The sequence below is a fragment of the Oryzias latipes genome, chromosome 19 (genome assembly GCF_053564925.1).
Source record: "Oryzias latipes strain Hd-rR chromosome 19, Olatipes_Hd-rR_3.1".
Classification (NCBI taxonomy): domain Eukaryota; kingdom Metazoa; phylum Chordata; class Actinopteri; order Beloniformes; family Adrianichthyidae; genus Oryzias; species Oryzias latipes.
In genome coordinates, this window is record NC_136255.1 from 26,067,868 (window position 1) to 26,138,202 (window position 70,335).

General features: G+C 44.0%; 4 protein-coding genes and 1 long non-coding RNA gene across 5 annotated transcripts; 4 read left to right on the forward strand and 1 right to left on the reverse strand.

Annotated features, from left to right (window-relative positions):
* Positions 1-5,883: 5,883 nt before the first annotated feature.
* Positions 5,884-9,091, forward strand: gdf10b (growth differentiation factor 10b). Its single transcript, XM_011473476.4, has 3 exons — positions 5,884-6,348; positions 7,255-8,117; positions 8,201-9,091. The coding sequence occupies exons 1-3, from the start codon at positions 6,123-6,125 to the stop codon at positions 8,390-8,392; spliced, it is 1,281 nt and encodes a 426-aa protein (XP_011471778.1). The 5' UTR covers positions 5,884-6,122; the 3' UTR covers positions 8,393-9,091.
* Positions 9,092-12,009: 2,918 nt separating this feature from the next.
* gdf2 (growth differentiation factor 2) lies at positions 12,010-13,677 on the forward strand. The gene is made up of 2 exons (XM_004086812.4): positions 12,010-12,464; positions 12,635-13,677. Exons 1-2 carry the CDS (start codon positions 12,125-12,127, stop codon positions 13,540-13,542), a joined length of 1,248 nt encoding a protein of 415 aa, XP_004086860.1. The 5' UTR covers positions 12,010-12,124; the 3' UTR covers positions 13,543-13,677.
* Positions 13,678-18,336: 4,659 nt separating this feature from the next.
* rbp3 (retinol binding protein 3) lies at positions 18,337-22,365 on the forward strand. The gene is made up of 4 exons (XM_004086799.5): positions 18,337-19,623; positions 19,809-19,999; positions 20,105-20,247; positions 21,677-22,365. Exons 1-4 carry the CDS (start codon positions 18,439-18,441, stop codon positions 22,012-22,014), a joined length of 1,857 nt encoding a protein of 618 aa, XP_004086847.1. The 5' UTR covers positions 18,337-18,438; the 3' UTR covers positions 22,015-22,365.
* Positions 22,366-23,461: 1,096 nt separating this feature from the next.
* Positions 23,462-56,609, forward strand: antxr1c (ANTXR cell adhesion molecule 1c). The gene is made up of 18 exons (XM_023949465.2): positions 23,462-23,882; positions 31,956-32,027; positions 32,437-32,508; positions 32,583-32,664; positions 32,745-32,775; positions 32,853-32,926; positions 33,000-33,068; positions 33,156-33,236; positions 34,403-34,463; positions 34,653-34,751; positions 34,855-34,924; positions 46,485-46,563; positions 48,550-48,645; positions 48,745-48,783; positions 49,282-49,380; positions 49,457-49,624; positions 49,890-49,970; positions 54,773-56,609. Exons 1-18 carry the CDS (start codon positions 23,749-23,751, stop codon positions 55,028-55,030), a joined length of 1,665 nt encoding a protein of 554 aa, XP_023805233.1. The 5' UTR covers positions 23,462-23,748; the 3' UTR covers positions 55,031-56,609.
* On the reverse strand, positions 48,644-49,994 carry LOC111946402 (uncharacterized). The gene is made up of 3 exons (XR_002872109.2): positions 49,870-49,994; positions 49,119-49,191; positions 48,644-48,781 (listed from the first exon to the last, which is right to left on the reverse strand). It is a non-coding gene; the product is annotated as an uncharacterized LOC111946402 (long non-coding RNA).
* Positions 56,610-70,335: the final 13,726 nt, after the last annotated feature.

The following is a 70,335-nucleotide window of genomic DNA, read 5'->3' on the forward strand; positions in this document are numbered from 1 at the left end:
GAGGCAGAGAAAGTGAAATCGGCTCCTATGAAACAAAGAAGGCAGTAAAATCACGTCTGCTTTGATTTTGAAAACGGATTTTTTTTTCTTTCAGAAAGCATGGAGCTGGAATCAAAGCTGGGATTCTCTTTTCAGTCTCTCTGTGTTGCGTTCCACAGACTTTTCTATTTCCAACCGAAAAGCTTCCTTTCGTCCTCACAGTGAGGAACGAGCAGCACAGGGGGGGAGTCATGAGCTGGGCTTTGTTGGACAGAGAGAAGGAACAGCTCACAGAGGTGTTTTTGTAATTGCCCCGCTGGAGTAAAAGTGTGTCGGGGCAGAAATCCATCACGCTGATTGCTGGCCGTGTCGGCGTTCAGCCGCTCGGGGGGTGGTGCCGTTTGGGGGTTTGTTGGGGATCTTGCGGTTTTGGTTCTTGCTCGCACTAGTTGGATCTCAGGAGAGGAGCAGCAGAAAGCAGCTCATTACTGGGGTTAGTCATGTTGTCTGCAGAGTCGTGATGGATGAGCTAGAGCGTGGTTCTGACGGGCCGCGGCGCTGGATCCAGCTGCGCTTCCAGGTCCAGAAAGAAGCAACCATCTGGAGGTTTTCTGCTGCAGCTGTGGGATTGAGTCTGGTCCACCTTCACCTTTGGAAAAAGGTCGCCGTCGATGAACGTAGCCCCGTCCTGATCTGTCCAACAGATTTATTTCAGGTCACATCATCACAGACGCCGTGATAACGCTCGCATACCAACCAGACAACGAAACACAACCGTTCTTGTGTCTCTGAGCTGGTGTCTGTCAGGAGTCCGTGGCGTCTGGCGCTCAGGTGTTGGCAGCCGACCCGCGTTAAGGACCAAAGATTGTCCAGGCGCACGCTCCAACGCTGGAAGGCTTTCTTCAGTCTTACGGGAAAACACAACGAGTCGTCACAATCTGCAGGCGGGTGTTTTCTGTTCATGTCGATCCAATAAAACGCAGCAGATGAAGTGAAGGAGGAGAACCTCTACAGTCCAACTCCAAACCAGTGGAGTTTTTGGAAATGTCCTGAGATGTTTGCCGAGGTCTTCAGTGACAGGATTTAAGGCTTTCCGTCATGAAAATGTCTGTAAGGATGGTCCCGGGTGTCCCAGACAAATCCTCTAAAACCACAACTTCTCCAGTTTGATCCAACTGGGATGAAAGTTTCGTCGCTAAATTGGGATAAAACTTTTCACAAATCCGTTTTAGACTCAGAAGGTCACAGATTTGTGAAATCATTCATGCAAGCAGATGAGGCACAACTGTTATACTGTAGATGGATGTTTGTGTGTGTTTGTGTGTGTTTTGTGTCAGAAACTGCTGTTTTAGGACCTCAGATGCAGAGGACCAGACTTGATGGCAGAAACCTAAACCTTTATAAATAAAAAAACTAAAGCCTTAGTCACATGACTCAAACGGACGCCACGGATTTTTGCGTTAAGGGTCGTTGAGAAGAGCGGCTGCATCTTGCAGTTCCCATACGAGCCTCAAGGGACGTCGTGAAGATGGAGGGATGTGTTGTCGCGTGTGGGGCAAGCGTGTTGTGAAGTATTCACAATGCCGGCGTTTCATCCTCAGCACGATCTCACCTGTGGCTCTGCGTTCGTTGCGGTCCAAATACAAAACCTTACTACAATGTCACTGAAACACAAACCAAAGTGCACAATCCTACCAAATGTGAAGCTTCCCGATTACTGGAGAAGCAGAAATCCATGCAAACATGTGTTGGAGCTCAGTGAGGTAAGAAAGCAGGCTTCTAGTGACAGAAAAGTATCATTTATGTGAACTTTTGCTTTCATAAACAAGCAAAACCCATTTTCTGACTGTAAATAATTTGCTTTGACATAACTAAAAAAAAATGTACTTTGCATGGTAAATGGCTTACGCAGCCTAAACTTTTGGACAAACCTATCTTGGTTAAAGCTGTTTGCATTTCTTCTGCTATTTAAATTTGTTACAGAAACCTAAAACTACCAACATTTGCAAAAAATATTAGATATTTAATCTCCAGAATGGAGTTTTAAATCAACGCACCAGGGTTCACTTGCAAGTAAAATCAGACATTTATTTTCCCGTAGATCTGCTCTTCTGAGATGAACTTTCCTTCCTGCTTGAATGTTTTTATCCACATTTAAAGAGACGTTTGTTTTCTGGCTTTTGTGAATCTTTGTGTTCCTTAACCATTTCAGCTCGAGCTGAGATTTTCTTCCTGCCTGTTCTGCGGAGACACTGCGATTCCTGAAGCAGGTTTTTCAAAGGAACCGCTGTGGGTCCTTTCAGCTCAAACACCTGAACACTCTCCTCTTTGTGTGGCGGCTGTGTGCGGGACTCACGATGTTCAGCAGCAAACCCACAACAATGAGGCGACTTTATGCTCATCTCTCTGTTGGTTTGAGGGCTCTCCGCGATCTTTTGTTCCGTTTCTGCGGCTCTAAGCGTGTTTCAATATGAAGACTCCTTCAAAATGTGCTGCCTTCACGACACACAAGGGGTTCTGTTCCTCGTGGAGCTCTGAGGCAAAACGCCAAGCTGGAGCTCGTTTTTTTTAGGCTATGGTTTGATTATAAAGTGTCAAAACAGAAACGAAAAATGTTCAGGGGATGAGTTATGATGGCCGAGGCAGCAGGAGTCATTATGAAAGGATCAAAAAGCTACTTAAAGACACATTCCCTTAGCTTAGTGTTTGGAAAACCACAGTTAGAAGCTGGTGAATATAGAAAAAAACTTCTTTATCTAGCAAAAAAAAACCAAACAAAGATATGTTCCTTGTTGTATTTGAGGGATTCTTGTTGAAGCAGAACTGCTTGGGGTCTGAAACGACACATTTTCAAAAAACAAAGCTTCTTTTTTTTGGTGGTTTTTGAACAGAGATGTTCAATTTCACTCAATTTTAAATAGAATAGCATCTCATAATCCTAAAGTGCTGTTTGCCTAAACTAATAATTGAAAGGTTATTGATTATTTCCTGTAAGACAGAGACAAAACAGAAGTATTTTTTTCACTCCAGTTTACTCTAATAATTTAAATTTTGATCGTTTTTTTGCAGCTCTGCTTGATGCCCATCTTTTTTGTACAACCTTAGCTTCTTTTTTTGCATAATATTCCACAATAATTCTACAATAAACCCAGAGGTGTCCCAAGAAAACCTCAATTCAGAGTGAGATTTTAAAAAAAATGTACACAAAAACTTGAGATCAAACAGTTTTCATGTTTTGTAACAAAGATCTGAAGTCTATAGAGAAATAAAAAAAGGATTAAATCCAAAGGCAAAGCAAAGAAAAGGTGAAAACGATGGGAAAAATGTTAAAACTACACAAAATGTTTCAAGGATTCATTCCAAAGGGGATCACGTTGATGGATTATAAGTGTTAGATTTGTTTTTAATTAAAATATCTTTTTGAAACCTTTACGTTCAACTTTGAATGAAAACTCTTCTACTAGTGCGAGTCATTCTCCTTCCTTGTCGATGACAGTGGAAGTTCAGAACTACTGCAAGTGTAAAACAAGATAAATCAGCATTTAAAACGTCCGAAAAACAGAAAGAGTTTTTGTCTGAAGACGAACCTTGAAGGTTCTTCCAAAATTTGGTGGGATTTGGGGAAATTTTCCAGTTGAGATTCAGGAAAAGAAACGTTTTTGTTTGAGGCAGGAACCAGAGAGGGGCTTCGGTGGTCTCCAGGGTCCCGGACTGTCCGCCTCTGTTAAAAGTTTGGTAACAACATCCTCCTGAAGCTGATTGGTAATCAGGCTTCCAGACCGCAGGACTTTGATCACGTTAAGTGGCGACTATAATGATTAATGCTCTTTGCTGCTTCTGGTTGGAGCAAAAGTAGATAACCGCTTCCACGACGTCACGTCCATTTAGTCCTGAAGCACAGAAGGAACAGCACTCCATCAAAACCAAGACTCACAAGAGCAATATTTGTTTTTCTTATCCCATTAAATCAATTAGGCATCCCCGGGGGTCAGCGATAACGGCCTCTGATTACTGCCTGGGAGGAGGCCGATGTTATCCGGCTCTTTTGCTGAAATGGCGTGACCTCTTAACCAGCTACTGTTCCAGCAGAGTCCTTTATCTCTGGTGTAGGACATGCTGGTGTCAAAGAGCGCCTTGTGATCCCCCGTGGACCAGTAGGAGGTATTTTAATAGGCGTCTGCAGAAGAGTGGCAGCCGCCTAACAGCAAATCCATTGTGTTTAAAGCAGAAGCTCAGAAAACCTGGTGGGGATCGAGCTGGAGGCTGGACTCTCATCCAGAGCAGATGTCAGCGTGCCGCTTCATTTCTGCTCCAGAGCAGCAGGTTGAGCCGGAGAACCCTCACAGCCCGACGCTCAAATGAAAAAGCAGTTTTTGTGGATCCAGATCGGTCCTTCCACCGTGGAAGACGCGTTTCTTGAAGACCCACCCCAACGGAAACGGTGTTTGTAACATTTTTCCAATGATGGAGGACATAGATGAAGAAAATTCAGCTTCAAAATCGTAGTTCTTCATTGAAATTCTTTTGAAAAAGATGGTAGAAAACCCGCTGAGCTCCCGGCTCTGCTCCATTCCGATCCGTTTCCACAAACACATCCGTGAGCGTCGATGTTTTCCTCGTCTGAGCTGGAATCTAAAAACAGTATCGTCATAATTAAAAGAGCACCGGGAAGGCTTTGAAATGAGATCAAAAGCAGATCAGAGTGGAACTTTCCTTAAAACCTGAATACGTTTTGTGCTTTTTGTGTTGATGCTTTCCTCTGGTCTTCTTGTGAGAACTGCCTGGATAAATAAAGTTTTAAACTTTTCTTTAAAATGTGATCAAACATTTGAAAATGTTCTAAAAAGCTCTATTTTCCCTTCTCCTATGTATTATCTGAACCATCAACGTTCTGCAAATGTTTCCTCTTAAGAGACTTTTATAAAGTTGGGACGTGTTGCTTGTCCTGGATGGTAGAAGGTTGGTTATTACTGTAGCTGGGGCTGTTGGAGCCTGAAAGCTTGCTTAGCAAGTGAAACAGGCTAACTTGTGATTTTAAAATGATTTACCAAAACATCGAGGTAAAACTCATTAAAAACAGCTTTTCACCTTTTTTTTTCAAAGCAGCATTTTTTCATCTGCTCCTGATTCACAACGATTTGAATTAAAAAGCAACTCAATTTTAAGGTAAATTTCTTTCAAATATCATCAGAAAAATGCTGCAAGAACATGTTAAAAAAACATCACTGGGGTTTGTCTTTCACCGATTTAAATTTGAATTAAATTAATAAATTTAAATTGATTTAAATTTTAATATTTAAATTTTTGTGCCGTCTGCTTTGTCAGAAGTCGTGGGGAAAATGTTTTAAACCAATACAAGAAAAAAAACCTAACAGCCTCATATGAATCAAGCTAATAGTGTGTTTTTGTCCCTCAGAGCTGCTGCAGTCTGCATCAGGGTGTTCAGGAGCTGCTTTAATGATGCTAAATGGAGCCGTTTGGGTTAAATGCATCACGACTTTGAAACTCAGTGGTTTCAAGAAAACCACTGATGACAGATCAAAACCTTTCTTTCTTTCTTTGGGATTCTTTTCTGTGATTTCAGAGTTAGAGAATCATTTATAGTTATGAAAATCTTCCAATATTCTCTTGGATAAAAGATTTGAATGTCTCTATACTCATCATTTAGGTGTATTTTCTGCTCCTGATGATAGAATGGACGCAGTTTGAACCAAAACTAGAAGGAAAAAAATCAAAATCAACTGAAAACTCTTTTTTCTTTATTTTTCTGGACGCGTTGGAATGATCTCAGGAGTGATTGTCCACTAAAAGGCTCATTACAGCCAATTATCTCCCATTTTAAAGGACTGTCTGAAGCTTAGTGTTTCTGTAGACCAGTACTTTATCTCTGAGGACCCTCAGTGCGCGTGGGGAGGTCGCGGAGTGAGCTGCCTGGCGCTCGTTGGCTGCGCGTTTCGACGCGTCACGCAGCCTCAAAACGCGGCTCTCCTCCCTTCCCGCAAACAGCTGAGGAGCGTAAACCGTGGAGGTCGTCTCACCTGGATGCAGGTCTGAGGTCTGAGGTTCGGGTGGGCGTCATCAGAGCTCTGCTTCATCAGCAGTTTGTCCTTTTTTTGGTGGACTTCTGCCTGCGGTCATTAGGCATGGTGAGCCGGCTCCTTCCCATCCTCCAGGTTCTGCTGGTGCTGGAGCGGAGCGGGGCTCACCTCCACGGAGGTGACGCGCCTCCGGACGCGGAGCGGCGCGTCTTTACGCACGAGAGCCCGGACCCGGTGCACGCCAGCATGTTCCGACTGTACGAGAGGTACAGCAAGGAGCCGCAGAGCCGCAGGAGCGGGAACACCGTGAGGAGCTTCAGAGCCGTCCCGGGTGAGTCCAGAGCCCAACCGACCCAATGAGCCGGTTCTGACTGCAGGACGGAGGAGGAGAGGCTCAGTCTGAGCGGGAAAAAGATGTTCACAATAAAACTACCTTGTCGATCATTTTTAAAATCAATTATTTGACAGATTTGTGTCGAAAACAGGGGCGGAGCTAGAACAGAAGACTGGAGGGCCACTATTTAGTGAAAGGATCAAAAATATGAATTTCTAGCAGATTTATTATTCTATTGTTTTATTTCGTTTCAAAAATATCCCTTTTGATATTTTTGCAACGCTTAAAGAAGTTTGTATTGTTGATTTCTTAATCTTTTTCAATGCTTATTGACTCAAAAATAGGGGGGCGAGAGTTGGGGAAAAGCTCTTTGGGGGCAGCAGCCCCCTCGCTCCCCCATAACTCTGCCCCTGCGGTCCAAATCCCAAAACATTTGTTGCTCAGTTCCAAAGCAGCTCAGACTGTGGAGAAATCCCCTGAAGCTGTCATGTTTCTGTAAAAGGGGTTTCCATACAGGTGCCCCGTCCCCTTTGAGCCAGGCATTTTCACCTCCCTGCTCCATTTGGGTTGCAATTTCGCCCTCCCCTCAGCCCCCCGGTAGCCGTATGAGTGGAGGTGTTAGACAAGAGCCTATTATCACAGCCAGACGCCGACTGCTCCGCAGAAAACCTCAGAGGAGCTCTTTCTCCGTAAGCACTTCCACATGTCCGAGACAGACCTGCTCCTCGTCTCTCAGGCTGCAGGGACTCATCCGGATGAGGTTTGTGGTCATGCGCCAGCAGAGCGGAATCATTTCACGCCGCTGCTGCTCAGACGTGACGTGAATCACACTGGATGCTGTCGGTCAGAACGGGACGCTGAGGTGTGTTTGGATGTTTCAGATCTTTTTTCCTTCTGCTGCAGGAGTCTTGAACGGCAAAGACGTCTTCCAGTTCAACCTGTCCACCGTCCCAAACTCCGAGGTCATCCTCCTCGCCTCTTTACATTTCCTTCACCAGCGTCCCCGTCAGAGGCCTTGGCGTTTCCGGCGTCCCCGCCACTCCCTCGGTAGCCCCCATCCCGCGCCCGTGAGACTCCTCTTTTACGGATCCTCCCAGGGCTCAGCGTTTGGAAAACCCTTGGGGAATGCGACGGTTGCATCTTTCACCAAAGGCTCCTGGCAGACGGCGGACGTCACTGCGGCGGCGAGACACGCTCAGGACATCAAAGAGCCACTGATGGCCGTGGAGGTCGACGTGGGGTCCGTGGCGGTGCAGGGGCAGCAGAGGAGCGCCCAGGAGCGGCCTCCATTGACCGAGCCGCCGTACATCTTGGTGTACGCCGACGACACGGCCATAGACGAACCGAACAGCGTGGCCACGACGCTGCAGAGGTACGGCCCCTCCCCAGCGGGGGAGGGAATGGCAAACTCAGCGTCAAGGATCCGGAGGGAGCTGCATCTCCAAGCTCACGCCAACCACATCCCAGAGGTGCATTTCAGCAACCTGAAGAGCCAGGAGCTCTGGCAGAACACCTATTTCCCAGATAAAACCAAAACCGGCCGGAAGCAGCTGAGCGGCGAGGGCGAGGCCAAGCCCCAGGTGCTGAGCTTTGACGAAAGGACCATGAAGAAGGCGAGAAGGAGGCAGTGGAGCGAGCCCAGAGTTTGCTCCAGGCGCTACCTGAGGGTCGACTTCGCTGACATTGGATGGAGCGAGTGGGTGTTGGCGCCGAAGTCCTTCGACGCCTACTACTGCGCCGGGACCTGCGGCTTCCCCATACCCAAGGTGAGTTCTGAACTTTGATTCCCATCAAGGTTCCTCCGTTTGTGTCGTAGATGCTCACAAGAGCGTTTCTGCCCCCCCCTCAGGTCGCTCGGCCCTCCAACCACGCCACCATCCAGAGCATCGTCAGGGCCGTGGGAATCGTCCCCGGCATCCCAGAACCGTGCTGCGTTCCGGATAAGACCAGCCCCCTCAGCGTTCTGTTCCTGGACCCCGACAGGAACATGGTGCTGAAGGTCTACCCCGGCATGGCGGTAGAGACGTGCGCCTGCGGGTAGGAGAGCAGGAAACGGCGAGGAAGATGACTGGGAAGGCACATGTGAGAGGGGAGAAAACTCCTGAGGTCTCGGACTCTTCTGCAGTTTCTCCATAAATGGTTTAAACGGTCTTCATTACGTGGTTTGTTGTACATGACATTCCACTTCCTTCCAGAGGAGGAAGTAAACCAGGAAGTTACTCCTATCTGGATAGTTCCTGAATGCAAATTGAGTTTCTTTAGAACGTTTTCCAGGAATATTTAAAGCTATTTTCCCTTTTGTGATTAGAAACTGGTTTCTCCAGACCAGGATTCAGGCTCAAGCAGACCCGGTTTAGGGTTTGGTTCTGAAAAAAGAGCCACTTTCTGCTTAAAATACATATAGACTTTTGAGCTTCTCAGACTCTGAGCCGTTTGGGTCTGCGTGGGAATTCATATCCTAAAAATTAACATCTGTAATGCGTTGAAATGTTTTTTTTTTTTGTAAATAATGTTTTTCATGTTGAAAGGCTTTGTGAGGGGAGGCAAAAACCTGTGCGCTGCTGCCACCTGCTGGACATTTAATGTGAAAGCAGTTTTTATATTATTTGTACAGTTGATAATGTACAGATTTAGGATTACATTTTTTACAATAACTCAATACAGATGATGTCATGTCTTCATACAAACTAGCATGATGCTAAAATGCAAATAAAAGTAACGTGATGTGTCTTTTTAACAACTTTACTGCAAGTAATTCATTTGGATTTTTCTTGTTTGTTTGTTTTTTATCTCTAATCTGCTAAAGGACTTTTGAAAATTATGGGTTTGGGTCATCTGGATGAATTAATGAAGCCTTTATGCATCTTAAACTGTAAAAAACTATATTTATTATTGTTAAAGCTGCAAAGGCAAAAGTGAATAGAAACCGTCTTAAAAATGAATCTCCTTAATAGTCAGGAAGAGAAAAAACATCATGAAGGTTTTGCTTTTCAGCATTAGCAATAAGTGGTTAGCATGAATGTTTTGTAAATAAGTTTAATTAGTTGTTTTATCTTAGTTTTCCAGAAGAAGACTAGCAAAGATGCAGGAAACTTCAACCAGTTAAAGGCCGTCTGCACACTCAGCATTCTCATGAAAGACAAAGTGAGAATCTCTTTTAGCTACAATGATTCTCTGTCTTTTCTCCACATTTCCATCTAAGGCCGCGTCAAACAGCCGCGACGCACAAATATCGCAGTGTCCACCCATGAAACGTGCTCATGTGGAAAAAGTGAGAGAAGTTGTGGTCTTCACGTGATTGATGACAGATGGACGTCAGCACCATGGTCAGCTCCCGCCGCGGAGCTCGCAGCGTCTTCTCGTCGGATTCCTCTGGTCTGTGCGGCCATGGCCATGTCACACCGCTGCTATGTACATTTGCTATGTACAACATTTTGTCTTTCATGATCCGTGCATGATCGATGTGATTCACACGCGTTTCTCGCGTTCGTCGATGCGCGCAGACGTCCGTGGAGGGTTTTTACGTTCTTTGCGTGAATTCAGTTTTTTGCTGATTGAAACTAAAAATGATGCAGTTGATGCGTATTTAACATTGTTTACGCGCAATTGTTACGCAAATCTCACGTATTTGTGCGGGATTTTCGCGAGACTTTCCACGCATGAACCACCGATGTCTACATTTATGGTGCACATGTCACGTTCAACTTACATAAGTGACTCACGAATCACAAATGAGTTGCATATAAACAGAGCAATGATCACGCACGGTCAGTGTATTGTGTGATGGTTGACCTTTCACCCCTCCAGCAGTCTCCTGCTCCGGGGGTTTTTTGGACGGAGCGTGATCAACCTGCAGATGTTACCTTCTTTTAAACCTTTACCTGAAGGCCCTGGAGGTTTGAGGGACAAGCAGACAGTTGCTGCTGCTAATCCGGGCAGATTATTCGTCTAGTACTAATAATACTAGAGGAAAGGGCGACTTTGATCAATATTTTCTCAAATAAGAAAAAGCTTCACAGAGAAGCATCAGGAAGTGAGGATAAACCATCAGTTCATCATTGATATTTGAAATGAAGAAGAAGCAAAAATTGTGCAGAAAATTATATTTCCCTGTCATTTACTGATCTCCAGTTAAGGTGCTGGGAAGGAGAGACTATTTTGTTATTTTGTGGTTCTATTCGATTTTTAAAAAACGATGACATCACGGCGGGAGGAACCATCAAAAAATCTCTAAAGGGGCTAAAAATATACATATTTCAAAATCCACTGATGACAGCAAAACATGTGTTGGTGATGTACAAAGGAAGTTTTAAAATATTATGGGATGGCCACAGGACCTATAGCTTGGTGGCTATTTTGAGACAAAATTTTGTGATTTTAACATTTTCCCACAATATGTGAACAAAAAGCTTCTGCTTTTACAGAATTTCCCACACATTACATCCACAGCCACAGCTGAAGTCTCATTGACCTTTGACATCGGGTGGAGGTTGCCATCTTAAATAGAAAAAATGAAAGATAAAAATCAGCTTTAGTACCTTAAAGTCCACAGAGCTAAATCAGGGTGGAGAACAGGCATGAGATCATCAGAGGGGTATTCAGAATCCAGCCGAGAGTCGGGGCAGGCGCCAGGCAAACAGAGTCAGAAACAGGGTCAGGACACCGAAGGTCAGGTCCAAATATAATGCTGAGAGTCAGGTGTGCGGCATCCAGGAAGTGTGTGCTGGGGTTGCTGGGAACTGTAGTGTGGATAGAACTCTGGGGGCGCTCCCGCCGGTGACCAGAGGGGGAGACAGAGCTCTGACTTCTGACAGACTTCTCCTTAGGATTTAAATCTAGGCCTCCTAACTCCTCCAGCATCATTGGAAGAAAACGTTGGCTTTTAAGTTTGTAGATCTGGAATGGCGTTAGCTTGGCGAGCTCATTAACTGTAGCACGCACGTTTTTTGACAGGAAAATTCAGAAAATTTAACACATAAATGGTTGGTTCGAGCTGAACGAATTATAGAGATCGTAGGATATGAACGTTTTAGGAATGTGGGCGTGGTTAACAAAAAACCTCAGCATGCAAAGAAAACCCGGAAGATTCTTCAAGAAACGACTTTGGTTCGTCACCCGCAGGACACCAAAAAATAATTTTGAAAACAGTTTTGCAGGAGCAGAGGGGTTGAGTGATCGGGGCAGCAAGGGTTAGGGAGTTGCCCCTTTGGGTTTTTCAAGTCTACTAACTTTTTGTTTCTTCTTCCTTTACACATTTACTTTCTTTATTTGCCCATTTCTCCCGTCTGGTCCTATTTCTGCTCAGTTTTTTGGCCTCCTCTGTTCTCATTCATGCACTCGTCCTTCCTGCCTTGCATTTTACCTTCTCCCCATCGTGATTTCACCTCACTTCTGTGGTCCATCCATCCCAGATCTTCTGCAGTGCTCTGTCCTCCGGCGCCTCCTCTTCCTCATTGGTGCTGAAGCTGGGAAAAGAAGCGTCTGCTCCTCACTAACCTCACATCCTGCAGGTCGTCCCTCATTAATGTGGCTGAATGTTTATAGTGTCTTCATTAGCAGCCGTCCCAACGATAACAGGGCTTCAGAAAAGCCGTCCGCTCTGCTGATAAGGACGGCCGAGCTTCTATTTTGGTTGACGCGAGTCGCCCTGTTTACTCTGGGAGCATGGGAGAGGACACCAGGATCATTCTGGCACCCTCTTCGTTTTCAAACTTAACACAAAAAGTCTGTTTTAACCTGAGAAGTCGCGCCGGTTCTCAGTCTGCTCCCCAAGATGACGACCTCCAGAAGCTTTCTGTTCCAGCTGCGCTTGAGTCTGGCGCTCGCCATCGGCTCCTGCCTCTGTAAGCCTCTCGGTAACAGCATCCCCGGCGACGCACCGCGGGACGCGACGCTGCAGGACGTCCTGGACGAAGAAGACACAGAGTCCAGAATGGAGAACCTTCTGGAAACCTTGAAGGAGGGTTTCCTGAGGCAGCTGAACCTGTCAGAGGTTCCTCAGGAGAACTTCAAGGTCTCGCCCCCCCAGTTCATGGTGGAGCTGTACAACAAGTATGCCTCAGACAGACTGGCTGCTCCCCAATCTGATGTCATACGGAGCTTTACGGTTCAAGGTAGGAGAAAAGTCTCAGGGAGGGAGGGAAGTACATCGTCTGCAGCTGTGATCTGAAATGAGTTCCCTTAAAGTCATTTAATGAAAATATGTTGGATGTTCTTCTGAAGGGATGGATTGCTTTGGTTTTCCTCAAACGTCTCATCTGATCTTCTGTCACGTCTGCAACAGAAATCCCTGTGAGTGAGGCCAACAGCTCCAGGTCCAAGCACCGGCTGCAGTTCAGCGTCAGCATCCCCGGACACGAAAAGATCACCACTGCCGAGCTGCAGCTCCTCTTCCTCCCAGACGGAAGGTCAAAGGTCGCCTCACAGAGCTCCAAAGCCACCGTCAAGGTCTACCAGGCCGCCGCCGCCGCCACCGACAGCAGCAGCTCGCGGGCTCAGCTGCTGCTGGGCAAAGAGACTGTGGACCGGAGGAGCACGTGGGTGACGTTTGACGTGACCACAGCCGTTCAGAGGTGGGTTCGATCGGGACGGGGGGCCACTTTCTTCGATGTGGTGGTGGAGAGGAGGGGCTGCGGCGCCCTTCCCAGCGCAGCCAGCTGCCTCAATATGAGCCTGTCGGTCGGAGACAACACCTCGGCTGCTTTGATAGTCTTCACAGACGACCTGGGGAACAGGAGGAGGAAGAAGAGCGAGGAACTACGAGAAATGATTCTCCACGAGGAAGAAACTCTGCTGCACTCGGGCGCCACCTGGTACAGAGGGAGCCAGGTCCCAAACGCTCAGGCCCCACGGCGGCTCAAACGGAAGGCCGAGCGGCAATACTGCAGCAGGAGCTCGCTCAAGGTCAACTTCAAGGACATCGGCTGGGACAGCTGGATCGTGGCGCCGCCGGAGTACGACGCCTTCGAATGCCGAGGCCTCTGCTACTACCCGCTGACGGACGAGTCCACGCCGTCCAAGCACGCCCTCATCCAAACGCTGATGAACATCCGGGATCCCCGGAGGGCCAGCATGGCGTGCTGCGTGCCCATCAAGCTGGACCCCATCACCGTCATGTACCAGGAGAACGGCCGGCTCACCATCAGATACCTGTACGAGGAGATGAAGGTGGCAGAATGTGGATGCAGGTAGCCAGGAGGAGCAGCGAGAAGAGGAAGCATAAATCCACCAAAATCTATGATGGGGGGGGGGTCCAATAAAACTGTTAGGGTCGATTCTTCCTGATGAAACTCAACGCAAATAATAAATAAAGACATAAAAACGTCAGAATTGGAACAAACTGACTTGAAATCTAAAAAAATAATTTGAAATAAAAAAACTTAAACAGGAATTTGTTTATTTTAGCATTTTACGGATTAAAACAAACTTATTTTCTGGTCTACAAGGCGCCTAATAATCCGGAGCGCCTTAGATACGGCTTCATTCTGGTTGCGTTTACTGATGTTGAAGCGATCTTGAGATGCTGTCTCTGTCAAAATGATTGATCGGATGTTATTGTGATGACGCCACCGAACGTGTAGCGCTGTCAGACTGTTTTTAACGTGTTGCAAAGAAGGTTGGGAGTTTCGGGTATTGTGAACACGCTAACATGGCGTAGCACGTTCTGCAAACTTTTCGTCTCTTTTATAAGGAAAAGGCCACAAAAGAGGAACTTTCTGAAGTCAGAATCCCTTTGAGGAAAGAGCATCAGAGTTTAGGTCACACACGGTGGTGGAAGTATGATGGTCAGGGGTTATTTAACAGTGGTGGAAATCGGGTTTGTTTACTTTATCAGAAAATATCCTGCTTCAAATTTCCAGGGAGGATCTTGTGAGCTTGAGTTACAGAATAAATAAAAAAGGAGACAGAGAGATGCTTCTGCCTGACTGTAAACAGACCAGAAATGGTAGAAAACCCAACCCTACGGCTAAATAAAACAACGTTTGGCAGGATTCTTTTTCATTAAACAGATATTTTGGTACATCTGGTCTTTCCCTGTCATTTTCCACAGATTTGGGGGATTTTAGATGCACATCAGTTTAAAAATTAGAATATTCCTTGTCACTTTTCCCATAATTGAACTGCTGTGTGAAACGTGATGAATTCTCCTTTTACAAATGTAAAGTTAAAGTGTTTAACTTAAAAAAAGTAAAAATGTATTTTTACAAGTGAAGTAAATTAGTGATTTGTTAAAAAAAACATTTTAATTTTTCTTTTTGTTTTTGCTTTAATCTCACATGAAAATATTCTTTCTTTTTCTTTCTGTTGATGTTATTTATTCTGTATTTGATCAATAATCTTCACTTGAAGTGGTCGAGTATAAATAGTTCTAACTAGAAGTTAGGAACCCGATAATATTAACTTTGTGAGAATTCAAAAAGTAAAGAATAACGGGTGGAATTATATCAATTCACTTCCCTTTTCCAACAATTAAACTTTTTTACACCAACTTCCCATTTAATGGATTCATTGTGTCATTTATTACATCTATAGGTACATAAATGTTTATTTATGATTCTGTAATCATAATGGCGTCGTTCACACCTGATGTTTGGATGTAAACGGAGACGTTTCTTCTTTTGCTTTGATACTTTTATACATCCTATAGACGTGCAGCTTATTGGTTTGTCTTTTTTAGTATTTTTTGCTTTGATTGGTTGAAATAAATGAATTCCAGGTCAAATGTTGATGCCTGTTTCATGCAGGTCAGGAGCAGAGAAACTGAGATTCAGGCTCCTAAAGCTTAGATGTTTAGAACGAATCGGTTTGGTCCAGAAATGACAAAACAGATGTTTAGTTTTTCTTTTCACAGAAAATGTCTGAAGTCAATGACACTGGCTTATCGGAGCTGAACCCTCAACCCCAAAAAAGGGGGCCCATCACTCCCACGCCCACTTCGAGACTCAGGGAGAGAAAAACAACACACGTGTATTCATGTTTTCTGAAAACAGACGGTTTAGATGAAGCACAAAAAGAGAAATTACAAGACTGACAAATGTGAATAATCTGTGAAAATAAACGCTTTTTTTTTTTTTTAACAAACCTGGATAAATGCCAAGACGAGCGCCGTGGCTCCATGATGGGGATGCTTCAGCTACATTTAAAGAAAAAGAGTAAATGATTGGTTTAAACACCTGCAGCAAACGTCAGAGTGTTGGTCTGTGTCCAGACATTTCAACAAAACTGAAAAACCGGATCAGCTGCTCAGATGAACAACTTTCTTGTCAAATCCATCATGTTTTTAAACCTCAGCATGCTTAAAAAAAATGGAGAAGCTACAAGCGGACATGCAGAAAAGCAGCTTTCCTGTGTTTGCTGTTAGTATGTTGTGTTCGAGGGTTTGGTGAAGCGTTGGAGTTTTAGGCTTTCAAAACAAGTAAATGTCAGAATCCTGTTTACTTCATTCCAATTGCAGGTCTTAAAGCATATATGGTTAATATTTGCTGTTCGTTGGATCACATTTAAAAACTAATATGACACTTTTAAAAAATATATATATATCAATAGAAGAGAAAATCTGTTAGAATGAAGTGAAGCGATGGGGAAAAAATAAATGTACAAATAAAGCAATTAGGTCCAAACCCCCTGCATGTCATAGAAATGCGTGGGGTGAAGTATGAAGTCGTTTAATTTCATTTCTTCACAGGAAATGAGCCAAAAATGATGAATCTCATCCATTTCTGACCCATTTTTTCCCTCATGGGGTCACGGGTATGGCGTTTCATGGCTGCCATAAAGTGAAAGGGCGTAAAGACAACTGAGCGGGTGTAGTCGTAAAATGCGGGGTCGCTCGGTTAGAATTGCGCCTTTGAAAGGTTCGCTCACTCAGTTCCTGAATACGCCCGCTCTGCCCGCTCACACGGGGCTGCCGGAGTCTGACCCGGCCCCTGCTGGGCGAAGGCAGGGTGGTTGTGCAAAATAAAAGTTTGCTTTTTAAAAAGCTGAAGCTCCAGCAGACCTGTGAGAGTCCTGACCCGCTCGGAGGAAGGCGTCCAGCCCACATCCAGGTGTCCGTCCTTCAGCACAAACCCAGTCCTCCCAGATCGACTGAATCTGGGGATTCAACCAAACTTCTGCCCCCGTGACCAAGATCTGAGCCGCCAGCAGAACAAATGTCACCCAGAGAGGCGACTGAGGACAGAATGTCACCAAACTCCTGATCATCTGAAGGTTTCTTTTAGGGATCTAGAAGTTCACATGTTTTGGAGTAAAGTCCATATGATGTTGGAAGTTTCTATTTTAATGAAACAGTTTTTTGTTCTGGATTTCAAAACTCAACAACTTGCAAGTTGGCTTAGAGAGAGAGAGCGAGAGAGAGAGAGCTGTGTTACATAAAGTTTTGCGTTAAAAGTGAAGATTCTCGGAGTGATAAAGCATCCTGCTGCAACAAAGCTGGGAAAGAAGACGAAAACCTGCAGAAACATATAATCTAAAAAGTATTTAAAGTGGACAACAATCCAAGCAACATCCAGAAAATGGCTCCACTTCTCAGTTTTTGGCTCAAATCAGATCCTGCTTGTGTTTTAAGACGGCTTTGGTGCATTTCCACAGACTGTGTGATTAAATCGCCCACAGAGTGACCCAGACACGACCCCTGAGGCCTTCAGGGCTGCTTTTCAGAGCACGTCCAAAGTACAGCCATGCGAGGAGGAAAGTGGAGGGGAAAGTTTGCTGTGCATCCTCCATCATCAGAAAGTTACCACAAGAACATGTTAAAATCACCCTTTTCACCCGAGTGGATCATTACAAAACTCGGCTGCAGGCCTTTTAACTGGAACCAGAAAGAAGGAGCACATGACTCCAGCTTTGAATTCTGTGCGGCGGCTCCCAGTCAGCTTCAGGAATGATTATAAGGTTCTTTTATTAGTTTATAAAAGTTTACCTGGAATTGGCCCTTCATTTTTAGCAGATTTGCTGTTAGTGTGTGACCCTCTCCTCCCAGAGCCCTCAGGTCTGCCGGTGGTCCCAAAGATCTGAAGAACAACCCACGGCGAGGCCTCATTTCAGCGCCGTGGGCGTGAGGACTTCATCCACTGTGGAGGCTTTTAAGAAAATACTTCTTTTTAGTAAAACTTTACATAGTTTTTAAATGTTTTCCGTTAATTTAATAAATCTTATAAACAGTTCGTTCGATTTATTTTGATTGTACTGGTGATGTGTAAGTGATGTGTAAGTCAACAGCACAGCTGTTGACTTTAAAGATGTTTATCCCTTGTGCTATCCTATGAGGTCCAGATGACCCCACCCTCACAATGACGTGTTCTCCCTACCATGACAAAGGTGGATAAAGGTGGAAAGATTTCATGTAATCCATGGACACCAGTGAAGATCACAAATCCTTGAAGAAAAAAGGTTCAGAGCACTGTCTAGTGGGTCTAGATGACCCAACTCCCAATGTTAAAGTGCCTAGGATAGCACAAGGGTTACAGATGGGAGTTTTGATGCTGTTGGTATCACATTCTACCAGCAGGGGGAGTCAGCACCAAATGAACCCAACAGTCACCTCTTTCCTTTGTGAATTTTGATGGTTGTGTTGGTTTTAAAGGACAACTATTTAGCTAAAATAGCCATCCTAACCGCTAAATCACTACATTTTTATACAAATCTATGTTGTTTTTTTCTTGTGATTTTGTCTTAAAATCATACTTTAAATGAGTTTCAATGGGCCAGGAGTTTTCTGAAATGAGTCCACAGTCGGGTGATTTTCCCGCCACGCCTGACCTTTTCTGGATATTTCTTCATTATGTAAGCGACCCCCCCCCCCCCCCCCCCCCCCAGCCAGGCAGCTTTTAATGGCTGTACAGACGGTTCTGGGTGGATTTAAGAGCCGAATATTTGCTCACGCCTTCCTGCTACCACATTACCAGGTTGTTGTTGTCTAACAAAAGAATTTCTGTAAAGCGATTAAAGGTTTATTGCGCAGTAAATCCTCTTACAAGCGTGTTAACAGAGAGCTTCACGCTAAAATGCTGCCATTTGCCAAAGAATCTCTGAAGACGGAGGCTCTGCTGACTTCCACTTTCACCGCCTCGTAAAGCAGAAAATAGAATGGCAAAGACTCTATTTCTGGTGGCATCTCTGCTGGTTTTGGGGAATGTCGTCTTCCTACACGCCTCCTTTCCCCCCAGCCTCATCACAGATCTGGCCAAAATTGTCATGGACAATTACTGCTCCCCGGAGAAGTTGTCGGGCATGAAGGAGGACATCGCAACAGCGGGTGCAAACACGGACGTCCTCAACATCCCGGACGGCGAGGCGCTGGCCAAGGTTCTAACCGATGGAGTTCAGACCACAGTCAGCGATCCACGCCTGAGGGTCTCTTACGAGCCCAACTATGTCCCCGTGGTGCCACCGCAGTTGCCCCCAGAGCAGCTGATCGCCGTCCTGCAGACCTCCATCAAGCTGGACATCTTGGAAGGAAACATCGGGTACCTGAGGATCGACAGCATCATCGGAGAGGAGGTCGCTGAGAAGGTCGGCCCTTTGCTTCTGGAGCTGGTGTGGAGTAAGATCCTGCCCACCTCTGCCCTGATCTTCGACCTGCGCTACACCAGCAGCGGTGACATCACAGGCATCCCGTACATCATTTCCTACCTGACAGACGCCAAATCGGAGATTCACATCGACACCATTTACGACCGACCTCTGAACACCACCACCAAGCTGCTCTCCATGCAGTCCACCCTGGGGCAGACGTACGGGGGCACCAAGCCCCTGCTTGTCCTCACCAGCAAGAACACGAAGGACATCGCAGAAGATGTGGCCTACTGCCTGAAGAACCTGAAGAGAGCTACCATCGTGGGCGAGAAGACCGCCGGGGGGTCTGCAAAAATCAAGAAGTTCAGAGTGGGAGACACTGACTTTTACGTGACGCTGCCAACCGCAAAGTCCATCAACCCCATCACCGGCTCTTCTTGGGAGGTGACGGGTGTGAAGCCCAATGTGGAAGTCAACGCAGAGGAAGCCCTCGCCACCGCCCTCAAGATCATCAACCTCCGACTCCAAGTTCCAGCCATCATTGAGGAGTCAGCCACGCTGGTTGCCAACAACTATGCCTTTGAAAGCACCGCGGCGGACGTGGCAGAGAAGCTGAAGGGCCACCTGGCCAACGGGGACTACAACATGGTGGTGTCCAAAGAGAGTCTGGAGGCGAAACTGTCCGCCGACCTGCAGAGTCTCTCCGGAGACAAGAGCCTGACGGTCAGCAGCAACACCGGAGCCCCCCCACCAATGGTACAACCCACTACAAACTCAAACTGTCTCCGTTTTTTATCCCAATGCATTTTCATTTACCAAATTTCTGTTTCCAAATAATGAAAGCATCACTTTTTGTCAATTTTAGAATAAAAAACTAACTTTTAACCACAAAAAACTGTTGTAATGGTTGAAATGCTGCTTTGGTTCTGCCGTCTCTGCAGGAATACACCCCAGAGATGTACATCGAGCTGATCAAAATCTCCTTCCACACCGACGTCTTTGAAAACAACATCGGGTATCTGCGCTTTGACATGTTCGGAGACTTTGAGGAGGTCAAGGCCATAGCTCAGGTCATTGTCGAGCACGTCTGGAACAAAGTGCTCCACACGGACGCCATGATCATCGACCTCAGGTGGGATGACACCCTCAGAGCCTGTGTGTCAGATTGACCTCAAACGGACTTTTAAGATTGGGTTTCAAACTTTTCTTTCAATCTTTTCTGCTCCTGAATTTTCAGGAACAACGTCGGGGGGCCAACAACGGCCATCGCCGGCTTCTGCTCTTACTTCTTTGATGGAGACAAGCAGATTCTGCTGGACAAGCTCTACGACCGGTCCACCGGGACCACCACGGACCTCCTGACCCTCGGAGAGCTCACAGGTGGGAAGGAGAAAACACTCATTTTCTAAAATTAGCACCAAAACATGTGATTTCTTTTTGGTAACAAGCATTTTTTTTAGCATTAAACTTCAGCTGCACCTCCTCCAGCCTTTAGCCTCCATCACACAGACTTCAGTTCAGTCAAAACCATCGACTGTATCTGAGGACTGGATCGGGAAAGTTGGACTTCACCCTCAGAAAATGGTTCATCCCGGGTCCAGACAAATGAAGTCGATTCAGTCACCAATTCTTTGCCATGTGGACGCCTTTGCCAATCAGAAGTGAGCTTGCTTGAAGGCCACACCCCTACCACTCAGTGGAATCTGTCAATCAAATGTTGGACCTGGCATCTGATTGATCAGTTTATAACTTGAAAAACTTGAACTGCAGAAAAAAATCGTGGGGGAAAATTTGGTTATCAAGAAGAAAAAATGGTATCAGGTCAAAAGTGGGTCTTGTGACCAATAGAATGACAGAGGAACAGCTGATCATTTCTTTATTGAAGTCTATGGGATTTTGGCTTCTTGGAGCCACTTCCTGTTTGGAACGCCAGGGGGCGGGGTCACTCAGTCCAGTTTTCATAGACAGACAATGGTTAAAGCCAACAGTCGGGAGCTTTTGAACACAGACTGCGGGTAAAACCCTGACTGTTCCAACTCTTACATTCAGTGATTCAGTTAGAGAAACATAAAGGGTCACCAAAAGTGTTAAAAACAACACAAACATAAGGTTTTGATGACCAAAGTTTTAGGCTGTGTCATTGTTGTAGCTGCTGGCAGCATTTTCTCAGCAGCGTCTCTGATTGGGTTTCAGAAATAATGTCTAAGATGATGGCGTGCAGGTCACAGAATTAGAAAACCTCAGAAATAAGCGTCTGTCAAAGCGTTCTCACTCAGGGGTCGGAATCAAACTGTGAGCTTTTTGTAAAGTCGTTCAACTGGGCCGTCACTTCAAACAAAAAAACACTGGAGTTGTTTGAATCTAACCAACATCTAATCCGTGTTTTTAACATGTCAATTGGAGGACATTCATAAAGAGAATTACGCTTGGAATGGAAGATCATGTAAACAGAGATCTCTCAGGAACGGGGAAGGGAAGAGGGGCGGGGTTGCTACGTGCCAATGGTCCCACCGACAGCTGAGAAGTACATTTCTGATGAACGACCGTTGCTCTGGAGAAACTATGCCCTAGAAAACGACACCGTTTTTTCAAAAACAGCATAAAATGTAATTAAAAGATCAGATTTGACGTTAAAGTCATGAATAAAATGATCAGGAACTGGATTTTGTTTCAGAACTGCAGGAAAACTATGTAATATGTCATTTGAGCTCTGGTTATTCCTGTGGCTTGACTTCATTTGTTGGGTTTTTTATGATTTTTATCGAGCTTGAGGCTCTTTACACCGTCAAACATCTCTTCTCCTCTGCAGGTGAGAGGTACGGCTCCAAGAAGAGCCTCATCATCCTGGCCAGCAGAGCCACCGCCGGGGCGGCAGAGGAGTTCGTTTACATCATGAAGAGGCTGGGCCGGGCCATGATCGTTGGAGAAACCACCGCCGGCGCTTCCCATCCGCCCAAGGTCTTCCAAGTGGGCGAGAGCGACATCTTCCTCAGCATCCCCACGGTCCACTCGGACACCTCGGCCGGGCCCGGCTGGGAGGGTGCCGGCGTGGCCCCTCACATCCCCGTCGCCGCTGGTGCTGCCCTGGAGACCGCCAAGGCCATCCTGAACAAGCACATTGGCGGCCAGCAGCACGCCGCGTCCTGAGAGGATGTTTTTTGCCTTTGAAGCTGGTTTAGGAGGAGAACTGTAACGTGTAACTAATAAGTAGACCCCTGAAGAGTAGCCAGTCGGTAGGGAAAAAGGCTCAACTGTACTTTTTCTGTAGACGTCTAAGAACATCTGAGCTTAGTGAGAACAAGCGAGCAGCTTTTCATGTTTCAACTTCTGTAAATGTCTTTAGTCAGTCCGAACGCTCCGAACCGAAGCTCCGGGGCTGCTTATAAACCACCTGATAGTTGGGGGGGGGGGGGCATTTCCAGTTGTTTTAATGTGGATCTTCTTTGCTTGAACGAGTTCCTGTTGTGGGACACAATTAAAGACAACACAAGTACACAACCCTGTTGGTTTTTGTGTTTTTGTAAAAGCAACAAACAAAAAAAAACTTTTTTCTAAACTTTTCCAACATTTCTGGACAAAGTTTGCTTTCAGGAAGTCACAGTCCCACTTATATCACTTTTTAATCTGTATTCAAAGCGTAGACTTTTAATTCTGATCATGTTACTTTTAGCCAAAATCAAAAGCGTGTCATTTTCTAAGACATAGTTTCTGCAGAGCGCCAGGAGTTCATAAAAAATTCCCCTCTGAGTTGGACCATTGGGGCGGAGCAACCCCGCCCCCCTTTCCCTCCCCATTGCTAAGAGCTCGGAGCATGGAATTTAAATATTTATTACATCACAAATTTCATGAGAAAAATGTTAAATCACCGTCTTTTTCATCACAGTGGGTTTCTAATGATGGACGAACTGATGTCTGAATCCTTTCTGTCTCAGTTTCTTTCCCATCACTCGACACAAGACACACAGCCAGAAGCTAAAGGCATCTTTTTGATGACGGAACTGAAAGAATGTTATATCGTTTATTACATTTCAGAGAACAGAAGGCAACTTAAGAAAGCGAAGGATTGTTTTATTTAATTCCTCAAAGGATCCAAGTCCTGCTGTTTTATTACCCCCTTTCTAAATCAGGCACGTCCTCCACTGTTGCTGTGGCTACTGTCGCCATGGCCACCGGCCCATAAATCAGTCAGTTCACCCCCCAAAATGTGACCAAACGTGGGGTGCAAGCCCACATCCTGACACCACCACCACCATGCATGCTATTGGTTTATTATCCTATTATGTCAGAAAACTATGACCTATAATCTTAGAAAAGCTCAGTAAAGCTTTGCTGCACAAAGACATGCAAACAAAAGTATAAAAACTGCACGTTCTGTCTGTTAGGAACTGGTTTTGAATCAATTGGTGGTGCAAAGTCTGATGGGATGTTCTGATTAAAGTCCATTAAACATCATTTTCAACTCCTCTGAGATACGCCGTAGTTTTGAAAAAGTGTCAGAACTTTAGGGATTGATGGAGTTCAGCCTGCATGCGCTCCTCTGCCGCGTGAGGGAGGCGCACATCTGGCTTTTTTCTCCTCCTCAGGATGAAACCTGAAACCTGCACCAGTTCAGTCAAAGCTCCCGGATCCTCAGAGCCCGACAGACGCTGTTCTGCAGCAACATTCTGCCTTTCCCTCGCAGGCGCTCAAAGCCGGGCTTTGTTTCAACGTTCTTCCCCCTTTCAGCCCCGTCCGAGGAGCAGCAGGACCGCCGACCGGACTCTGACAGCCTCCTGTCCCGGTTCTCCTCGCTTCATCACCGCAGGAACGTCACGCGGATGTAGGAACTTTTTGGATGATCACTTCTCAGTCCGAACTCTGCGTCCTCGAGGCCCCACAAACATGCGCTTCTTCCTGGCTTTGTCTGGATTATTTTTGCTCTTCTCTCCTGGGGGAGCCGAGCCGGAGCCGCGGGCGGATGGGGAGGAGGAGAGCTCCTGTCAGGGCGCCTTTGACCTCTACTTTGTCCTGGATAAGTAAGTGAAACCTTCTTCTCTGAAAACCAGCAGGAAAAAAGCAAATGAAGTTTCAACTTTTACTGAAGTTGCTGCAAACAGATTTTTTTTTCTTTATTTCATTGTAAAAGAAAACATTTATTTTAAAAAAAAGTGAGATGAGCAAGAGACTTTAACTCGAACTGAAGCTTTTATTCCTGATTGAACTTAAAAAAAGGGTTCAATGCAGCAACGATGGTCAGCTTATCCCGTTCCTAATGATTGTGGTTTCATATGACGTCATGCAGCCATGTAGGAACAGGAAGAGGCTTCACCAAACTGCTCCCACAAGTGGAACTGTCCAAAAATCTCTCCGTCTGCTGAAGCGTTTAGAGTCGGCTTCACTGGAACTGTATGGGGCCTGAGGCTAGCTAACCCCATACCATGAACCTACCTCCCATCAAGCCTCTCAGGCTAACTCTGTTCTGAAACCACCAATTTCAGACCAAAAAGAAGAAAACGTGGTTCCTATCTCATATCAGAACCCAGAGGTGGCGTTCCTGACTTGAGTTGAAAGCCACACAAGCATTTTTGCAGAAAGTTGGAGAACTTTCATCTGCTGTCGCTTCCAATCGCTTTCACTTTGTCAGAAAACCACCGACATGCACAGACAAACCCAGAGAATAACTCGGCCTGGACCGCGCCACTTGGGCTGGATGTGATCCCAGCCGTCATCATCTGTAACCTCCATGAGGTCTTTTTAGAAACCGCACCGTCTGGATGCTCCATCAACGTCTCTCTGCTCGCCATGAACTCTTTGGAAAGTTCAGCTCCTGCAGTCGTTTTTGTGGAGCATAACAAAAGTACTTCAGGAATTAGACAGTACCATTACCATTTACTAATTACTTTTTTAACTCTACCTTAATCCTGGACTGAAGGATCAGGAAGGTAATTAGAAGACACTATTTTTCTAAAAGTCCCTGTTTGGAGGGCTAAACGTAGGAGCGGGGGGGGGGGGGGGGGGAGGTTGGCGTCAAAGAATTTGGATTGTTTTCACAATTCTACTTTCTTTTCTCACCTTCAAAAAAAATGTTTCTCCCCCGCCACAAACTCAAAAGTTTACCAACATTTGCACCCACTTAGTATCCGGTGATAAAAGAATTCTGGTCATGGTGAAATATGATGACATCACAAAATGATGACATCACAAAATAATGACATCACAGTGGCGGAAATTCTCAAAAAAAATGAAGGGGACCAGGATCCACTTTGGGGCTAAAACTTCCCTAATGAAACCAAAACACACGTGTCGAGGATATCCAAAGGAAATCCTGAAATTATTATGGGATAGCCACGGGGCCTTTTTGTGAAAAAGTGAGAAAAGTTGGATATTTTCACATTTTTTTGCACAATATTGGGAAACAAAACTTCAGTTTGAGCAATCTTCATGAAAATTCACACACACGTTGCCAGGTAACGTCAAAAAACCATTAAACCATTAAAGTTTCATTGACCTTTGACCTTGAGAAGAGGGCGCCATCTTGAGTTTTCCAAACACACACAAAACAAAAAAAACCCACAAATTCAAACTCCTAGCGATTTCGATCTATTACCTCCTAACAAAAATTCAAAAATTCGACCCGTTTTTTCAAAACCAGACAAGCAAAAAAATAAAAAGGTTGCTATGGAGATAAACCAACAGAAAAGCCAGCATTTTGGAAGAATGTCAGCTCTGACCAGGACGGCAGAGGCAGCCGCTCAGCCAGGGAGGACAGGTCAAAGGGTCGTGTGTGGGTAGATGCTGAGGCCTCACAACGGCATGAACGTCTGTGCGGTTCTTCTTCTGCGTTTTTTTATCGAGTGTGGATGACGCAGGCCCGGAGGCAGAGATGCTCAGTTCACGCTCCGCTCTTTTCGCAGGCGAAGACAAACTGCAGCATCTTCTTCCAGGTTTTCAGATCAACTTTTTCTTCCAACGTTTTTTCACAAATTTAAACCTTTTCGAGAGGAAACCGACTTTCTTTTAGATCCCACTTCTGTTGAAACTCTTTTTTTGTTCAGCCTCTTGTTTCCCCTCTCAAACGCCCACGTCGGAAAAGGCTGTGGTTTGGTGACATGTTTGAGCTGGACTTCCACAGCTGGGGAGGAATTAAACATCAGCAAAAACCAAAAGGAACTTCTGGATTTTCTTTATCTTCTCAGATCCAAAGCAGGATCTGAGAAGAAGCTAACTTCATTCTGTAAATAAACACTCTTAAGTTCTCTAGATGTTCAGAAAAGAAAAAGACAGTTGGTTGAGGTTCCACAGCTCCTGTCTGTAAATCTCAATGTAATCTACCTCTAATCCAAATCCCGCAGGTTTACTAGAACGTCAGGACGGTTGTCGTTAATGGAGAATCGCCTATTTGGAAGATTGTTTTATTTTCCGTCTCTCAGCGAGAAGAACCAATCGACTCGGGATGATTACACCCAGATTCCTGCGTCAGCTCTTCTGCGTGTCCCTCACACGGCTGGAGTCAAGCAAGAAAAAACAGGGAGGAGGAGGAGGAAGAGGAGGGGGGGGCACAGGAAACAACAGCATTTATGGAACATGTGGTCATGATTTTCAGGGGAAAATGTTGCACGTTCACCTTTAGAGGACTGAGCCCGGAGGAGGAGAAGACATTTTCACCAAGGCCCTCCTCCTGCAGGTCTTTAGTGCATTCGATTTTCTGGTGGGGGGGGGTAAGAAATCGCGGAGCTGCTCCACAGATGTGGAGGTTTGATCTGAGGGGGTAAACACTGACAAAGCTGCAGCAAACAAACACTTCAGATGTTATAATCAGCCCGGCGGCGTGCTGCGGCGCTCGTTCTGGACGGGTGACTAACAAGACGTCGTTTGTGGACTTCAAACACGAGGAAGCTGGTTAGGCAGACGTCTGGGCTCTCCCGTGAGACGGTTTATGGGACGCGGCCCCCTTCGTCCCTTTGGACGGCCCCCAAGCATCATTTCCAGAGACAGAATGCAGACGGTTGTGTCTGCAGGTTCCAGAGGAACTGACCCCCCCAATCCTGAACACAGCCAGAAAACATCTGTGATGAGACCAGGAGTTTTCAGTTGAAAAGGTCGGACTGAAGCGGCAAATATGGGTGGATGAAGGCATCAGGAGTTTGGAATGAGATCATGCTTCAGCTCATAAAGTTGCTGACAGAAGTTTTTCTCTTCCAGCGTTGAGAAGGTGACGTCATGACGCGGCTCAGACTCGCTGGAGGGGCCGATCAGGCTGTGGGAGCCGAGGCCAGGAAAACCTGAACGTCATAGACTTTAAAGAAAAGATTCATGAAAACCCACCCCAGAGAAAAAAACGGTGTTTTGAACGTCTTCTTGAGCCGTTCTTCTGATGATACAGTTCATATATATATATATATAGACAATTAAGCTTAAAATTACATTTGAGAGTATTTATTTATTCAACTCCTTGGGAATAAGGAGCAGAAGAAAAAAAACGCCTTCCTGCTCTGCTCCATTCTGATCATCCACCTGCAGACCAACAGATCCATGAACGTCTTTGTTTTCCTGGTCTGAGCTGGAATCTGGATCAGAACCGGACGGCTGCACAGATCTGATGCTGCTGCCATTTCTGTTACACCGCTAATGTTAGGTTTTGGGGTGTGAGGGGCTGTAAGCTAGCAGGAGAGCATGTAAAACAGATGGATAGTGGGAAATGCAGGCAGGCCTACTCCACCCAAACACTGGTGGGTGGGGGTGAATTTTTAATGAACTCCTGCCGCTCTACAGAAACGACGTCCTAGAAAACGACACAGATTTTTGATATGGGCTAAAAATGGTAAAATCCTGATTAAAAGAGCACAGATTAAAAGATGATCAGAGGGGGACTTTAAAATGAGGTTCTGATCCATCTTAGAAATAAAACCCAAATCAATATTTTCAGATAAGCGTTTGGACCGGAAACTTTCAGAAGTTTGGTAGAAATGCAGTTTTTAAGCCTCTACTATTGTGTATCTATTAACTAACAGGAAACCTGAATGTAGAAACAGAAATGTGGATGTTTGGTTCTTCAGACAGTCGGGACGGTTTTAAAACTTTGGTGGTTCCACGGTTTTGTCACAATTAAATGGTTCGGATCCAATACCGTTAACATGATTATAAAGCAGTTTTGTGATTAGAGATTCAGTCTGACAACAAAGGAAAGAGAATTATTTCTGGAATTTAGGACCTCGGAAAACCGCAGTGAGACTCATCTTCCACACATGAAGAACGCTGGAACAATGGAGAACCTTCCGACATGAAGAACAACCAGAACTCATCGTTAAAGAAGCAGAAGTCAGAAAAACCTGAAAGTTCTACGTGACTCAGGTGGGAATTCCTGATCCAACATGGTTCTATTGAACGACAAGCACTGCTGATCAACAAGAACACAGAGGAACATCTGGACATGTCTGATAAGAGGAGGCCCTTCCCAGGAGAGCATCCAAAAACACTAAATAGTAGTCTGACATGGTGGTGGGAGTGTGATGATGTGGGCTTGCTTAACTGATTAAACCAGAAAATTTTGCAAAACAAACTAACTTTAGAGGTTTAGTCAATCCATCTTTGTTGTCTCACTTTAAAATTATCCCATTGATATAAATAAAATCCAAACTGAGCCCCCAACAAGGGCAGTGAGGATCAGATCTGTGGCTGAAACGATGAGAAGATGCACACTTCAGATCTGTCTGAGGTCTGAAAACAAACCCATCCTGCTGGAACCAGCAGAGGAAAACATCCCTCCTGATGTTTCTTTCCCTGTTGGGGGAGAGATGCTGTCTGGATTCAGGCCGTCCTCATCCAGACGAGTCAGCAGAAAACCCAAAGAAAGAGCAGCTGCTCTAACAAAAAGAACCCTGAGAAGGTCTGAGCGACGACCCGACCCGCATTTAAGGACAGAAAGGTTCCAGGAAATCTCTTCTTCTTCTTCTTCTTATTCTTTGTGAAAACATGGTTGAAGCAACTGGCTTCAGGCTTCACCTTCTGCAGTGGCAGACGGACCCCCAGGACGCTTCATTGCTCTGCCCCCCCTCCCTGTCCGACCATCTGAGAGCAGCAGAGCTTTTTCCCACATTCAGCGGCGGGCTGTGACCATGTGGAGGAAAACAGACTTCACCTAAACTGCTCTGTGACATAAAGAACCTTTTAAGAACATAAACAATAAAAAAACGAGTTTTTCTACAAGAATATTAAAATACTACTAATTGATTATTTAAAACTGATAATAAGTTTATTTTTTTAATTCATCCTTTCACAATAAAAGTCTGTTTTTTCCCTATTTTTTGGCAGTTATTATCAAGATAGATTATAAAAGGTAAAAATTACCTGCAAACATTAGCATTTAATAGTTTATGTAAAGTTCTACTTCCATCATCTTTTTTTAATCTATTTTGCGGTGACTCTATTATTGTTTTTTGAAGCTTAAATCCAAAACTCCAAACTCTTCTTTTGAAGGAGGATCTTCATGAAGTGGTTCAGTTGATCCTTCATCCCATAATCTGCTCTCCTGGGGTCCAGACCCCCCCATCGACCACTGCAGACTACTGACTGAACTCCTTTTGGCAGCTGGAGGAGTTTGTCAATCATACCAAATGTGAAAAGGTGGGGCTTCTGGGAATTCTGGTTTTTGGTGGATTTAAAGCATTTTTTTCTGAGGCAGTCAGGAGGAAACAGACCAAAATAGGTGGACGTGGACAAACAGCTACAGTTGCATTTTTTTTTTGTCATCAGCAGGTTTTTCTTTGAGCCTTACCACTGGATATTGTCTCAAATATCACCTGACCTGCGGTTTTCAGCTGAAACCCCTCTTTTCTTTTCTGGATGGCCTCTCATGGCTGTGGGGCTCTTGTGAGTCACCTCACCCCCCTCCCCCCCAACCTCCCCCCTTCCACTTCAAACCTCCAACTGCAGAACCTCAGCGCTGCAGCTCGGCAAATCAGATCAGGGGATTGTGGGAGGAATCCGACGGTTTCATCATGAACGGCGGCCACTTCCTTTCCCAACATTGTTTGGACAGGTGAGGAGAAACTGCAAGCGAGGCTTCGGTCCCACGGCTGCAGGCCACCTCAGACCCTCCAAACGGCTCCAACGCAAACAAGAACCGGTGCGGTTCTGAGACAAAGAGGGGGCACCTCACAAACCAGACAGAGGCGTCCTCAGATTCACCTCATCTTAGAAAAACACTCCGAAAAGATGGACGCTGCAAAGCTGCAGCCTCCTCCAGACTCGCAGCTCCCGCTTCCCTCATCTGTTGCTATAATGGAACAAATTGCACAAGATGTTGGCAGCTGTTGTTCCTGTGTGTGTGTGTGCGTGTGTGTGTGTGTGTGTGCGTGTGTGTGTGCGTGCGTGTGTGTGTGTGCGTGCGTGCGCGCTCTCAGCCCTTTTGTGAGTCTTTCTGTTTGCGCTGCACATTTCCTGAGGCTGAACGCTCTCCTCCTCTTCCCAGAGGTTTTTTTTTTTTTTTGTCATGAGCTTGTAAGGTCTTCGTCTGCGCCGCTGCAGCGTCAGCCACTTCTCCACAGTCAGAAGAACCAAACGTTCTGACGATGTCCTTGTGTCTTTGGGATTGATCAAAGCTAAAATATACACAAAACTGAACGTACGGTCGAGTCTGGGAGACTTAGGCGGTTCGCCGCTTCACTTTCCTGTTTTCTGCTCTTTGAATTTTTTAGAAACAAACTCAGATAAACAACATTTTACCAAATAAAATCCAGAATATTCAGAAAATCAAGATTTTCGTTGAGGGGTTTTCCACCGGAAACATCTTGCTCAGGTCGTCTAACACCATCTCAGACAGTTTTAAGTCCAGACTTTGACCAGAAAACTCCAGAACCGTATTCCAACTTCTTTTAGATCCATTCAGAGGCGGACTTGCTGGTTTGTTTGGATCGTCATGCCCAGATAGTTATTCTCCACCAAGTTCCTCAGGTCCTGAAGCTGCTAAACCCACACCATCACACTGCCACCTCCATGCTGGACATTCTTTCAGCTAGCTTCTTTTATTGAGCTTCTGTGTAAACTACATTGTTTTTGCTCTGTGGAGTTCTTATACGTCCCTGAGGATCTCGGCTTTGGACACAAAAGCTTCAAATGTAAAATAGATGAAGAACACAATGATTTTAAAAAGGAAAACATGTTTCCAAAAAGACTGCAAATTCCAAAAATGAACTGAGGAGAAAGTCTGAAATCTGTGGTTCAGGAGAACATTTCAGTATCAAAGTTCTCAGAGGAAACATGGAGGACCTCTTTCACAGGGTTTTTATTGAAAAGGTTTTGATGTTAGAAATCGCTCTGGTGTCCTGAAGGCAGTGAAACGGCATCATGGCGTCTTTGTGAAAACCAAACGTGTTTCTGTCTCCGTTTGATTCTTGTGCCGCTCCTTCAGGGATGCTGACGGCCGGAGCCTCATTTGGCTCCTAAAATCTGTCAGACAGGGAAAAGATGACATGCACAGCATATCTGAAATACTTCATGGTGTTTGTTATGTCTGGACCTCTTTGTGGCGTTCAGGGCTGCTGACGCGCTGAGAAGAGAAGCTCAAGGTGGGAACGGGGATACCAGTCCAGTCCCACTCTGGTTTTTCTGCATCCAACTGACTCGGAGCAACGTTTGCTTGTTCTTACTGGTATTTGAAAGTCGTCCTTCGGCGTTAGCAAACTGACTGTGGACTGGTCAGACTGGGACTCCTGCCCCCCTCCGTTAAGACTCACACCTAATAAAATTTCCCCAGACACACAAAGCCAGCTGAGGAAGTGACTGGGTTTTATTGAAGTCATCTCAGAGGGGGGGTTGCTTACTCAGCCTCCAGGGTCTCATTCGGCTCCCGAGAGGGGGTGGAAGTGTTCTCCAGACCTGAGCACCCGCCTCTTTTGCTTCACTGTGCTGAGAAACATGCTGGAAATCCTGATCTTCATGTCTGATATGAGTTAACACTGAAGATCTGGAGACCGTGTGGCTCCACTGTCACATATCATCCTCATATTTATAAAGACAGAAACCGTTAGCATAAATGATCTTTGATCCTGAACGACCTCTCACTGTCTTCCTCCTGGTTCTTTGCTGAATCGTCTGTCTCTGGTCCTCAGGTCTGGCAGCGTCATCGGTCACTGGGACGAAATCAACGACTTTGTGGAGAATTTAGCCGAGAAGTTTAAAAGGTACAAAAAAAAACATCATTTAACCAAAAAAAAGGTAAACTAGAAAAGCTAAAGCATCTTTTCCTGTAGGAAGAACTGCACCTGTGAAGCTCCAGCGGCTTATCTATGTAGCCTGGATCTCTGCTTTCTTATTTTTCACACTTTTGGATGTTTGCAGTTTTTCTGCTTCCATTTACTGAAATGTTTCTGCACGTATCACCTTGAAGCACTAAAAAAGAATTAATAAACATATATACTAAAATAATTTAAAAGAATACTGAAGAATTTTTAATAAAATAAAAATTTAACACATTTGTAGCTAAAGTCACTTAAAATATTTTTACTTCTTTGCATAATTTTAGTTTGTTTAAAAACTGCTGGGATGTTTGGAAGCAGTTTTAAAAATGTTTTTTTTTCTTTATTCCTTCAGTCCCATGCTGAGGATGTCCTTCATCACGTTCTCCTCCAGGGCTTCTACAATCATGAAACTGACAGAAAACAGGTTGGTTCTAACATGGAAGGTCAGAACATCTGAAGGCTCTTTGTCGTCCTAAAAACACGTTCATTTCTCCTCAGAGAGAAGATCAGGAAGGGTCTGAACGCTTTGAGGAAGGAGAAGCCTGGAGGGGACACCTTCATGGACCTTGGGTTTCAAAGCGTAGGTGTTGCTCCTCAGGTTTTCCCGCTTGAATATTTAACCTGATGCTGACAAAAGAACCTGTGTTCTGTCATTTAAAGGCAAATGAGCAGATCAGAAAGGAAAACTTTGGTAAGAATCCTCCATAGTTGAAACGTTTTTCAGGAAACAGAGGAAGCAGCAGCTCATTGTGGTTTTGTTTTTTCCAGGCACAGCCAGCGTGATCATCGCTTTGACAGACGGAGAGCTTCTGGAGAACCACCTCATCAAGGCGCAGCAGCAGGTAGGACGTTCTCCTTCAGGATGTTCTGACTGTCTTTGGGAGCAGACTGGGTTCAGCCCCTTTGTTCCTCCAGGCAGAGGAGGCCCGGTCTCTGGGAGCGACCGTGTACTGCGTCGGCGTGAAGGACTTCAATGAGACGCAGGTGAAGAAAAGTCCGAAACCGCCACGGGAACCGCCCCAGACCCTCGTTTTTGCTTCATATCTTCCCTTTTTTCTGTCCCTTCTGCAGCTGGCCACCATCGCAGACACCATCGAGCACGTGTTTCCTGTGTTGGGGGGTTTCCATGCCCTAGGGGGGGTCATTGATTCGGTAACTTCTCCTCCGAACACATCGGCCTTTCAGACTGAACACGAGAGCCGTTTGCTCTCAAACATGAGCTCACAAACTGGGAAACAGCAGATCTGAAAGAAAATGTGTGTCTAAATCAGTAAATAAGGTAAACTGTTCTGAGGTTGAAACGCCTTTTAAAAAATGAGCCACCGTGACCCCTAAAAGAGTGACACATGTGCTGCACAAGACAAGAAGTTACAAATCTAAAGTAGAAGACATTTTGCCTTCTAATAAGGGAAAAATCTGCCAATGGAGATAGTAGAATCTGTCTTGGTAAGATTTCTTTGGTTGTATTTAGACTGGACACATTTGGTTCGCTTGAAGTTCAGCACAATAACCTCAGTGAACGCCTCGCAGCACGGCTCCGCTGTACCAAAGTAGAAAGTGTTAAACCTGACGTCGAAGAATTGAACTATCCCGACGAAGATCGCAAAGCTTCTTTCTCTCATTTAATCATAAATCCTGGCCAATGACTGAACAGATCTTTAGTCACATGGTTTTGTTTACAAGCTTTAATTCCAAATAGGAATCTCTGGTAGACGGTAGTCTGAATACAGACCAAACGCAACGTTCAGGACTCGATCTGGACCTAATCAAGCGGACTTGATATTTCCAGTCTCAATAAACCCTTAAAATAAGCTGTGATGTCATATCCTTTAAAAGACAAAAATGCGCTACAAACACTTTGGCCAAATCTGAATTCTTCTCTCTACCCCTCCAGTTTAAGGGGCATTAGGAGGGCTACGGTTGTCCCAATGAGCCCTTACACACTTCAAGATAAAACTGTCGAACCTATATGGAAATTATGAGTAAAAACTTGTTTCATCAAAGATATGCCTTAAAATAAAATGGTTGGGATTAAATGACTCAGCGAGATTTATCGTCTATAAAAATTGCTGCAAAGTAACCAATAAATTAGTTTTATCTCATATCAAGTGTAAAAATATATTCATCTAAACAAAACTAGTTTGTGTTTTTGTAATTTATTTGTTTAGTTCCTAAATAGTCACATGCAGCAGGATCTTCTAATGACTTCACGTCAACACGGCTCCAGAAATGGCGTTTAAGTGATGGGTCAGAGAAACATGTCGGCGTTAGTTCTGATCTCAGAATGTTCCGGTAACAGTCGGGCCTCTGCTTTCCAGATCATTAAGAAGTCCTGCATCGAGATCCTGGCAGCAGAGCCCTCCAGCGTGTGTGCAGGAGGTGGGCATCTCTGAAAACACTCACCCACACGTCTGCACCTCCTCAGGTTGCTCCCAGAGCAGGAGGGGCTCCTGGAGCAGAGTTTCAGGGCCTATGAGATGAAACCACAGCGAGAGGGAAGCTGCAGTTTGAGGAAAATAGATGTTTGTTGTGTCAAAAATGGGGAAAATGTGCGTGTTGTTTTTTTAGAGTCTTTCCAAGTGGTGGTGAGGGGGAATGGATTTTTCCACGCCAGGAACATCAACCAGGTGCTCTGCAGCTTCAAAATCAACGACACCGTCACAGTCAGTGAGTAAATCTGTCAGTGAAGACCTGCCTCACTGTCGGCGTGTGCGTTAGAAAGCTGCATCCTCAGGACATCAAAACACCTGACAGTCTGTTGACCCTCCAGATGAAAAGCCAGCCGGCGTGGAGAACACCTTCTTGCTGTGTCCAGCTCCTGTCGTCGATGAAGTCGGAAAGTAAGTCTCCTTTCAACTTCATTTCAGGTCCATATTTCAAAGTGGGCTGCACAGATCCCATCCCTCTGGAACATGTGTTCACTTTCAGAACCTGTGGGGAAAAGCTGCCATACATCAGCCGCTTTTATGATCCGAGGCCGCATTCCTTTTCCCCCCTAAATCCCAGCACAGGCAGGCCAGATCCAAGGCCCTCTGTGGCCGTGCCAGCTCCTGTAGCATTGAGGTTTCATGCATTTGTCCTGAATTAGAGCGGGGCAGTAAAAACAAGGGCAGATGCTTTTCTGTTGACAGAACAGATCCAAAATTCACAAAAGCAAGGCTAGAAACTGAGACTCCTCCTCCAAGTCCAGCCGGTAACAGAAGCTGCCCATAGAATATTTGGATGATTAAATTACACTTTTATTTTTTTTTTAATGAATTTCTTTTGTCTTAGAAGGCTTTAGAATTCCTTCTGCAGAAGTCCTGAAATGGTTGCAGTTTAAGAGCTTAATGTATGTAAAGTATTTTCCCTTTTTACCCTATTCTCACTGACTGAGCAGCTCCTTCTGCCCCTGACACCCTGATCAGAGCAGCACATAACAAATTCATTAAAGAAACACACTTTTCTATATGGCAGCTTTTCTGTTGGTTTTATCTCCATAGCAACCATTAAATCTTTTGGTCGCCTGGGGGTGACGAACAGATCTATGTCATTTTTAGAAGAATCGGTAGAAGTCAACTTTTATATTCCCTTGGCAACGGAGGTTTTTTGTTAACCACGACCATATTCCTGATGTGATCACATCGAATGTCATATTGTTTCTTTCAGGTTGAGCCAACGATTCGTCTAGTAAATGTTCACCGTGTTCTGGTAAAAAATATGCGCGAGCTACAGGGGAACGCCACTTTTGTGAGCTCGCCACGCTAGCCCCGCTCGAAATCTACAAACCAATCTAAAACCAACATTTGTTACCGATTAGGGTTCTAAGGATGCTCGAGGAGTGAGAAGGCGATAGATCAAAATCCTAAGAGGAATTTAAATTTGTAGATGGCGCAAAAGGTGATTCCCGAATTGAGGGAAAATGTGTACGTCGACAAATGTTACACTTTACCACAAAATAGCCACCAAGCCTTAGGTCCTGTGGCCATCCCATAATAGTTATCAAACTTTCTTTGGATATAGCTGACATGTGTTTTGGTTTCATTTGTGGATTTTACTTTTTTACCTTTTTTTTTTTTGGCCCATTAGAGATTTTGGCCCCATTCATTCATTCATTCATTCATTCATTCATTCATTCATTCATTCATTCATTCATTTTTTTTAAAAAAAATTTTGCAGTTTTTTTTGCATTTTCTTGTGTTGTGATGTCATAATTTTCTGGGTGGGGTCATTCACAATGTCAAAAATTCGTTTTCCCCAGATGCTAGGTGCATGAATATTTTGGTGAGTTTTTGGTTTTGTGGCGGGATCAAATTTTTGCTCAAAGGCACCTTAAGGTAGAATTTTTGGGATGCTGCTTTGGGACGGGAAAATCATTTTTCTACGTCAGTTTCAGAGTAAATATATTTTAAATAAAAAAGGGGATTTGCTCTGATTTTTGTTCCGTTTCTGGATGTCAATTCTGAAATGGAGATGCGTTTTGGTGGAGGTTATGAGGGCAGATAAAGGGCTGAGACAGCTAAGACTGGTGTGACGTTTACCACCTTATTCTGGCAGCGACCAGAACCGCTCTTCATCATTCGCCGCTCCGCGTTCAGAACCTGTCATGGCTCCAACGTCAACAACCCTCGGGCCTCGCTGACCGAGCCCCCCGGGAGAAGGAGGAAGGCTGCAGACTCTGAGGCGGAGAGGATGAAGAAGGTTTTTAGTCTGTAAACTTTCAGTGACGTGTGACGAACCGCCGGCTGTACAGAGATTTAACCCTTTCCTTTCAGCTTAAATCTCACGTATAGAAAATCTAATTCTCAAATTACAGGAAAAATGTATTTCTGTTGGTAAAATGTCCGTGGCTGTGTCCGAATTCCCACCCTAACTCCTTACTACTAGAAAACGATGTAGGGAAAGCCAACTCACTACTGTTTTTTTCAAACGGCGAATCATCAATTTTACAAAGTTAAAATTTCATTGATGTGATCTTTTTGCGACGATTCTTTATGAATCCACTGTCTTCTGAAGATGAAAACGTTGATGTTTAATTTAAAAAATACAATTAAATACATTTTTGGGGCAAAAATTGTTCAAGCGTGATGCATTGTGGTAGTGAGCATCAATGCACACCTGTCTTTCACAGAGACTTCTGGGAAATTTCTAGGGCATTGGATTTTGGAATTGTAGATTCTGACAGCTCTACAACGTGCTGCATGGCGCTCTATACAGTGAGTAGTGAAGGAACTTGGACTCAACCCATGTGTTGTTGGAGTCATGCAGTTGCAATCTAAAAATGTAGAAATTGATCATAATATTTGTGGAGATCCTTCTGATACTCAGAGAACTTTTAAAGTTAAAGATTTAATAAATTGACAAATGACAAATGACATTTATTTTGGAGATATCTCAAATATTGACAAATCCAGCCTCATTCATGTCACTGTAACACCAACCCCCTTCTGTTCTTTTGTTTGCTTTACATGTTTGCCTCTTTTTTAAACCAGGCCACATGAGATTGATAACCAGGTCAAATAGGAACCAGGTCACGCTAACACTTAGATTAAGTAAGGGATAATGCCCAACGAGGTGTGTTATATCAGAAATGAATAGAAATGGACAAGGCATGTCTGTCAGAAGGCATCCATTCATTTCTGATAATGGACACCTCAAAGGGTATCATCTCACTCACACCATGGTCACTTGTGGAAAAAAAAATCAGTTATCAGCACTTAAAATGTTTTATTTTTAACGTTTAAATCTTTTTCTCTTTGATTTGCACTGTTGTCGTGGTAATTGCTGCAGAACTTGGACTTCGCTCTGTTGCAGCTGGGAAATGTGCTACACATCATGTTTCCTAAGCACAATTTCATCCATTCTGTTGTTCTGGTTACCATAAGGTCAGCACAATAATATACAACATGCAGGCTATGTGGCCATAGATGACCAAGTTGTTCTTGTGCTCAAAAGCCTCAGAGGCCTCTATGCAGATGACACTCTCATTTGTATGCAAGAGTGTCATCTGCATAGAAGAGAGCCTAAAAGACTATTACTGCAGTTAACGGATATGAGGACTGAGTGACTCCTCCACCCCGGTGATCCAAGCAGGAGCTGCCTGCCGGCGCCAAGAAGCCAAAATCTATAGAGCTGTTTCTCAGTCATTCTACTGGTCAGAATAACCATTCTTGAGCTGATACCTTTTTTAAAAGACTTTTTTTGCCCACTCTCCCCCTCTCTTTTTGCAATATTTATCGAGCCTCTAGCTGCAGCAATAAGACAGAATGAGAGTATTAAAGGAATTAAAACCAAACACAGCCATCATAAAATTAGTCTCTATGCAGATGACATATTACTGTTTTTAAGTAATATACATTCTGTAAATGAAACGGCAACAATCATTAATGAATTCTCTTCTATATCAGACTATTCCATTAATTGGAATAAATCTGTTTTATTACCACTGAACAGTAATGCGGAGCAAGGACTCACAATACCAGTCAAATCAGGCAATATAAAATATCTAGGTATTTATTTTTCCCCCAAAATTTCAGAACTGGTGCAGCTAAACTACACCCCATTACTGAAAAACATACAGGACGATCTAACACGCTGGACCAACCTGCCTTTGTCCCTTATGGGCAAGGTAGCCACGGTAAAAATGAAAATCTTACCCAAAGTTAATTATCTCTTCTCAATGATTCCCACACAACCGCCATTAAAATGGTTCAAAACATTAGACTCATCCATATCAAGCTTTCTATGGAACAACAAACCTGCAAGAATTAGTCTAAAAACTTTAAAATCTGCAAAAAGCTGTAGAGGATTAGAATTACCTAACTTCCACAATTACTTTCTTGCAAATAGATTACAATACATCTTAAAATGGTTAAAAAATAATCCAGAAACCAACTCATGGTTAGACTTGGAACAGGCGTTATGTGGAAAGATCAACCTGTCAGATCTTCCATTTATTAGTCAAATAGTTAAAAAACAGGATTGTTTCAAAAGTATTAATATAAATGGCACTTTAACAGCCTGGTGGGAATTTCTCAAAATATCAAAATCATCAATTCAACCGTGCAAAATGACACCCATCTGGAACAACCCAGACATCCTCATAAACAAAAAAATTATCCACTTCCCAGCTTGGCAAGCAGGGGGCATAAAACAACTAGAGCACATAATTATTGATAGAAGATTCATAACTCCCCAGGAACTTCAAGACAAACATGGAATATATAACTTCTTGGAATATCAGCAACTTAAATCAATTATTACTAAAAAGTTTAAATACAGAGACAACGATTTAAAGCTACCAGATGTAGTTACCACTCTGATCAATTTCTCAATGAATAAAACTCTCTCCAAAATATACAAACTTTTATGCAATTTAGATAACAATATTTCACTTCCGACAACAAAATGGGATGCGGATTTGAGCATCAGCACAGATGAAAGTTTTTGGTCAGAAGTTTGTCTAAACACCTTTAAAATGACAAAAAGTCCAAATCTGCAGCTAATCCATTTCAAAACTCTTCACAGAATTTACTACACTGGACAGAGGCCGTTCAAGATGGGTCTCAGTAACTCAGACATTTGTCAGCACTGTGACAGTAATCTACCCGACAATTACATGCATGCACTATGGTTCTGCACGCCTGTCCAGGCTCTCTGGCAGCAGGTATGTGCCGATCTATCAGTCTGGCTTAAGGTTTCAATCACAGCTTCACCGTCACTTTGTGTGCTTGGTGACATGAGTGCCATCGATGTAGAAGGAGGATTAGGCTCTATCATTTTCACAACTCTTTGTATTGCTAAAAAAACTATTTTAATAAATTGGAAAAGCAAAAAAAATATAAATATAAGTCAACACAGAAATCTGCTGCTTGATCATATCAGCTTGGAAAAAATGTCAGCCCAAAGTTCAAGTAACTTCGAAAGAATTCGGTCTCTCTGGTCTCCCATAGCTAACTCCGTGACTTAGGGGGTGGGGGGGGCCTGGTCGTCGCTGCTCCTTGCCCTTCTGCCGTGGGCTGGGGTGGGGGTCGGGGCCTCCGGTGCCTGGCGGGGGTCGTTGGGGGCTCCGTTGGTCGGGGGATCGGGTCCCCTGGGTGGGGGCGGGCTGGGGCGCTGCGTGGTCCTTTGGGCTTGGGTGTGGGGGTGCGTGGTGGGGGGGTGGGGGGGTGGTCTGGCTTGGCTTGGGGGGGTGGTCCCTTTGCCTGTGCTGGGGGGGGTTGGCGGGGAGGGCTGCTCGGGGGGGGGGGGCCCAGCGGCGCTGGATGGGCTTCCCATCTACGCCTGGGGCTGGGATCGGCCCTTCCCTGGCTCTGGGGCGGGACGGGACAACCCTCTTGGGGCCCCCTGTCGCTCTGGGTGTCCTCCGCTTCGGCTGCGGGGTCTGGGGGGGTGGGGGGGGGTCTTGTCGGCCCTGACCTGTGGGGGGGCATTCTGGGGGAGGGGGGGGGTCCACTATTGGTACGGGGCAGGGGGGGTTGACGGGTCGGGGTCTCCGCTGAGGCCATCGGCGGTTTCCCCGGCCGGTTGGCTGCCTCGGTCCCGTCGAGGCCTGACCAGAGCTCTTCTAGGGCCGGCGTTTGGGGGTGGGGGCGGGGGGGGTGGTGCTGGGCCTGGGGTGTCGGCGCCTCCGGGGGTGGGGCCCCTGGGCTGGGTGGGCCTGGCCCCCTTGCTGGGGGGGGGGCGGGGGCGGGGGACAGCTGTTTGACCACCGGGGGACAGTCTATCAGCTGTCCCCAACTTACCCCCTTCCTCATATAACCTCATAATAGGGTGAGGGGGTGGGGGGCTTAGCCTGCGATGAGCCTTGGGGGGGGGTTTACTAGGCAGTGGCCCCCCTCCTATGGTTGCCGTATGGAGTGGGCCCCCCCTCTTTCGGTTTTATTTGCACCTTAGACATGTAGGGCCCTTGGAAGGGGGGGTGCTTGGACATCACTGCCAGCAAGCAGCGGATGTCCTCCTAGCACCCTACCCGCCAATTTTAACCGCACCTTAGACATTTAGGGCCCCTTGGTGGGGAGGGTGAGGGGACGTCACTGTGAGTAATCAGGAGATGTCCCCTTAGTGCCCTACCTGCCAATTTTAACTGCACCCCCCTTAGTACACACACCCCTCCCCCCTCAATATATACATCCCAACATAAACACACACACATGCACATACACACCATCTCAAACACACATACACGCACACACATTTTGCAAGGAAGGTGGGACCTGGGTCCATCTGTCCCCTGCCTCTTCCCTGGTGGGGGGTGCGGGCCCCTTTGCAACGGCGGCCGTGTCCCCGGGTTGCCGGCTTCCTGGGCCCGGCGGTGCTCTCTCCGCGCGGTGGGGGAGTTCACATTACATCTGAGCCGGGGGTGTCTGGTCCCTTGGGGGTGGGTTCTGGTCCTTGCTCCTGAGTGCTGGGCCCCGCCAAATTTCCAACTGTGGCCGAGCCTGGTCGGGCCATATTTATAACACCCCTTGTGGGCCCTCTTTTTTTCCCCGGGGTTCCCCCCTCCGTGGCGGGGGCGGCGGGCCCCTTGCCTCGCTCTTCCCTGGACCAACCGTGGGCCGGGCGGATGGCTGCCTGGAGTGCGGAGCGGGTCTCCCTTGGGGGGTCCTGGCTCGTACCTGGGGTTGGGGCGGGGGGATGCCCGGAACTCCTGGGTGGTGGTGGGGTGCTCGTTTGGGGCTGTGGGCGTCCTTCTCCGGTGGGGCTCTGCGTTGGGTTCTCCCGGCGCGGCGGGGGGGCTGCTCTCCTGGTTGGGCTGGGGCGGCGCTCTCTTTCCCTCCGTGCTTCCCTGGCCTCTGGCTCTGGGGGCCTTGCGGCGGCCCTGCTGGCCCTGGCCTGGGTGGCGGGCTTGGTCGCCCGGGCGGCGGTTGTTCCCTGCCGGTTACCGTGTGGCGTTGGGGGGATTCCGGCTGCCGCTGCTGCTGCGGTGGGGGTCTTGGGGTGGGGATGGCTGGGCACTCTCCATCCTTCTTTTCACGTTCCACCATCCATTTTAGAAGAACATAAAACCTCACCTGAGCACTGGTGTTAGCTCACCTTTGCACTAATAGCTTGCATGACTGAATGACTGAAATATTTCACACTAGTTGGTTTTAAGGCATAAGTATGCGTGTGTGAACACTATCTGTTTTGTGTACATGTCGACAGGTGGACATTTTTGCAGCTAGCAGGTGTGTTTATAACATTTGAGTGTGTGTGTGGACGGCCCCCGCCCTTTTTGTACTGCATTTGAACCTTACCATAATGATTAACAACCAGTAAACTTGTTGCTTTATGCTGCTTCATGGTCTTATCCCCCCTCCCCTCCTATTATCACCCTCCTACTCCCCCTCTCTCTAACGTCCCTCTCTCTTCTTCCCCTCTTTCCTTTTCCGTCCGGTCCAACACCAAAGATTTTCAGACATGATTGAAATTAATAAAGTTTGGCCTCAATTACAAAAGGGGTTTATTCAGACATACCTTTGGTTTGTCAGAAGATTAATAACCCCTCTTGTTAAAGCAAAATATGTCCAACACAAGAGGCCCTCAGCTCTCGTCTGTCTGCCCAGCTGTTGGACAGGACAAGTTAAAAAAAAAAAAAAAAAAAAAAGACTTTTTTTTTCCCACGATACTTTTAAATTATTGCAGGCTATTTAATTTATAAACTGGCCAATCAGATGCCTCAGTAAAAGTAGGTGGTGCCTTAAGACCTTCACATCCAACGTTTTGAACGTTTGACGGAATCCATGTAGCCTGCTTTCAAGTGGTGGGGGCGTGGCCTTCCAACTAGCTCACACCTGATTGGAAAGAGTGGTTGCCATAGAAACGAGGACTCAGGCATCATCGGGTTCCAACATGGCAGCGAACAAGGGCTTCCGAATTTACTTCACTTGGTCAGAGCAGGAAGTAAACCATTTACTCTGGAGGATAAAAAAACTGGATTTAAACCTTCAATGAAGGTTTTTACTCTCAAATTTTTCGTTTGAACAATTTGTTTTAAAAAGGCAAAAAACTAAAGACATTTATGCTGTGTTTAGTTTTAAACGTGGCACCACTTGCAGAGTTGGTTAAGTTTTAGAAGGTTTAACAGAGTGGTCATTCCTAAATCATTGGATCTTCACAGCAAAAAGCACTTGGGGTAATTTGATTGCATTTATTCTGTGCAGGGAAAAATGTAAGCAAACAGTTCCTGTTATCTGTAATACAAGTGTCAGTAGTTCGTCATGATTGGTCGGCTAAAAGCTAAACCTCCTGTTCCTCCCCTAAGTGGTGAGAAATGGCTGAAAGTCCCAGCTTTGAGAAGTATTTCACCTTGTTGGTGGAGCTCTTAGTTTCTTTCCATTCAGGGCGGAGCTGCGGTTTTTAATTTGATCAGACTGATGTCTCTGGCCCACTTTACAAGAAAGGGAGGGGAAAGGATTTAAAAAACAATTTAAATACGTTTTGGATTTCTTGTCTCTGAAGCTGCTGTCTGAGAATCAGTGCAGCACACTGGCTAGTTATTAAACTACCAATTTGATAATCGTTCTGTTTTTTTCTTTGTTTACTTTTAGGCCCCTTTTTAGTCCAAAATCAAGCAAGAAATCTTCAGCCCCCGGGTTCTTGTTTTTCCACATGAAGGAGCTCAAAAGTTCTTTTATAATGTCAGCTTTTATCCTTTACATTTCCCCTTGATTCATTCCTTCATCTACATTTTTAGAAAAATCTCCCTCTGTGTCTGAACATTTCCCAGCCCCCTCGTTTATTTCCCACATTTCTCCACCTTTTTTTTCCCCTTCCTGTGCCACGGTGGCACCTTTTTTTCCTTTTTTTCCACCCGGCCCCAGCCTCTCCTCTGCCCGCCTGTCAGCCTCACCGTTGCTTTTTCTCCGTATCTGTCGTTTATTTGTGTCTGCTGCACATGTCCACATGTCAGCCGCCTCTCATTCATCTGTGTCTGATCAAAGCCGCTCAGAGGCCGGCCGGCTCTTTAAAGTCTGCAGCCGCTTACGTCGGAGGAACCACCTCAGGCTCAGGTTTGGATCTCAACCAAGCCCCCCCCCCAAAAAAAAACAAGGTTTTCAATCGCTGCAGGGTCAGAAACATGTGGAAAATGTTGCTTTGCTTGCAGTTATGTGCATTCAAAAAGCCCTAGAATTAGGAATACAGGGCGAATTTCACTAATCGAATAAGGAGTCAAAATAAATACAAATGAAATCAAACTAAATGAACAAAAAAAATTAACAACAAAATTGTATTTTTCCAAATATTTAAAATAACTAAACAAGAATTAGGTAACAATAAATCTCATTTCCTTTACATCAATCCATATTTCCTTTGCTGATTAAATCTGAGCTTTGCTCTGGGGCTGCACGGTGGGGTAGCGGTTAACTCCATCTCCTCAGTTTAAGAAGGCCCTGGTTTGAATCCCGGCTGGGTCCTTTCTCTTTGCATGATCTCCCTGTGCTCGGGGGTTTTCTCTGTGCTCTCCTGTCCCCCCTCCCCAGTCCACAAACATGCTCCATAGGTTCATTGGTGGCTCTAAATTGCCCATAGGTGTGCATGTGTGGCCCTGTGACAGACTGGCGACCTGTTCAGGGTGACCTTGGTGACCTCACTGTCACGCGATAGCAGCTGGGATAGGCTCCAGCAGCCTCCCTGAAAGGAATTCAGCGGGTTCTGAAGATGCATGGATGAATAGATGGATGGATGATGGATGGATGGATGGAATTTAGCTCTGTCTCCATTTTCACATAAAGTTTGAACTATTTTAGTTTCAGCCATCACAGACAACTTAGATACCCCCGTCAGAACTTTGGCCCCGTCTTTGAGATGTTGAGAAGAACATCAGTGTATCTGCCACACATGGTGGAGGTAGTGTGATAATATGGGCTTTCTTCAAGTGAAAAACAAAAGCAAAACACACTCAGGACTCATTTACAGGGTGTCTGCACATTTACAGAATGGTAAACGGCGTAAACTTATGTAGCACTTTTCTACCTTCTTTCATAAGCCCGAAGGGCTTTACAGTCACAGACACATTCACACACTGGTGGCCGCTCCGCTGCCGAACACTGGCACAAACACCTCCTGATTCAGGAGGACACTGCACCACTGGGCCACAATTTAATCTGTAAATTGATGAGACAAAAAAAAAATCAACTTTCTGGTCGGCATGTGTCAGAGTATCAGTCAAACATGGTGGTGGTAGTGTTATAATATGGGCTTTTTCAGGACCTGGATGCTTGATAGTTTAAAACTGAATTATGATTCAACCAGAAAACCCTAAACTAGATCCAATGATCCAAACAAACCAGCGGATTTCTTGGCTTCAGAGACCAGACGGAGACCGTTTCATCTCCTCAGACAGCTGCTGGTGCTGGAAAGCCTCCAGTCTGTGTGGATTCAAACACTTCCACAAACATGACCAACACCCACTCCCAGTTATCACACAGACTCCTGCTGCTGCTGCTGTCACAGAGGACAAAAACCAGGAGTTTCCTGATTTCACTTTAAAAACAGCTCTTTCAAGTCCTCATTTTTCCTCATTTTGGCCTCTTTAATGTCAGAAGGACAAATGTTTTATTTTGAAAAAAATTCCAAATAGGTGCCAGGAGTTTGTGTCGCCCAGATGTGGGATCAGGAGGATCTTCCACAAAGCCGTCCCAGCTCTGCTGAAGTTTGGTCTGCAGGCGGATTAAAGACAGATCTGACGCTTGAACTTTTCCATAATCCACCCCCCCTTTACACCCAAACACGCCTTTCATCCGTGTCTCTAAGAGCCCAACCACATCAGGCCCCCGCGGGGGTCACTGGGGCTCGCTCTGAAATTCTCAGAATTGTTTTTCACTGCTCAGGGGGCGGGGGGCTTTTAAAACAGACGAGGTTTGCAGTGGAGCATCAGCAGAGGATGTTTGTCCTGAAGAAGGAGGCCCTGACAGAACGGTTCCGCTGGGGGTTTATCTGTAAAAAAAAGTTTCCCCAACTCTGCTGGTTTAAGTTTTCTGAGGATTTTAAATTTCAAAACATTGTTTTATAAGTTAACAAAGGACAAAAGGTTGCTAAATTGAACTTGTCTAATTAAAAAAAATACTTTCAGACGGGGAAAAATACATTTGTTGGACAATTTTTAGATGAATAAGCATCACTTTTTTTCAATGCAATCTGAGCTTTTATTTTGAAAATTAAGGTACAAAAACTGTTTTAAATCTCATTACTGATGTTCAAGATTTACAAGTTTTTTTCCTCTGGATCTGGTTTGAATTTGCTCTTGTAAGAGTAAAACGTGGTCCATGAATCCAAGGCACGCGACAGAAAAAGGGCTTTATTTATTGAAGGAATCCTCCTGGCAGAGCTCAGTTCTGAAACATCTGCAGCTTCTTTCCTTTCTGAGCCCTTCTCTGTCGCTCCTCAAAGCCTCCGGGCGGTTCTGTGATGATGTCTTCTCTTTGTTTTTGCTCTCAGGGTGATTTATCTCCAAGTGAGCATGAATGACGGTCTGTCCTTCATCAGCAGCAACGTTCACATCACCACCACGGAGTGTGTAAGTCCAGGCTGGAGCCGCTTCCCCTCTTTTCCTGGAAGCTGTTCCTTTTTTTCCTGGAAGGCTTTGTTTTGTGTCCTTCATCTTCTGCCCCACTAGCCTCTTTTCTGGGGGAGGGGCAACTACGAGAGGGTCCTGTTTTTTTTTTTTAGAGGGCAATAGTTGCAAGCAAACTGTCAATATTCCTTCTTGCACCACACGCAGAAAGATTTAGAGTTCAGTGGAACCAAATCAAAGGTAAAGCGGTTTGGAAGCTGCGAGTGACATCATGAAGATGGTTGTGGTTCCTCGCGTCGACATACCCGTGCAGTTAGAGGCTTCTGGCCACAAACCAACGGCATTAGGGCGAAATCTTCTGCTGTAAACATTAATATTAGACACAGAAAACGGTTTTCCCCTATGAACGGTCTGTCTCCACACCAAGATAGATAGGAGGAAGAGCACATGTGGTCCTCATCTGTGTCGGTAAAGAGAGGCGTGTTTGGCTCACGGACGCCTTCCTGGCTTTCAGAGCGGCGGTGATGTGCGTTAACGTCCTTGCTGTTCCTGCGTCGAGGAAAAAAACGCCTTCAAATAGCCTCAACAGCCAATTACTACCTCACTGCAAAAGTAATCTATTACAGTAGTAACGCGTTTCAGGGGAGGAATCGTTCACTCGTTGAATCCTCAGTAACTTTATTAGAGACTCACTACTTTCTATAGCTGTCAAAAACACCAACAACCCGGGGTGTTTAAAGGTAAAAAGAAAGCTGGCGGTCCATCACTTTAAGATTTTTTATCCATTAAAAAACAGAGTTTTAGGGCCAGTTTACAAACAAAAAACCTTTTTTTAAATTTACGACTTTAAATCTAGCAAATTTATGAGAAAAAGTCGTAAATTTACGACTTGAAATGTCGTAATAATACTTTTGTTTTTGTGGTCGTATAATAAGTCCTTCATAAATAAAAACCCTTCTATTTCATTATTGGGAAGCGCTTTATAATTCCTTAATAACCTCGTTATGAGATATTAACAAGCTTAACAATGTGGTTAGAAGCCTTTATTAGCAGTTGTGTTTACCAAGGAAGTCTTGTGAAAAAACACATCATGGTTTAGATTGAGGGGCTGCAAAGCAAATATACTTATAATGAGGACAAAGTTATATTAATTAGTCGCTTACAAGTCATTTTATCAAAAAATAACATTGATAAAATTTCTAAAAATGCCTTATTAATGTCTCATTTAAACTCTTTTAGAAACGCTAACAAGTGTTTTAAGCCACGCCCCCACCAAATGCCATTCACACGTCATGGCGTCCAGTTTCAATGTTAAGTCATTGTACAGATGTAATCTAAGGTCGCATTAAGTGCGTGGGTGTGGTGTGGCGGTCTGGCAGTAGTGAGTTTTTTAAGAGTTCAAATCTTTGAACTTTGACAAACAATATGCGTCATGTCAACCAATCAGAGACTCCGCTTTGACCTTAGATGTGTTGATGATGTAACAATGGGTGGAGCCCAAAGCCAACATGGAGTTGAGAAGCTGATATTTGGCGTTTTTTCATTGAAGTTTACAATGTCTTTCAAGTTTAATTTAAATTTTTCACAAAGATTCTCTCAGGTTTTTAAAAATGTTTCAGTTCACAATGTTTAAAACTGTTTTAAAAATGTATTTCATTTTTTTAAAGATACAATTTGTTTGTTTTTATTTTCTTTCAGCTGATCCTCATTTGACCCCATAGGAGTGGCTCTCAGCTAAATGTGAAATCTTTCAGATTTTACGTTCTATTTCTGTAAAAAAGAAAGGAATTTCAAAGTAAAAGTGGTCTCAGTTCTGTAACGACGATGCAAATGGGGATTACTTTAGATTACAGTAGCAAGTAATCTGAAAGTAACTTGCTGAATTCCGCCGAAGACTTTTCCTTTTCCTTCATGTTTTGTGTTTGTCGTGTGTTTAAACGATGAGCGGCGTCTGTCCGTGGCGCCTGACGGCTTGTGTTTCCCGTGCAGTTTGACGGCACCATCCTCCTCATCACCCTGCTGGTGTTGTTCCTCCTGCTGGCTCTGCTGTTCATGTGGTGGTTCTGGCCCCTCTGCTGCACAGTGGTGAGGAAGAGCGGATCAGCTCCACGGATCAGCTCCAGCTCCTGACAAGCTCCACCGAGCGGGAATGATTGACGTCATCTCTCTCCTCCTTCTCCATAGGTGATCAAGGAACCTCCTCCACCTCCTCCCCCTGAACCTGTGAGTCCAAACACCCCTTTTTTTATAAAAACATCAAACTGAAATAAGGAAATGCAGCAGCAACTCTTTCAAAGTAAAAGAAAACGTGGGGGGGGGGGGGGGGGTACTTTGTCGTTTCAAACAAAAAATAATCTTCTGCCTTTTTCTGTTAGAGAATTTAACATTCACCTTTAAAATATTGATGCAACCAAATGAAGTTTCAGTCAAACTTTAAATTAAAGTAAGAGGAAAAGGAAAATCCTTCAGTGTTTCAAATTAAGAGACATGAATAAAATGAGGAGTAGATTAAAAGAGGAGCTTATAGAAGTTAGATGATGAGTAAAACAAAGAGGTACCAGACGAGATCCTTGAGGCTCTCCATCCTCCATCTTTGCTTTGTCTTCCTGTCATTCATTTCAGAACAAAAGCCTATAAAACAGCAGGAAAATCTTTCAAAAACAAGTTCAGATCTCTTTCTCTGAAGTCAAACATTAAGAAATGAGCGTTTTCTGCTTTCAGGAGTCGGATGACGACGACGGACTCCCCAAGAAGAAGTGGCCCACTGTGGACGCCTCGTATTACGGGGGAAGAGGAATCGGAGGAATCAAGAGGATGGAGGTGATGAGACGACAGGAACCCCCAGCTGAGAAGCGCAGCCACAGCTTTAATTCTGGCCGTGCTTTTCTGTCTGTAGGTCCGTTGGGGGGGGAAGGGCTCGACCGAGGAGGGGGCCAAGCTGGAGAAGCCCAAGAATGCAGTGGTGAAGATGCCAGAGCAGGAGTACGAACCGTACGAGCCCAAACCCAAGAAACCTCAGACGAAGAAGCCGCCTCAGAGCCGAAAGTGGTACACTCCCATCCGGGTGAGGGGCAGCCGACAGAAACATCCCATAATGTCAGCATTTGTTAACCGTTTGATCAACATCCCAAACCTGAAGGATGTTAGGATCCTGAAAAGCAAGACAACCGGAGGAGCGGTTTTCATATCTAGACGCTCTGATCGACTGTGTGTTTCAAACTCCTGCAGAGGGTCTTGTATTATTTCAGCTGTGATCCTGTGTGTTTTTAAGGGGGGGTCAGTGTTTGGGGTGGGGCAGCAGACACTGACCTCTCCTCCGTCCTCTGCAGGGTAAGCTGGATGCCATCTGGGCTTTGTTCCGCCGCGGCTACGACCAGGTGTCTCTGATGAGGCCGCAGCCCGGAGATCACGTACGTTTCTGCACCTCACAGGATCTGATGGCAGCGCGTTATCCTGTTAAAGTCGTCCTCAGCTCACTCGAACAGTCGCCTTCTAAAGCACTCCCAGATATCAGATGAGACGTAATTGCAAAATATTTTTCATGCTGCTTGAACGACTGAAGCTTGAAAAGACTTTAAAAAATAAAAAAGGCAGCTTCATTTCTATAGTTTCTCACATTATATGATGTTACGTCTCCATTCTCCTTTCATCTGACAAACTCTGGCTCATTTATTTCTTACTTAACTCAGATGCAATTTCACGCCACTGTTAAACGTTCCATTTACTGCAGGGAAATGAACATTTTCAACAGGTCATCCAGCTCATCATACTTCCACCACCTTGTCAGACTTTTATTCTGAAAGTCTGTGTTAGTTGAACTTCAGATATTTGGAATGCCCTTTATTCCTACAGTTCCTGTTGTGTCTCATCAGAACATTAGTCCAGATGTTCCTCTGTTCCTTTTTCCTCAAACTGGATCCATGTTTGTCCAAAAGTCTCTTTTTGATCTAAACTGAGTCACGTGAGGCTAAACCTTCCTTCCGTCCGTCTTCTGCTGCCTTTCATATGACCGCCTGCATGAGACCTTCTCAGGATGAACCTGTGAGGCAGCCCCACATTATCACACTACCACCACCACCCTACTTGGTTCCTGCTAGTTTGAGTCCAGATGTTTGGTGATGCTCTCCTTCCATAAAGTTCCTCTTGAGTGTCTTTAGAACATTAATCCAGATTAACAGTAAAATACCAACATTTCTCATGTTTTCAAGTTATCTTTGTGGGTTATTTACATGTTACTGAATGTTACTTATTTTCTGGCTTTTCCTGGCTAAAGTTTTTGGACAGCTTTCATTTGTCAAACCGTCACTTGGATGAAGTTTGTTGGTCTGGATTACATTCCTGAGATGTGCATTAATCTCATTTCTCTGCTCTCTGCGGATCGGATGGTGGAAAAGGAACAAATGTTATTTTATCTTGACATAAAACTCCAAATATTTTACACAACGTCAGGCCCTTATGGATTTCTCAGCAAAGCTTTGACTACAGATCCTTTAAGAAATTTCCTTTGAGAAATTTTGAAAACCAATCCAGTGTTTGGAAAATCTGAGAGATTTGAGACCACAAAGACACAGAATGCCCCCGACTCTAAAGTTTGGCCTCGTCATAATCCTCTGAGCTGGAGTCAGACTATGGAAATTTATGCACAAACTCTTGTTCTCAGCTAGAGACTGAGAAAAGGTTTTGACTGGACTGCCAGCCAGGAGATGAAGTAATGGATCACCAACACACAGGAAACACATGCAGCAGAAACTGGAGCGAAAAACCAAACTTAAAGGTGACAAATCATTAAAAATGACAAAAAAAATCACAACTGAAAAGAAAAGCTCCAACCGTGACATGACAGAGGAAAACTAGGGGCTTATATGCAGTAATAATCAGATCAACCACAACCAGCTGAGAAGATGCAAATTGAAAGCAGGTGTCGTCTTTGCTCTCAGCAGAGCAGGAGGCCAAACAAACCTCAACTCAAACTCATTTAAAACACCTTAAATGAGGATCATTTGAAGAGCTTTCCTGCGATTCCTCCTCCCTTCCGCCTCATTCCCTCCTGCCATCCAGGGAATTGGCCCTCACCTCAGCCGGCCGCTTCCACCCCCGGCTCACGCCTGCTTCACGTTAGAAATGGGAGAAAAAGCAGAACCACATGGCAGGGGGGGTTTCTCTCCTTCTAGTCCTAGAAAGAATGACGCGGTTCGGCTCTAACGCCCCCCAAAAAAACTGCAGAGAATAGTTGATGCTGAACCCTTTCAGTGCAAAAGAAACTCTCAGAGGATCTTATGAAATTCTCCAACATGTCCAGAAAAGTCTGCAGAGATTTAAGTTTAACAGAAAGTGTTCATTTACAGAGAGTTTTGGCCTCGCTCTCATGCAGTTTCTCTAAAAAAAAACTGGAATGTCACTTCTGGCCTGACATTTTCTAACGAAATATTACAGGAAACATACTTTTTTATGGTTAGTTTAATTCTCAGATTAATTTGACCCCACAATCCTTCCAAATGATGATTTCTCATCAAAGCAAACCAAAAAACAATGGAAAAGTCTGAAGCCATGAAGCATCATTAGGTGTTAGTTATTATTATTTTAACGGGGGGGGGGGTAGACAGTTTCATTTATTTCATTTATGGGAATTAAAACAGATTAAGTCCAGATTATATTTCTGTGATTATAAGAAGCAACCAATAAACCTGAAAGAAAAACTGATCATCAAAGCCTCCAGCGGCTTTCGTGAAAACTGCTGAAACCAACATTTTTTCTGGTCCTTGTGGTCCAGGACTCCTGCAGGACAGAATGAACATCAGTCAGATCCTTCCTGTTCACAGTGGCAGGTTTGATTCCCATTGAAGGCTTCAGTTGTGAAAAGCATTTACTGTATATGGAGTAAATGCCTTTATTTGTTGTGTTTAGATTTTTTTTTAAAAGAGTTGATTGATGATCTTCAAAACACCTGCTTTATGTAAGTCAGAAAGGTTTGCAGATATTTCTGATATTGTTTACATTATTGCAGTGTTTTTCAACCTTTTTTGAGCCACGGCACACTTTAACCCTGACAAAAATCCCGCGGCACACCAGCATCCAAAAAAAAAAAAAAAGCAGAAATTCATGATCTGTATTGATCGACAGCACCCCCCCCCCCCCCTCAGCGCAATCTCACGTGCATTTTTGTGATAATTGTGGCAGAAAAAGCAGGAAGTTGCGGCTTTCTTTTTCTAAGAGATGAACCACCAGCTAAAGACGAGCTTTAGCTGGTGGTTTTGTTAGAACTGAGCGACTTTATCAGCAGAATTAAGAACAAGGAAGTGAAGACTTTAACCACTTCTGATTGGTCAGAATGATGACATGTGATTAAGCCTTCAAGAATGATTGGCGGAGACAGTTAAAGGGGCGGGACTTTTCCTTACACAGTTATAGCTGCAGCTAAATCGCGGTACCGTGATTCTTATCAAAATGTCTTTAATAGAATCAAATAAACACAAAAAAAAGTTATTTTATGATATTTCATATTCTTAACTTCTCAGTGTTTTATCAGGGCCTGTTTGGATGAACACAGAGCTGAAATCCTGGAGATGGAAAATGTTTTTAGATCAGTTAATGAGGGCAATTTCTCCACGGCGCACTTGACCATCTCCCACGGCACACTAGTGTGCCGCGGCACACTGGTTGAAAAACACTGCATTATTGTACATTTGTATTTCTCAAACGTTCGGCGAGTCATTTTCACCCTCATCATTACATAAGGAACCTTTTAAATTGTTTACAGAACTGTAAAACTTTGACCACATGAGAGCAGAGAGCAGGAATGTTGAAACCGTTTAAATGATTTCTTAGAATAAGAAGCTCTGGGCCTAAATGAGGGTTATAGATGACCAACTTGTTAACAACAGTAATCCAGATTAGACGGGAACAAATGTTCCTTTGAGAAATGAAATGAGCACAAATGACACTGAAGCTGCACAAACGGTTCTTTTTCAAGTATTTACTGTAGCTTTTAGCTCCTTTTGCAGCTGCTGCACTGATGTGAACAGCTTCACAAGATGCACACACCTTTTCAGCTTTTCCACCGCAGCTCAGCTCTGCAGTTTCAAATGCTCCAAATCCACATTCCTCTTCTCTGCCTGCAGCTTTAGCTGGGAATTAAAATCCTCAGTCTCATTTTCCGTTATGCAGACGTTTCTTCTGTGGCTCTGATCCTTCCCACTGCCTATTAGCAGGTTAGCATCATACCGTCTGCAGACCACAGGCAGCTGGAGAGCTGCTGGTTTCTATGGAAACCTCCGCCTCCGTGAACCTGCTGGAGTTTGTGGTCTGTCCGGCGTTTTATGACTTGTTTGGAATCGTGTGAATCATTGGTGAGCTTTACACCTTCCAAACGCACAGCCCTGCTTTGCCACCAACCTCATGGTTTCATTTCCATCTGGACCAGAACTTTGACGCAGAAGCACAGGCTAAGAACTTCAGGCTGGCTGGGATCATGTGGAGCAAAAAGCACAGATTTACATGTAATCCAGTGAACCGGCTGACCGTGCAAACGTGCACGGGCTCACAGAGACAGAACGTTGTGACCGTACCTTGACCTGAGCTCAACTCACTTCTTAGCCCAGATTTATGCTGCGCTGAATGTAAAAGTTCAGCCAATAAAAATTAGCTGACATTTTCATCTGATTTAGCCAACTTTTCTAATATCTGCTGCATTTTTCATTACCTTGATGTCAGAAATTAATGCAAACAAATGGGTTATATGGGTTATTTGGAAGCATAATTATTTTGTAAATGAATGATAAGTGTTTAAGATGAATGTTAAATCTAAATGTAAAATGGTAATTAAGAATCTAAATGTTAAAAACAAAAGTGTAATTTAAATATTAATATTTAACATAGGCTGGAGGCAGACATCAAATAACAAAAGTCAAAACGTCTCTTTTCGACAATAGTTTGCTCAATTTCCGTTTACGCAGATTTTCTGTGAGTCCAAAGGGTTGTGAAAGTGATGCATTTGGTGTCAAACTGCTTAACTCCACGTCAGAATCCGATGGTTTACGGTAATTGCGTAAAGGGACGGTTACGTCCCGGGCTTTGAACGTCGCATTGCACCCTAAAATCATTAATCATATCCGATCGCTGCTTTGTGGTCTTGGATCTCTGGTTAGCATTGTGAGGCAGCACCAATATGTTTTTTAAATTCCAGTATTTGACACATTTGTGCTCCTCCTTCTAGGGTCGCTGCATCAACTTCACACGAGTAAAAGACGAAGCAGCTGCCGCCAAAGCTCCACCGCGTGTCCACACCCCGACGCCACCTCCTCCGGACTACCGCCCTGCCCCCCGCAGCGTCCCCTCATTGCCCACCTCCATCAGCCCTCCAGCGCGATCGCCCCCCTCTGGCCAGTTGCCCCAGGTTCCGCCGCCATCCCGCACGCCCCCGGGGCTTCCTTGCCCTCCTCCGTCTCGCCCTCCCCCAAGCCTTCAGCTCTGAGTTCGCCTCCTATCTTCACACCTGCTTTGATATAACATTGATACTCCCTCCCCCCCCAGGACTTCCAGATTCTGTTGGAGGGTGTGGTCCTTCGTCAGGTGTTCCTCTTCCTGTGTGGGACAGACTGCCAAGTAAAACTGCCACCACCTCTCAGCCTTGGAGAGAACAAACATCTAACGATGAGCCGACCTGATGCAGTTTGACCTGACATTGTGTCTCAGACAGATGTGTGTGTGTGTGTGGGGGGGGGGGGGTTGGTTTGGGGAGAGGTTTTACTCAGTGTTTGTGAAATCAGAGAGGATTGTTGCTGGACAGCATGGGAACGTCTTCGTTAACTACTGAGTTAGGCCAAAGTTAGCATTGAGAGGACAGGAGTGGCCCGGATCCCGCTACTGGCCCGTTTCTCCATCGTTTCTTTGATCGATAGAAAGTTGTTTGAACCAATTTTGAAAGCAGTTGGAAGAGTCAGATGACTCTTGGTCCAATGAAGGTGATGATTTGAACCCTGGTCCCAGGGATTTACCATCCTGCCTGTTCTCCAGTCGTGGAAAACAAGCAGAACGGCAGATCTTTAGGACCATGGGTTTGTTGGATGTTACTTCATTTTTGTTTTATATTTTTCACACTGTTGAGTTCAAGCTTATTTTTCCCCTTTCATTTATTTTGTTTTGGATTTTTTGTGTACTCTTTTTGCATTTGCGCCTTTGCTGGTTTTATCTGGCGTACTGTTGTACGACACTCCATTATGGTGTTGTTTTTTTTTTCTTTGTTGACATTCAAAAATCAGGTTCAGGTATCTGCATTTTTACACAGTACTGATACAGTACTGATACAGTACTTTAGTAGCGTTGTGTGTATTTTATGTCTACAGTTCTATCATCACCGGTCACAACTGCAGGGCAGTTCAGAGAGCATTTAATTTATTTTACTCCATGACAGAAATACAGTGTTAGAGTATCGACAAGGCATCCCGCCAAGAGAAGGGACGCTGTTAATTATGTAGAAACAAAATAGGCAACTCTTTCAAAATAAAACACCAGCATTTATGGAATCCTCAGCTCCACAGATTTGACTGAACATCTCACATTGGTTAACCCCTGAAGAAATGAGAAAATGAGCTCTGCAATAAACTAAAAACAATCTGGATTCAGGGAGCAGAGGAAAATCACTTCAATACTTAGTTCCTTGATTATTCTCCATTTTTATTTATTTTTCAGGTTGAGGTCTTTTTTTAAAGCACATATGCCTTCAGAATTGACTCATGTTCCTCATGATTTTTTGTCTAAATATTGTCTTTTTTTATTTCTGTTGGAAAATCTGTTGCACAATTGGTGATTATTTAAAAATATGTTTTACATTCTGATTTTATCATTACTGAAACCATAAGAAGTTTTTACTTTGACATACGTGGATTCAGTTAATCCTGAAAGAACACAGGGACACATTTGAGGTCAAGTTAAATTCATTAAAATGAGTGTTTAACAGATTTCATGGCAGTACTAAAGCACATAACACCAATATATTTTCTACTTTTGGATTTGTTTTCACAATATCAATAAAGTTGACTCCTCACATTCAACTGCAGCGCTTGTATGTCATTTTGTGAAGAACATAGCACTTTATTCTTCATATTTGAGTGTTCTTGATATGAAAATTATGGAGCTTGTGCCACAAGCAAGGCAGCCCTAGATCACTCTTATGTAGAATGGCTCATTTGTACAATCGCCAGAAACACACTTTCTGTGTGTGACAAGCTTTTTGATCTCCATATTACAATAATTACTGCTTTATTTTTCTGTTTATCGTTGAAATTGTACTTAAAAGACAATATTTCGACTATAAGGTGACAATACCAAAATGGCCTTACTGAGCAGGTTCCATCAACTAAAGGCTTGTTTGCCCATTTTTGAAACAAACAACCAAGATGGCGATTAGCAAATCGGCAATCCAGTGAACCGGCTGACCGTGCAAACGTGCACGGGCTCACAGAGACAGAACGTTGTGACCGTACCTTGACCTGAGCTCAACTCACTTCTTAGCCCAGATTTATGCTGCGCTGAATGTAAAAGTTCAGCCAATAAAAATTAGCTGACATTTTCATCTGATTTAGCCAACTTTTCTAATATCTGCTGCATTTTTCATTACCTTGATGTCAGAAATTAATGCAAACAAATGGGTTATATGGGTTATTTGGAAGCATAATTATTTTGCAAATGAATGATAAGTGTTTAAGATGAATGTTAAATCTAAATGTAAAATGGTAATTAAGAATCTAAATGTTAAAAACAAAAGTGTAATTTAAATATTAATATTTAACATAGGCTGGAGGCAGACATCAAATAACAAAAGTCAAAACGTCTCTTTTCGACAATAGTTTGCTCAATTTCCGTTTACGCAGATTTTCTGTGAGTCCAAAGGGTTGTGAAAGTGATGCATTTGGTGTCAAACTGCTTAACTCCACGTCAGAATCCGATGGTTTACGGTAATTGCGTAAAGGGACGGTTACGTCCCGGGCTTTGAACGTCGCATTGCACCCTAAAATCATTAATCATATCCGATCGCTGCTTTGTGGTCTTGGATCTCTGGTTAGCATTGTGAGGCAGCACCAATATGTTTTTTAAATTCCAGTATTTGACACATTTGTGCTCCTCCTTCTAGGGTCGCTGCATCAACTTCACACGAGTAAAAGACGAAGCAGCTGCCGCCAAAGCTCCACCGCGTGTCCACACCCCGACGCCACCTCCTCCGGACTACCGCCCTGCCCCCCGCAGCGTCCCCTCATTGCCCACCTCCATCAGCCCTCCAGCGCGATCGCCCCCCTCTGGCCAGTTGCCCCAGGTTCCGCCGCCATCCCGCACGCCCCCGGGGCTTCCTTGCCCTCCTCCGTCTCGCCCTCCCCCAAGCCTTCAGCTCTGAGTTCGCCTCCTATCTTCACACCTGCTTTGATATAACATTGATACTCCCTCCCCCCCCAGGACTTCCAGATTCTGTTGGAGGGTGTGGTCCTTCGTCAGGTGTTCCTCTTCCTGTGTGGGACAGACTGCCAAGTAAAACTGCCACCACCTCTCAGCCTTGGAGAGAACAAACATCTAACGATGAGCCGACCTGATGCAGTTTGACCTGACATTGTGTCTCAGACAGATGTGTGTGTGTGTGTGTGTGTGTGGGGGGGGGGGGGGTTTGGGGAGAGGTTTTACTCAGTGTTTGTGAAATCAGAGAGGATTGTTGCTGGACAGCATGGGAACGTCTTCGTTAACTACTGAGTTAGGCCAAAGTTAGCATTGAGAGGACAGGAGTGGCCCGGATCCCGCTACTGGCCCGTTTCTCCATCGTTTCTTTGATCGATAGAAAGTTGTTTGAACCAATTTTGAAAGCAGTTGGAAGAGTCAGATGACTCTTGGTCCAATGAAGGTGATGATTTGAACCCTGGTCCCAGGGATTTACCATCCTGCCTGTTCTCCAGTCGTGGAAAACAAGCAGAACGGCAGATCTTTAGGACCATGGGTTTGTTGGATGTTACTTCATTTTTGTTTTATATTTTTCACACTGTTGAGTTCAAGCTTATTTTTCCCCTTTCATTTATTTTGTTTTGGATTTTTTGTGTACTCTTTTTGCATTTGCGCCTTTGCTGGTTTTATCTGGCGTACTGTTGTACGACACTCCATTATGGTGTTGTTTTTTTTTTCTTTGTTGACATTCAAAAATCAGGTTCAGGTATCTGCATTTTTACACAGTACTGATACAGTACTGATACAGTACTTTAGTAGCGTTGTGTGTATTTTATGTCTACAGTTCTATCATCACCGGTCACAACTGCAGGGCAGTTCAGAGAGCATTTAATTTATTTTACTCCATGACAGAAATACAGTGTTAGAGTATCGACAAGGCATCCCGCCAAGAGAAGGGACGCTGTTAATTATGTAGAAACAAAATAGGCAACTCTTTCAAAATAAAACACCAGCATTTATGGAATCCTCAGCTCCACAGATTTGACTGAACATCTCACATTGGTTAACCCCTGAAGAAATGAGAAAATGAGCTCTGCAATAAACTAAAAACAATCTGGATTCAGGGAGCAGAGGAAAATCACTTCAATACTTAGTTCCTTGATTATTCTCCATTTTTATTTATTTTTCAGGTTGAGGTCTTTTTTTAAAGCACATATGCCTTCAGAATTGACTCATGTTCCTCATGATTTTTTGTCTAAATATTGTCTTTTTTTATTTCTGTTGGAAAATCTGTTGCACAATTGGTGATTATTTAAAAATATGTTTTACATTCTGATTTTATCATTACTGAAACCATAAGAAGTTTTTACTTTGACATACGTGGATTCAGTTAATCCTGAAAGAACACAGGGACACATTTGAGGTCAAGTTAAATTCATTAAAATGAGTGTTTAACAGATTTCATGGCAGTACTAAAGCACATAACACCAATATATTTTCTACTTTTGGATTTGTTTTCACAATATCAATAAAGTTGACTCCTCACATTCAACTGCAGCGCTTGTATGTCATTTTGTGAAGAACATAGCACTTTATTCTTCATATTTGAGTGTTCTTGATATGAAAATTATGGAGCTTGTGCCACAAGCAAGGCAGCCCTAGATCACTCTTATGTAGAATGGCTCATTTGTACAATCGCCAGAAACACACTTTCTGTGTGTGACAAGCTTTTTGATCTCCATATTACAATAATTACTGCTTTATTTTTCTGTTTATCGTTGAAATTGTACTTAAAAGACAATATTTCGACTATAAGGTGACAATACCAAAATGGCCTTACTGAGCAGGTTCCATCAACTAAAGGCTTGTTTGCCCATTTTTGAAACAAACAACCAAGATGGCGATTAGCAAATCGGCAATCCAGTGAACCGGCTGACCGTGCAAACGTGCACGGGCTCACAGAGACAGAACGTTGTGACCGTACCTTGACCTGAGCTCAACTCACTTCTTAGCCCAGATTTATGCTGCGCTGAATGTAAAAGTTCAGCCAATAAAAATTAGCTGACATTTTCATCTGATTTAGCCAACTTTTCTAATATCTGCTGCATTTTTCATTACCTTGATGTCAGAAATTAATGCAAACAAATGGGTTATATGGGTTATTTGGAAGCATAATTATTTTGCAAATGAATGATAAGTGTTTAAGATGAATGTTAAATCTAAATGTAAAATGGTAATTAAGAATCTAAATGTTAAAAACAAAAGTGTAATTTAAATATTAATATTTAACATAGGCTGGAGGCAGACATCAAATAACAAAAGTCAAAACGTCTCTTTTCGACAATAGTTTGCTCAATTTCCGTTTACGCAGATTTTCTGTGAGTCCAAAGGGTTGTGAAAGTGATGCATTTGGTGTCAAACTGCTTAACTCCACGTCAGAATCCGATGGTTTACGGTAATTGCGTAAAGGGACGGTTACGTCCCGGGCTTTGAACGTCGCATTGCACCCTAAAATCATTAATCATATCCGATCGCTGCTTTGTGGTCTTGGATCTCTGGTTAGCATTGTGAGGCAGCACCAATATGTTTTTTAAATTCCAGTATTTGACACATTTGTGCTCCTCCTTCTAGGGTCGCTGCATCAACTTCACACGAGTAAAAGACGAAGCAGCTGCCGCCAAAGCTCCACCGCGTGTCCACACCCCGACGCCACCTCCTCCGGACTACCGCCCTGCCCCCCGCAGCGTCCCCTCATTGCCCACCTCCATCAGCCCTCCAGCGCGATCGCCCCCCTCTGGCCAGTTGCCCCAGGTTCCGCCGCCATCCCGCACGCCCCCGGGGCTTCCTTGCCCTCCTCCGTCTCGCCCTCCCCCAAGCCTTCAGCTCTGAGTTCGCCTCCTATCTTCACACCTGCTTTGATATAACATTGATACTCCCTCCCCCCCCAGGACTTCCAGATTCTGTTGGAGGGTGTGGTCCTTCGTCAGGTGTTCCTCTTCCTGTGTGGGACAGACTGCCAAGTAAAACTGCCACCACCTCTCAGCCTTGGAGAGAACAAACATCTAACGATGAGCCGACCTGATGCAGTTTGACCTGACATTGTGTCTCAGACAGATGTGTGTGTGTGTGTGTGTGTGTGTGGGGGGGGGGGGGGGGGTTTGGGGAGAGGTTTTACTCAGTGTTTGTGAAATCAGAGAGGATTGTTGCTGGACAGCATGGGAACGTCTTCGTTAACTACTGAGTTAGGCCAAAGTTAGCATTGAGAGGACAGGAGTGGCCCGGATCCCGCTACTGGCCCGTTTCTCCATCGTTTCTTTGATCGATAGAAAGTTGTTTGAACCAATTTTGAAAGCAGTTGGAAGAGTCAGATGACTCTTGGTCCAATGAAGGTGATGATTTGAACCCTGGTCCCAGGGATTTACCATCCTGCCTGTTCTCCAGTCGTGGAAAACAAGCAGAACGGCAGATCTTTAGGACCATGGGTTTGTTGGATGTTACTTCATTTTTGTTTTATATTTTTCACACTGTTGAGTTCAAGCTTATTTTTCCCCTTTCATTTATTTTGTTTTGGATTTTTTGTGTACTCTTTTTGCATTTGCGCCTTTGCTGGTTTTATCTGGCGTACTGTTGTACGACACTCCATTATGGTGTTGTTTTTTTTTTCTTTGTTGACATTCAAAAATCAGGTTCAGGTATCTGCATTTTTACACAGTACTGATACAGTACTGATACAGTACTTTAGTAGCGTTGTGTGTATTTTATGTCTACAGTTCTATCATCACCGGTCACAACTGCAGGGCAGTTCAGAGAGCATTTAATTTATTTTACTCCATGACAGAAATACAGTGTTAGAGTATCGACAAGGCATCCCGCCAAGAGAAGGGACGCTGTTAATTATGTAGAAACAAAATAGGCAACTCTTTCAAAATAAAACACCAGCATTTATGGAATCCTCAGCTCCACAGATTTGACTGAACATCTCACATTGGTTAACCCCTGAAGAAATGAGAAAATGAGCTCTGCAATAAACTAAAAACAATCTGGATTCAGGGAGCAGAGGAAAATCACTTCAATACTTAGTTCCTTGATTATTCTCCATTTTTATTTATTTTTCAGGTTGAGGTCTTTTTTTAAAGCACATATGCCTTCAGAATTGACTCATGTTCCTCATGATTTTTTGTCTAAATATTGTCTTTTTTTATTTCTGTTGGAAAATCTGTTGCACAATTGGTGATTATTTAAAAATATGTTTTACATTCTGATTTTATCATTACTGAAACCATAAGAAGTTTTTACTTTGACATACGTGGATTCAGTTAATCCTGAAAGAACACAGGGACACATTTGAGGTCAAGTTAAATTCATTAAAATGAGTGTTTAACAGATTTCATGGCAGTACTAAAGCACATAACACCAATATATTTTCTACTTTTGGATTTGTTTTGACAATATCAATAAAGTTGACTCCTCACATTCAACTGCAGCGCTTGTATGTCATTTTGTGAAGAACATAGCACTTTATTCTTCATATTTGAGTGTTCTTGATATGAAAATTATGGAGCTTGTGCCACAAGCAAGGCAGCCCTAGATCACTCTTATGTAGAATGGCTCATTTTTACAATCGCCAGAAACACACTTTCTGTGTGTGACAAGCTTTTTGATCTCCATATTACAATAATTACTGCTTTATTTTTCTGTTTATCGTTGAAATTGTACTTAAAAGACAATATTTCGACTATAAGGTGACAATACCAAAATGGCCTTACTGAGCAGGTTCCATCAACTAAAGGCTTGTTTGCCCATTTTTGAAACAAACAACCAAGATGGCGATGAGCAAATCGGCATGATAAAGCCATAGACCCAAATATTGTTTTTTTAATGGAGATAATTTTTAACCAAATTTAAGAAATGAAAACAATCAGGTTGAATGTTTGGTGTTCTTATTGTGAGGAGATTGCTCCTGTTCAAAACTGCAAGTAAATAAATTCATATTATCTCATTAAAGTTTTACTTGGAACTAGGATGTGGCAAAAGAAATGTGGCCATCACCAGGTTATTTAATTTATGGTACAAGCTAACAAAAAACAAATATCCAAAAAAAGTTTAGTAGTGACTGGAAAGCAACAATATTGAGCTTTTATCTGCTTTTACACTCACAAAACAACAGAAATGCAAATGTTTAATGCTACAGTCGCAAATAATGGTGCCACCACGCAATGGAGAGGCAAGATCATTGGTATAGTTATGAATGTAGACGGCAGCAGTCAAGCGGGGAGGACGCCGTTATGAAATCAGCTGTGCGGCCACAGTGCGGTGGATCACCAGCCAGACAGCGACCATCCATTTCAAGTACCACCAGCTGCACGGTTGCTGGAGTCATTTAAAAAGGGGACCAAAAACGTACACATTTTTAGACAACATGCCAAGAACAACAAGAAACCCAGCGAGGGCAAAGCCCCAGCACCCAAGAAAATGAAGATCCAAGCGGTCCAACAACAGCAGGACTCATCATCGGATGAAGCACCAATGCAGCATCAGTGCCGTCCACCCATTTGGACCCACGGTGGCCAGGATCTCCAGATTGACATCCAGGTTTGCCGGGCCCCCGGCCCATCTCAACAGCCCTGGTCATGCTGCAGTGCACATGCTGCTACTGTGCGATTTCTAACAATGAACAGGGGCAGGGCTGGACTACCACCCTCCATGGCTGGAGGGTGGTAGTCATAAATTGGCCAATAATCAGGCGATTTTGGGACACTTTGAGGCCCTCCTATCAGTTTCATTGTTGCGCTGCTGCCTTCCTGCCCCCGCCGGCCATTGGACTTCCACTGCACGACCTCTAAATGTGCCCAGTCGGACATTGACCAATGTAAATTGTCAGATCTCCGTAATACTTTTACTTTTTTTAAAACCTCAGCAGCCACCACCTCCTGATAACAAATGCTGCAGTGCGGCCACCGGCTGCCCAGCTGTGGCATTTTAGGAACGTCCGTAGTCTAAATCAAGAGTTTTTCTGAAGCCTTCAAGCGTCTGTTAACACCTTTTGTTTAAAAATCAAACTTTACTGAAAGAGTTTTTAAAATATTCTAGTAATATAAAAATGATCAAGCCTGAATTGTCCATGTGAGCTTCATGAGTGTCATAGTTGTGGGGAATTCTGGGCCTTTTCTCTTTTGCATGTAAAGTGTATGTGTGGGATGTTAAAAGTACAATTAAATGTGAAAAATGGAAAAAATTAGCTTCTGTACAAAATGCTTACTCTTACATTTTGATGCATTTGTTAGAGTAAGATTGGTTTTTTTTTGTAATTCCTGTATTGTCCCAAATTCCTCAAAAAACCACCAAAGATTTATAGTTTTTTTCTCCATGGCAACCAATAGACACCATGGAATGCATGTTATATTTGTAAAACAAGTCTATAAAGCATAAAAAAGGGTCAAAGGTTTATTTAGTTTGGCAAGTGAAATCTTAGTTTACAGCAGCACTTTCTAAACTCTGCGGCCTTCAACAGAAACATGAATTTTTTCCCCACATTATCGTCAAACTGGCAGAAAACCCCAAGTTTGATCTTTTTGCATCTCAGAAACAAATAAACCGAAGGGATAGAATAATGATTCTGCTGCTGCACCACAACAATCCCCTTGATGCTGAAAAGTCCTGGTTATGTTCTGGTTTGTAGATATTCAGACAATATTTGCGGCAAGCAAATTCCTGAAGTACCACCAAGGAGCAGACGAGCCCGAAGGCTGCAAAACCTCTGTGAACATGTTATGAGAGGATTTTCATTGCCACACAACTGCACACAAAATATAGAGATCTAATAAAAGACGGAGGAGCTGATGATTCTGACGTAAGTCTGATTGGCTTTAATGGTCAAGAGGTGACATGTTTACGGCTAATTGTTCGCAATCTTTCTGATCTTTTCTCCAAGTGGGAAAAACCGAGGCCTGTAGGAATGTGCTGATGGCTGAATGTCTTGGTCTCACACTTCACACATGCACGCAGACTCCCACATACACACAGAATTTCCCCGGCATTCAATGGATTTTTTTCTATTTTACAACATAACCAGTATTTTTTTTTACTTGTCCTGTCCAACAGCTGGGCAGACAGATGAGAGCTGAAGGCCTCTTGTGTTGGACATATTTTACTTCAACAACAGGGGTTATGACTCTACTGACAAACCAGAGGTATGTCTGCATAAACCCCTTTTGTAATATGAGGCCAAACTTTATTGATTTTAATCAAAATCTTTTGTGATGGAGCAGATGCAAAAGGAAAGGAGGGAAGAAGAGAGAGGGATATTAGAGTGGGGGGATAGGAGGGTGATAATAGGAGGGGAGGGGGGTAAAACCATGAAGCAGCATAAAGCAACAAGTTTCTGGATGTTTATCATTACGGTCAGGTTCAGATGTAAAACAAATTTAGAAGGGGCGGGGCCTGTCCACACACACACTCAAATGTTACAAACATACCTGTTGGCTCCAAAAAATGTCAACATGTACACAATACAGATAATGTTCCCACATGCATACTTATGCATTCAAACCAAATAGTGTGAATCATTTCATTCAATCACACAAACTATTTGTGCAAAGGTGAGCTAAAACCTATGCTCAAGTGAGTCTTTATGTTTTTCTAAAATGGATGTTGGAATGTAAAAAGGAGGGAGAGTGCCCAGTCATCCCCACACCAAGACCCCCGCCGCCCCAGCTGCGGCAGCCAGAACTACCCAACGCCACACGGCAGCAGGTAGAGAACAACAGCCCCCTGGGCAATCACATCCGCCACCCAGGCCATGACCAGCAGGACCGCCGGGGGGCCCCCAGATCCAGAGAGCAGGGAGGCATGGGGGAAGCCCCCCTGCCGCGCCGGGAGTGCCCAATGCACGGCCCCGCCCCAGAAGAGCGCCCACAGCCCCAGGCGAGCACCTCATCCCCACCCAGGAGTTCTGGGCATGCCCCCGCCCCAACCCCAGGTACGAGCCAGGACCCCTCAAAGAAGACCCGCCCGCGCTCCAGGCAGCCACCCACTCAGCAGCCACCCACCCGGCCCATGGTTGGTCTAGGAAGGAGCAAGGCAGGGGCCAGCCGCCCCCGCCCAGGAGGAGGGCACCCAGGAGAAGAGGGGGTCCACAAGAAGTGTTGTAAACATGGCCCGACCAGGCTCAGCCACAGTTGGAAATTTGGCGAGGCCCAGCACTCAGGGGCAGGGACCAGGACCCACACCACAGGGACATGGACACCCCCCGGCTCAGGTGTGATGTTATCCCCGGCTCTTGGCCTTGCCAGAAAGCTCAGGGATCCTTCTCCCTGCGTGAAGAGAGGGCTGCCAGGCCCAGGAAGCCAGCACCCAGGGAACACGGCTGCCCTTGCCAAGGGCCCAGTCCCCCCTAACCAGCATCTTAATCTTGATGCCCAACTTAAACCCCAAACCAACACCTTTTGCCTCATTTGCCCTACACCTAAGCAGAGGCCTGTAAATTGTTTTTTTTATGGATGAAACCAAATGTCCCCAATAGCCTGTTAGTCCTCATAGGTTGGTGAGTACACCAGAGATGGTCCTGACAAAGTACTAAAAACAAGTTCGCACACAAACACAGGGTTCAAGATTATTACTGTATTATGTGTCATTTTTTGACAAGTTTGTGTAAAATCAAGTTGAAATCATTCAAAGCTGTTTTGTAACCTATTCAACACAGTAGGTTTTTAAATATAAATTACCACAAGAGGGCGTATCTTTTTTATAGAAGTCAGTTAACATGTATTAAAAAATATACAGATAAGTGTAACTATAGGAACTGGAGTTCAGATATAAATGATCAAAGTCTTCAATTTGATAGCTTGGCCAAATTATTTCAAAATTAATTTCTTGAGTTACCTTTTAAAACTTTTATTTAATTCAAATTCAACTTTATTCATGTAGCACTTTCCCTGCTAAAAAGGTTGTATATCTCAAAGTGCTTTACATGACATAAATAATAACAAAAAATAAAAACAACAAATAAAAACCCTACACACATACACATTCCACAAATACAAGGAAAATAAATCAAATTAAATATTAACAAAATGAACAAAATCTAATTAAATGTGAAAACTATTTAAAAGCTATATAGTTTTTCTGGAAAACCTCCACAGTGGATTAAGCCCTCACATCCCCAGGCAGGCTGTTCCACAGGTGAGGTCCACGGTGCTGACATGTGGCCTTGCCGTGAGTTTTTGTTCTGACCTGCGAACCACCAGCAGACCAGCACCTGTGGATCTGGGGGGGTCTGGGAGGGTCATAAACTAAAAGTAAATCTGATTATTTTTAAAAAGAAGGTCAAATTTCATTTAAGCTTTAATAAACTTGCAAAATAAATTTAAAATCTATCCTAAAGCTTGCTGGGAGAAAATTAGAATTTGCAACAAAAAAGAAGTCTATTAAGGATGTTTATGTTTTTTTAAGTTAAAATACTAAATTTGGACCAAACTGTTACAGTGTAGATTAGTTCACTTATGTGGTGTTTCAGCAAAAAGTAATTGAAACACAAAAAAAACTTTTAAAAAATTATAAGAAGCAGCAAAAGGATCGAATTCGGCCTGCTGTCTACTCCCCAGTTTAGGTTTGTTAAAATGCAGACTCTTATTTCACATAAATATTTCTTATCTGCCAGCTGAAATTTACTTTACTTATCTTTATATCTGCTAATAACAGAAAAATGAATCCCATACAAACAAAATAACAAAAACTAAGTTAGTATCAACTATCGTGCAGAAAAAGAAAACGACCATGTGTACGGGGGAGGGGCACAAAAAGGGTCAAGTACTGATAGATTTTTTGATGTATTTCTAAAACTTCAAGTCGTTTTTTTTTTTTTGTATTTATTTATTTATTTTAGCTCTGGTCTGGATATTGCTTCTTGTTAAAAGTAATGTAAAATATAAACTGATATAAATGTAGAGCTGATGCTCAAACATACATAATCAGATGTAAAATAGACACGTTTGAAGCTGTGAGGGAGAGGAGGACTTTAAATAAGATCGTATCCATCATGGATAATCCGGAGCATCCTCTACATCCTGGTCTTGATGGTCAGCAGAGCTCCTTCTCCAATAGGGTAACGTCACACCCACAGCTACAGGAGATCTTTCCTACCTCACTCCATTGGACTCTATAACTTATCTATTTGCAATAGATAAACTCATTTAAGGTCTGTCTGTTTCTCACCAGAGCTGTCATGCAATACAACTGTTTTTCACTGATGTTTCTTTCTGATTGATTATTCTGTTCTCTGTTGTTTGTATGTTTGTATCTTGAGGCCAACGCTGACGCTGCAACAACCCAATTTCCAAGCTGGGATCAATAAAGTATCTTTATCTTATCTACATGAAGCAATTCAGGATTAAAAACACAATAAGAACGCAACAAGGAGGTAAATGGAACTGGAAGTAAACAAAATCAAATCAAAAATACTACGCTGATTGCAAAGATACAAAAAGTGACGTGGAATTTTAAAATACTTGACAGGATTAATAATCTAATAGCCTCAGGGGAAAATTAAAATACCTAAGAACAGCTAATAAAGATTCTTCAAACACTGAATATGGCTCTTTTTTATTCAATGTCACTGATTACAGAATACTTGTTTTTGTAGGTTGATGGACAGAGGGTCCTGTAAAAAAAAAATTTACTCTGGATCAGAACATCTGCTGCCCTTCCAAGTCTTGTTTTTTCCATCACTGGCGGCCTCTTTGGGGAGATTGGAAACCCCCAGGTCGTCCCATAAAGGCTGCTGCTGAATCACATTTCTGTAAAAGCTGAATGCTGAAATGATTTATGACATAACGCTTCCCAGCAGGATCCCGTTTCACCTCCATTTCAATTGAAGTTTTTTTCTCAATTTATTTTTCTAGTTCCAGGGATAAAGCGGCAAATTTGATCCAGAGTTTATGATCACATATGAGGTAAATACACAGAAATGTCAACAAACTTTGTTTGGACAGGCCACATGGTTTCGTAGGAAACTAGATTTTTTTCTTATTATTTTTTTCCAGCCAATATTCAGTGGAATCGCATCACATTTCTTCAAACAGCTGTTTTTTTTGTTTGTTTCTTACCAGTCGATGATCGAGAAAGAGAAATAAGAAAGAAATAAGAAAACTTTAATTCTCTGGTTATTAACATTAACACACGACCTTCCTGAATATTTGAAAAACTGTATTTGTATAACTGCAGACTCTGAAACCAGAGGTAGGAAGAAGTGCCTTTGCTTTTCTAAATTTGCCCAAAGTGCGAAAAATAACTTTGCTCCATAGACTTCTTGAAAAAGTTGTATTTTGCTGTTTTTGTCTAATTCAGAATGCTTTAAACAGAGAAATGAAATGTTTTCATAAAGACTAGAAACAGCTAATTTGATAAGTTGTGTTCCTTTTTTTAAAGTCTGGACACAGAAGTGTAAACCTGAAGAGAACGCTATTAGCAGAAATGATTTCACGTTTATATTTAGGCTATTGCGATTCAAATCACATCAAATTGGTTTCTCTGAAGTCAATTCGGTTGCTATTTCTCCCGATATGTAGGCCGCCATGTTGGAGCCAGGCGTCATCAGTAAACAGTGATGGGTTTGAGTCAGTCTGAGTTTCTATGGTAACTTCTTTTACCAATCAGGAGTGAGTTTGTTGTAGGGCCACACCCCTTCCACTCGGTTGAATCCAACTACTTTTATTAAGGCATCTGATTGGTCAGTTTATAACTTCAATAACTTACACTACAGAAATAAATTCATAAAAAATAAGAGCACTATTAAGGACGTAAAAAAAAAGGTATCCAACCAAAAACGATTCTTCTGACCAATGAAATACTGAGTAACAGCTGTTTATTTATCTATAGAGGTCTATTTTGAGGATTTTGAGAGAACTTCATGTTTGGAATTCCAAGGGGGCGGGGCCAGTCAGTGTAGTTCTCACATACAGTCAATACTTTGAAGTCAAGATCAAAATGGTTTTTCCATCGTGACGCAACATTGCAGCAACAAAATCTACTTCTAATGATTATGTTTGATAAAAACAGGCTCATTTCTATCCATCCAATGTAAAAAAAAATTGATCTGAATAAAGAAATACTCATAAATGCAATTTTAATCTTATAGTAATTCTTTTTATGTGTCCTCCATCATGAGAAAAGGTCACAGGAACATATTAAAAACATTAATTTCATTGGAGTATTGTGAAAAAATGACTACATTGATGGATGGATGGAGGTATGGATGAATGGATGGATGGATGAATGGAGGGAGGGAGGGAGGGAGGGGGGGTGAATGGATGGATGGATGGATGGAGGGAGGGAGGGAAAGAGGGAGGGGGGGTGAATGGA

Excerpts from the sequence above, each read along its gene's own strand:
- gdf10b (XM_011473476.4), top strand. The coding sequence starts at position 6,123 with ATGGTGAGCCGGCTCCTTCCCATCCTCCAGGTTCTGCTGGTGCTGGAG. Across the intron at positions 6,349-7,254 it reads GAGCTTCAGAGCCGTCCCGG|GAGTCTTGAACGGCAAAGAC; the intron begins GTGAGTCCAGAG and ends CTTCTGCTGCAG. Across the intron at positions 8,118-8,200 it reads GCGGCTTCCCCATACCCAAG|GTCGCTCGGCCCTCCAACCA; the intron begins GTGAGTTCTGAA and ends CCCCCCCCTCAG.
- gdf2 (XM_004086812.4), top strand. The coding sequence starts at position 12,125 with ATGACGACCTCCAGAAGCTTTCTGTTCCAGCTGCGCTTGAGTCTGGCG. Across the intron at positions 12,465-12,634 it reads ACGGAGCTTTACGGTTCAAG|AAATCCCTGTGAGTGAGGCC; the intron begins GTAGGAGAAAAG and ends CGTCTGCAACAG.
- rbp3 (XM_004086799.5), top strand. The coding sequence starts at position 18,439 with ATGGCAAAGACTCTATTTCTGGTGGCATCTCTGCTGGTTTTGGGGAAT. Across the intron at positions 19,624-19,808 it reads CCGGAGCCCCCCCACCAATG|GAATACACCCCAGAGATGTA; the intron begins GTACAACCCACT and ends CCGTCTCTGCAG. Across the intron at positions 20,000-20,104 it reads GCCATGATCATCGACCTCAG|GAACAACGTCGGGGGGCCAA; the intron begins GTGGGATGACAC and ends CTGAATTTTCAG.
- antxr1c (XM_023949465.2), top strand. The coding sequence starts at position 23,749 with ATGCGCTTCTTCCTGGCTTTGTCTGGATTATTTTTGCTCTTCTCTCCT. Across the intron at positions 23,883-31,955 it reads CTCTACTTTGTCCTGGATAA|GTCTGGCAGCGTCATCGGTC; the intron begins GTAAGTGAAACC and ends TCTGGTCCTCAG. Across the intron at positions 49,971-54,772 it reads GGCCGCAGCCCGGAGATCAC|GGTCGCTGCATCAACTTCAC; the intron begins GTACGTTTCTGC and ends TCCTCCTTCTAG.